This window comes from Aethalodelphis obliquidens, unplaced genomic scaffold, assembly GCF_003676395.1.
Source record: "Aethalodelphis obliquidens isolate GAN/ISIS:26980383/991018 unplaced genomic scaffold, ASM367639v1 scaffold64, whole genome shotgun sequence".
Taxonomy (NCBI): Eukaryota; Metazoa; Chordata; class Mammalia; order Artiodactyla; family Delphinidae; genus Aethalodelphis; species Aethalodelphis obliquidens.
Window position 1 is genome coordinate 7396 of NW_020838008.1, and position 72089 is coordinate 79484.

Here is a 72089-nt window from a genome sequence, read left to right on the forward strand (position 1 = left end):
CCCTTTGCCCCACAATGAAGGATTTAGCATTATTCCAATTTTGAAAAAAAAAACCAAAGGTAACATTGGTTATTCTTGTGCAGTAGGATTACGGGTAATTTTTATTTTGCTCTTCGTAACTTTCTTTTTTAAGCTTTCTTCCATGGGTTTGGATTCTTTTCATAATAATTATGATGAAAACCAGCAGCCTGGAAGCCACAGGAGGGCAAAACAGGGTTGGAGCTCCTTCCAAGCCTCATTATCAGAGAACTGTCATTATTTGACCCACCTAGTGCTTCCCTGGAAGACTCTACTTGCAGTACTGTCTTGATTTGACCTGACTTAGGGCTTGCCCTGACCGAGAAAAGCTTTTTCCCCAGGGACACTTGTACAACACATTTAGAGTCAACTGTTCAAAGCCTGCCTGAAGCAGTGAATAACAGTTGTGGCGAACAACAGGCTTATTAAAAATCTGAAAAGAAAAAAGAAAAGAAAATCTGGGGAATGAGATGCCCATTGGGGCTTTGAAAAGCTCTGATATATTGCTAGGAATCTAGAAAGCCATGAGCATACAGCATACATACAGCTGTGAACATGTCCTAGAGAGATGTGAGAAGGCTCTAAGTTCTCACCTGAGGCTCTTGGCAAGCAAGAAGTGAAACTTAAGGCAGAGTTGTCAATTGCCTGGCAGTTGTGTTAAAGACACACATTCACTCACACACACACACACACACACACACACACACACACACACACACACACACACATTGCCCATTAGCAAAAACTGGGAGACTTATTGGTTCCCAACATTTACAGAAATATCTGTCCAATCGTTAGCTGAGAACTAACCTGAGCAAGCAGAGACTTCAGTAGCTGACAAAGAATACAGACTTGACATAATTAGTTCAGAAGAGTCACTAAATAAACAACAAACAGCAATAACAACAGACAGTGAAGAGGGGGAAATTCTGAATTCTAAAACTTCTACAATACATTATTGAAAATGTACATTTTTCAACAAAAAATTATGAGACACACAAAGAGAGAAGAAAATATGGCCCATAAACAAGGGGATAAAAGGAACAAATAAAAACTAACCCTGAGGGAGGACAGATGTGGGACTTAATAGACAAAGGCTTTAAATCATCTATTTCAAATATGACTGAATGTCTAAAGAACTAAATAAAAGTATGAGATTAATGTCTTTCCAAATAAACATCAATAGAGATAGAAATTATGAAATGAACCAACATCAATAGAGATAGACATTATAAAATGAACCAAACAGAAATTTTGGATTTGAAAAATACAACTGAAATGAAAAAAATCAATAGACAGGCTCAACAGCAGATCTGAACTAGCAGAAAGAATGTGCAAACTTGAAAATAGGTTGATTGAGATTATCCAGTCTGGGGAAGAGAAATAAAAAGAATAAAGAAATTTGAACAAATCCTAAGAGGTCTGTAAGACACCATCAAGTGTACTAACATAATCATAATGGGATTCCCAGAAGGAAAGGAGAGAGAAAAAGAGGCAGAAAGAATATTTGAAGAAATGGCTGAAAACATCGCAAATTTGATGAAAAACAGTACACACCCAAATAGCTCCACCAACTCCAAGTAGGATAAACTCAAAGAGATCCACAATTAGACATATAATCAAACACCTAAAGACAAACACAAAGAGACAATCTTGAAAGCAGCATCAAGTAAGAGATCCTTAGAAAGGCTAACACTTGATTTCTCATTAGAAAACGTGGAGGCCAGAATGAACTGGGATGACATATTTCAAGTACTAAAAGAAAAAGACTATCAACCAAGAATTCTATACCCGGCAAAACTACCCTTCAAAAATGAAGAAGGGATTAAGATATTCCCAGATAAACAGAAAATCTGTCACCAAGAAACCTGCCCTACAAGAAATATTAAAAAGTCCTTCAAACTGAAATAAAAAAACACTAGATGGTAACTCCAACGCACATGAAGAAACTGATAGAGCTAAATCAATAGGTAAATATTAAACATAAATATGAATAGTTTTTGTAACTCTTTTTCTCCTCTATTATTTAAACAGGCAACTGCATAAAGTGATAATCGTAAATCTATGTTGATGGCTGTACAATGTACAAGGATGTAATGTGTATTACAATAACAACATGAAGGTTGGCACAGAGGCACAAAGCTGTATAGGAGCAAAGTATATCACTGAAATACAGCTGGTATTAATATGAACCAGATTGCTATAAACTAACATGTTAATTGTAATCCCCTGGGCAACCACTAAGAAAATGACTCAAGTCACATAGGAAAATAAGTGACAGGGAAATTAAAATGGTACACTAGAAAATAAATATTTAGTACAAAAGATGGCAGTAACGGAAGAAGAGAGAAATGAAAGACATAAGACGTATAGAATACAAATAGAAAAATGGCAGATGCAAGTATTATCAGTAATTATATTAAGTGTTAGTGGACTAAACACTCCAGTTAAAAGATATTGACAGAATCACCCAACTATATGCCGTTTATAGTATACCACAATTAGAGATCAATAACTGAAGGAAATATGAAAAATTCACAGATGTGCGGAAATTAAACACACTTTTAAACAAACAGTGGATCAAAGAAGAAGTCACAAGGGAAATTAGAAAATACATTGGGATGAATGAAAACAAAAACACAACATATCAAAACTTATGGGATGCAATAAAAGCAGTGATCAAAGAGAAATTTATAGTTGTAAATGCCTATGTTAAAAAGAAGAGGTCTCAAATAAACTAACCTTCCACCTTCATAACTAGAAAAAATAGAGCAAACTAAACCCAAAGCAGGCAGAATTGAGGAGAGAATAAATATTAGAGCAGAAATAAATTAGAGAATAGATAATTGATACAGAAAATAAATAAAACCAAAAGTTGGTTCTTTGAAAAGATAAACAAAACTGACAATTTTTTAGCTAAACTGACAAGAAAAAAAGAAGATACTCAAATTACTAAAATCAGAAATGAAAGATACTATTTCTGACCTTACAAACATAAAAAGGGTTATAAGGGAATAATATTAACTGTTGTATGCCAACAGATTAGATAATGTAGATGAAATGGATAAATTTCTAGAAAGACACAAACTACCAAAACTGAATCAAGAAGAAATAGGATATCTGAATAGGCTTATAACAAATAAAGAGATTGAACTGGTAATCAAAAACTTCCCACAAAGAAAAGCCCAGGCTCCAACGGCCTCACTGGTTCATTCTACCAAACATCTAAAGAAGAGTTAAGGAACTCCTGTAAAAAATATACAAGGAAGGGACACTTCGCAAATCATTACCATGATACCAAAACAAATAAAGAAATCACAAGAAAACTACAGACCAATATCACTTATGAATATAGATGCAAAGATCCTCAATAAAATGTAAGCAAACAGACTCCAGCAACATATAAAAAGGGTAATTAATACACTATGACCGAGTGGGATTTATTCCAGGAATGCAATGTTGATTCAATATATGAAAAGCAATCAGTGTAACATACCATATTAATAAAATAAAGAACAAAAAATTATAATCATTTCAATAGATATGGAGAAAGTACAGGCATGCCTCATTTTATTATGCTTCACTTTATCACACTTTACAGAGAGAGTTTTTTTTTTTTTTTTTTTACAAGCTTAGGGTTTGTGGCAACCCTGTGTTGAGCAAGTCTATCGGCACCACTTTTCCAACAGCATTTGCTCACTTCATGTCTCTGTGGCACATTTTGGCAATTCTTACAATATTTCAAACTTTTTCATCATTATGATATTGGTTATGGTGATCTGTGATCAGTGATCTTTGATGTTACTACCGTATTAATAATTGCTTTGGGGTGTCACAGACCACAACCATTTAAGACGGCGAACTTAGATAGATGTGTGCATTCTGACTGCTCCACTGACCAGCTGTTTCCCATCTCTCTCCCTCTCCTTGGGCCTCCCTATTTCTTGAGACACAACAATATTGAAATTAGGCCAATTAACAACCCTATAATTGGCCTCTAATTATTCAAGTGAAAGGAAGAGTCACATGTCTCTCACTTTAAATCAAAAGCTAGAAATGATTAAGCTTAAGGAGGAAGGCATGTCTAGAGCTGACAGAGGCCCCAAGCGAGGCCTCTATGCGTCAAATGGCCAAGTTGTGAATACAAAGGAAAAGTTCTTGAAGAAAATTAAAAGGGCTACTCCAGTGAACACACAAATGATAAGAAAGCTTAACAGCCTTATTGCTGATGTGGAGACAGTTTTGGCAGCCTGGATAGAAGATCTAACCAGCCACAAGATTCTCTTAAACCAAAACCTAATCCAGAGCAAGGCCCTAACTCACTTCAATTCTATGAAGGCTGAGAGAGGTGAAGAAGCTGCAGAAGAAAAGTTTGAACCTGCAGAGGTTGGTTGATGAGGTTTGAGGAAAAAAGCCGTCTCCATAACAGAATAGTGCAAGGTGAAGTAGAAAGTGCTGATGTAGAAGCTGCAGTAAGTTGTCCAGAAGATCCTAGCTGAGAAAATATATGAAAGTGGCTTAAATAATAGCATTCCAATGTAGACAAAACAGAAGAAGATGCCATCTAGGACATTCATAGCTAGAAAGAAGAAGTCAGTCTGACTTTAAACCTTCAAAGGACAGGCTGACTCTCCTGTTAGGGGCTAATGCAGCTGGTGACTTTAAGTTGAAGCCAGTACCCATTTACCATTCCAAAAATCTTAGGGCCCTTAATAATTATGCTTAATCTACTCTGCTTGTGCTCTATCAATGAAACAACAAAGCCTGGATGACAGCACACTTGCTTACAACATGGTTTACTGAATATCTTCAGCCCACTGTTGAGATCTATTGCTCAGAAAAAAAAGACTCCTTTCAAAATTTTACTGCTCATTGACAATGCACCTGGTCACCCAAGAATTCTGATGGAGATGTACAGTGAGATCAATGTTGTTTTCATGCCTGCTAACAAAACAACCATTCTGCAGCCAGTGGATCAAGAAGTAATTTTGATTTTCAAGTCTTATTTAAGAAATACATTTCATAAGGCTATACCTGCCATAGATAGTGTGATTCCTCTGATGGATCTGGGCAAAGTAAATTGAAAACCCCCTGAAAAAGATTCACCATTATAGATGCCATCAGGAACATTTGTGATTTGTAGAAAGAGGTCAAAATATCAACATTAACAGGAGTTTGGAAGAAGCTAATTCCAACCCTCATGGATGACTTTGAGGGGTTCAAGACTTAAGTGAAGGAAGTAACTGCAGATGTGGCGGAAATAGCAAGAGAGCTGGAAGTGGAGCCTGAAGACGTGCCTGAATTGCTTCAATCTCATGATAAAACTTTAATGGATGAGGAGGTGCTTCTAATGAACGAGCAAAGAAAGTGGTTTCTTGAGATGGAATTTACTCCTGGTGAAGAAGCTATGAGGACTGTTGAAATGACAACAAAGTAGTTAGAGTATTACATAAACTTAGTTGATAAAGTAACAGGAGAGTATACGATTCACTCCAGTTTTGAAAGAAGTGGGTAAAATGCTATCAAACAGCATTACATGCTACAGAGAGATTGTTTGTGAAGAGTCAATTGATGTGCAAACTTCGTTGTTGTCTTATTTTAAGAAATTGCCACAGACACCCCAACCTTCTGCAACCACCATCCTGATCAGTCAGCAGCCATCAACATCGGGGCAAGACCCTCCACCAGCAAAAAGATTACAACTAGCTGAAGGCTCAGATGATGGTTAGCATTTTTAGCAATAAAGTATTTTTTAATTAAGGTAGGTACATTTTTTAGACATAATGCTATCACATTTAATAGACTACACTATAGTGTAAACATAACTTTTATATGCTCTGGGAAACCCCAATATTCATGACTCACTTTATTGCAATATTCACTTTATTGTGGTTGTCTGGAACTGAACCTGCAATATCTCTGAGGTATGCCTGTATTTGACAAAATCCAACATCTTTTCATGATAGAAGCACCCAACAAACTAGGAAAATATAGAAACTTCTTCAGCTTTGTCAAGAGCATCTTGTCAAGAAAAACCTATGGTTATCATCATGCTTAATGGGCAAAAACTGAAAACTTTCCCCCAAAGATCAGGAAAATGTCTTCTCTTACCATTCCTTTTCAACATTGCATTGGAGGTTTTATCTTGGGCAATTAAACATGGAAATAAAATAATAAGCATACAAATTGGAAAGTAAGAATTAAAACTATCTCTATTCTCAGATGACATGATCTTGTCAAATCTACAGATTACACAAATGATTAGAGCTTACAAATGAGTTCAACAAGGTTGCAGGATACAAAATCAATATACAAAAATCAATTGTATTTCTATAATCTAGCAATGAACAATCAAAAATGAAATTAAGAAAACAATTCTATTTACAATAGCATCACAAACAATAAAATACTCAGTGATTAATTTAACAAAATAAGTGCAAGACTTGTACACCGTAACAACAAAATATCATTGAAAGAAATTAAAGAAGACCTAAATATATGGAAATACGTCCCATATTCATGGATTAGAAGATTCAGTAATATTAAGATGGCAATACTCACCCAACTGATTTCCAGATTGGAGGCAATGCTTATCGAAATCCCAGCTGTCTGTTTTGCAGAAATTGGCAAGTTGGTCCTAAAATTTCATACGAAAATGCAAGGCACCCAGAATAGCCAAAACAATCTCAAAAAAGAAGAACGAAGTTGGAGGACTCACACTTCTGGATTTCAAAAATTAATACATAGCTACACTACTCAAGGCAGTATGGAACTGGCATAAGGATAGATAGGTTGATTCGTGAAATATAATTGAGACTCCAGAGATAAACCCATATGTTTATGGACAATTGATTTTTGACAAGGGTACTAAGACAATTAAAAGGGGAAAGAACAGCCTTTACACCAAAAGGACAACTGGATAGCCACACAGAAAGTAATGAAGTTGTACCTATTCCTCACACCAAATTTAAAAATTAACTCAAAATGGATCAAAGGTCTAAATATAAGAGCTCTTAAAAGAAAACACAGGAATAAAATTCAGTAATCTTAAATTAGGCAATGGTTTTCAAATATGACAATGAAAGCACTATCAACAAAATAAAAAATGGAGTTCATCAAAATTAAACACTTTTGTGCTTCAAAGGACCCCATAAAGAAAGTGAAAAAGACAACCGAGAGAATGGGAGAAAATATGTTTAAATCATACATCTGTTAAGAGTCTAGTATCTAAAATAAATGTTACAATTCAGTAAAAACAAAAATAACCCAGTTTTAAAGTGAGTAACAGATATGAATAGATATTTCTCCAAAGAAGATATACAAATGTCCACTAAGCACATGAAAAGATGTTTCACATCATTAGTCTTTAGGGAAATGCAAATCAAAAGTTCAATGAAATACATGCTAGGATGCCTTAAAAAGAAAGATGGTGAGGATATGGAGAAATTGAAACTCTCATGCATTGCTGAAGTACAGCTGCTCTGAAAAATAGTTTGGCAGTTCCTTAAAAAGTTAAATACAGAATTACCATATAACCCAGCAATTCCACTCCTAGGTATATACCCAAGAAAACTGAAAACATATGTTCACATGAAAATAGTTGAACTTGAATATTTGTGACATTATCCACAATAGCACAAAGAGTGGAAACTACCCAAATGTTCATCAACTAATGAATGGATAAATAAAATGTGGTATAGCCATAGAATGTGATATCATTCAGCCATGGGAAAAATGAGGTACTGATGAGACAGGCTGGGACCTGGGACCCTTTGCTGCAAGCATTTGCACCTGGACAAATGTCTCCTTGAGCAACAGAAACTATACAAACTATACAAAGAAACTATAAGAGACTGAAAATAAATGCTGGCACGCACAGTTGGGGTGAATTATGAACAAGATACAAAAAGACCAAAAACCCAACTGCCACTTCTGAGGTGTCAGGAGCAGAAGCAGGGTACTGCGCATGCCCCCGGCACACATCACCACCAAAGGGGTGGGCAAACCACCCCTCTGGCCTGACGCCTGGACCCGCCCTTACCCTCACCCCATATAAGGGACCAACTCGCCTCCACTCAGGGAGTGAGCAAGGGAACCTGATAATTGGTTTTGTTCTCTTCTGCTGCAGCAGGAGTCCCAGTTAGGCCTTGCCTGAATTTAAAGAGGCCAAGAACCCAGGTCAGTTACACTGATGCATGCTACAACATGAATGAATCCTGAGAACATTATGCCAGGTGAAAGAAAAACCAGACACAAAGGGCCACAATGTTGTATGACTCCATTTTTATGAAATGCCCCAAGTTGGCAAATTCACAGAGACAGGAAGTAGGTTAGTCATTTCCAGGGACGTGGGGTGTGGGAGAATGGGTAGAGAGTGACTCCTAATTGGTACAGAGCTTGACTGGGGATAATGAGAATGCTCGGGAATAATATAATGCTAATGGCTGCACAACTCTGAATAGACTAAAACCACTGAATTTTATATTGTAAATGGGTGAATTTAGTGGTAAATGAATTATATCTCAATATTTTAAAAAGTAAGTCAGATCACACCATTCTTCTCAAAATGCTTCAACAAGTTCCCAGCTCAGAGAAAAAGTCAAAGGAATACAAGACTCTGTAGAGCCACTGCTCTGACCACTGCTTCTCTGAGCTCATCTCCCAACACTCTCCCACCTGGCAGTCCCCTCCAGTCACACTGCCTCCTTTCTGTTTTTTAAACACGTGGTCACGCTCCCACTTCAGGGCCTCTGCATTTGCTTTCCCCTCAGCCCTGGATTCAATCCTCCACATACCTGCACAATTAACTTCTGCACCTCTGGGGTCTTTGCTTGAATGTCCCCCTTTCGGTGAGGGCTACCCTAACTACATGCCCCAGTATTTCTTTGCCCCATCCCTACCTGGTTCTTCTCTTTTGCATTTATCCCCGTCTAAAATACAGCACGCTTCTCTTATTTATTTCTTACTTCGTATTTATTGTCTGTTTCCTCCCACTAGAATTTAAGGTCCGTGACAGCCAGAATTTTTGTCTGCTTGTTCACTACTATATGCTTCACACTCTACTGGGCAGACAGTAGGTGCTTACTAAATATCTGTTGGTGACTACAGAATAAACGTATGCCTACAGGGGTAAATGGATTTGGAGGACCTGTTCCGAGAATGAAAGCATTTCCAGGTTCAAACAACAGACATACAAACGACTTTGGGGATAAACTTTTTTGAAGGTTGGATACTGCCTTTTATCAAACACTTATCCAAGCCTAAGAGCTGTCAGATGTTTTCTGACACCTGCTAGTTAATCATCGTGACCACACATGAAAGTGGCAGGCCCCAGGCCCTTTTCTTTCAGCAGCCAAGCGTGTGAGCTTTGCTCAGCTTCTCATCTTTGATGCCCACATTTTGCTTGTACTTCTTCCTCGATTTCACACAGTGACATGAACTGCTGGGGAACTCTCTCTGTCTCTCTGTCTCAGGATATTTGTGCTTTGAGTCTGTCTAACTCTGCACAGCTCTGCACACTAAAGACACTCTGGATGTGCCTACTGATAGGAGAAGGAGTCCTCCAGCAGGAACTCCATGCCATCTGACCTCGCAGCCTCCTGAGCTCCAGCCTCCTGAGCTCCAGAAAGCATCTTTGTTGTGCTTCCACATGCGCCCTGCAGGAGCACACATGATTAAATGTACAAACGTTTAACAGCAGGCTCAATGCACAGACTTTTGTATTATTGTTTTTAACTTTTGATTCATTCACTCTAGGGATTCAGCCTTTCCTTGATGGAGACCTAAAACATGAGAGAGAGAAGTTTTGGGGGCTTCTAAAAAATCATAGTGCTTTCAGGAATTTGAGTCTTAGCACGAAAAAATCCCATCTGCTGCTGCCATCTCCACTTTCTATTTTGCGGATAAGATAGCTCTTGCTTTGTGTCTGTGTGTAGAGCGTGGCAAAAAGATAGGAAACTCAAAAAATGTCAAAGGACCATTTCTGTCATCTTCAAAATCTCTTTCTCCTCTGGTATCCTGAGATGTCTGTCCTCTTTAGTCGCAAAAATGTTTTCTCGGGCTTCCCTGGTGGCGCAGTGGTTGAGAGTCCGCCTGCCGATGCAGGGGACACGGGTTCGTGCCCCGGTCCGGGAAGATCCCACATGCCGCGGAGCGGCTGGGCCCCGTGAGCCATGGCCGCTGAGCCTGCGCGTCCGGAGCCTGTGCTCCGCAACGGGAGAGGCCACAACAGAGAGAGGCCCGCGTACCGCAAAAAAAAAAAAAAAAAGTTTTCTCTGCAGCAGCTGATCCTACCTGTGCTAATGATTTCAAGTAGCACCTGTAATCCAAATTAGTATAATCCAGAATCTAGCCCCAACACACCTGTTTTTGGTCTGCCTAAATATCCCACAAGTCCTTCAGCTTCTTTCTATCCAAGACCAACTTGTTATCTTTCCACCAAAACAAATTTTTTTAATTTAATTAAAATTAAATTTATTTATTAATTAAATTAAAATTTATAAAATTAATATGAAATAAGAACCCCTGGTTCTCCTGACTAATAACATTACTTTCTCCCCCTCGAGGAAACCAGGAAATTCAAAATCAAGCTTGGCTCTCTGCTCTGTCTCCATGCAAATTCTGTCAGTCACTAAATGACTGCTTTGACCTTATTTTAATGAACTTCCTAAATTTTCCTGACCAGATATCTTTTGAAGAAGGATTACCCTCCTGCTCACACTCAAAAGCCAACAGTGGGGGCTTTCTTCTGCTCACTGCTTGAAAGCTGACTGCCCTCTACTCCCATCTTGCAACACTGATTACTTGGGTGACCAAGAAAATGAAACCAGTTAACCAGTTGTTCTCCCCAGCCCCTGCTGGCTGGCCTGGTGCTGGGCCTGGGTTCTGCCTTGTGCTAAGGAAGATCTGGCTCTGTTACCGAACCAAACTTGGGTCCACTCGCCCAACACACAACTACACCCAAATCTACCGACACTGGGCTGTGGTGAAGGAAAGTACAGTGGTTACTGCAAAGGACCCAAGATGCGGCCAAGCAAGGAGAACAGGCAGCTCATGCTCAAAAGACCCAAACTCCCTGATGGCTTTCAAGGAAGGGTTTTTTAAAACTGTATGAGGGAGAGGGTCACAGTGTCTATCATCAGCTCCTGCACAGTTCTGTTTGGTTGATGGCGAGGTAACAGGGTGCTATTTCGGGAATCTCAACCATTAACCTTCTGGCTCCAATCAGTCTGGGGTCTAAGCCCTGTGAGGTCAGCACGCAGTTAACTTCTTCCACCTGGTGGGGGTTTTAAGTATCTGCAAAACAACTCAAGGATAGATCTCAGGACTTAACTATAGCCCTTGATGAGGAACTAAAGGTCCTTGACTTTGTTTTATGCCTAAACTATTATTATTTTGTCCTGCTGGACTGTTTCCTTTGTTTTTGCATTATCTCATTTCTCTGATTAAATTTGCCCTTGGAACTCAGGAAAGGCCTAACAGGCTAAAGCTTTTCTACAAACAAGATGCCAGGACACAGGGCGTCTGTGCCCAGGAAGGCCCCACAGGGTCCTGCTAGGTTTCAACCCTATCACTTCCAGCCTATGTGAGCTTGGATGTGATATTATATGCATGCATGCAATAACACAGAAATCAGACCTATAAACATAGGTTATTGTAAGAAAGCATGGTAAATGCATAAGGTTGTAGAGATCCATAGGTTATCCCATTCTACTGGGCTGAGCCTCCCTAGATTTCTAAGGAAGGCTGTGCAAATTTTGCAGCTTCCATTTTTACTTTCAGGGAGGACTATACTATGGGAATCCCCACTACTCAGAAGCTGAGTCCCTCTTCCGTTTCACCACCATGCTGCCTCCTGAAAGTGGGCAAATGAGGCCCATGGCTCCCAGGGGTCCAGGCCTAACTCTAAAGCCCGGCTGGGGCTGTCTAAATCAATCCTGAGGTCCCATCCAATTGTCCAGTAAAGGATAAGGCCCAGAGGGCTGAGAAATCTGTTGCCTAGTGCACATGCATTATTCTCAATGAGAACATTATTTCTTTACAAACACAGATTCATTGTTCTGAATCCTAAGTGTGAACCAGGAATTGGAGCTAAGAGAATCTTACATTTAGAGCCCTAGGCTCAGCTACTGTCCCACTCCTCCTAGGGAGACATCTCTCTCTGCACCCATGCCCCGCTTTCTACAAGAGCTTATATTAAGGACACTGAAGCCGGAATTAACTGGACTATATACCGTGGGCCACTGCTTTGCCAAATGAACAGGAGCGAAGGACGAGGCTGCCCCCAAGTGGGAAACCCGCAAAAAACAGCGACGCTTCCAATCAGCTTGCAGTTCAGTTCAAGAAACTGAACGGGCTCTGCATTTCCAGCTCGCAGGAATGCCCCTCCTAGAAAGCTGCTGGGGAGGAAATTAGGGTGCATATTCTTTAACTATTACGGGGGGGGGCTGAGAAAACAGAAGAGGCGGACCCGTTGTCTCCCAACCTCCCGACCCTATAAAGCACCTGGTTAAATGCAGACTCCGGATCCTCGCCGCGGAGATTTTGATTTGCTAAGGCAGCAGCACTGGGAACCTGGGGTCTAGGTTTCTAAGCAAGTGCTACTGATCATCCGGCAGATTTGGAAATTCTTGGATGGGAAGCAACTTTCTGTTTTCCTTCCTGGGTCTCGAGCAGGAGCCGAGCTCTTGTGGGCCATGGGAACCCAGAAGTTGCTGTCTTCTCCTGAGCTTTCTCGCAGCCCCCAGCCGCCACTCTGGCGTCTCCCCAGCAGCCACTGCGGAACCCCGCCCACCAGCCCCGCGTCCGCCCAACCACCGTGGTTTCCATGGCGACCCGGGCTGCGCCGCGTGCAGCTTCCCTAGCGCAGTGTAGGGTTGCATCTCTGCCCTAGCGTCCACCGCCCGACCGAGAAGGGGCTTGTAGTCCAGGACAGTCAAGCTAAGAAGTTACTTTTATTATTAATATTGATTTGAGTATTTCTTGTGCCCATTTCTTATTTAAAATAATCTGTAAGAGTTTTGTTTTTTCCGGGTGGTGGGGGAGTAGGGGGAGAGGAATTCGTGTGACGTGTCTTTCTAGTAGTGTTTTTTTTTTTTTTTTTTGCGGTACGCGGGCCTCTCACCGCCGCGGCCTCTCCCGCCGCGGAGCACAGGCTCCAGACGCGCAGGCCCAGCGGCCACGGCCCACGGGCCCAGCCGCTCCGCGGCACGCGGGATTCCCCCCGGACAGGGGCACGAATCCGCGCCCCTTGCATCGGCAGGCGGACCCCCAACCACTGCGCCACCAGGGAAGCCCTCTAGTACTTTTATGTAACATCTCACCTGCGTATTCCAATGCTTGGGATAGCATTTGGCTGAAAGAATTCATCATTTCTACTTGCCTTAGCGGTTTACCTTTCTTTGCAGAGTCCTTCCGCGGTGCACGCACGAGGACACTTAAGTCTTATGCATGTAGGTAGTAACCGTCCACACCGAGGTGATTCCCAGACCGTGGGCTTCCTGTTCCTTACTTTACTATCCCGTCCTGCCCTTCCTTCCAGGGGCTGCTGCCTCTGCCGAACCAGATGGAGGACGTCAGTTTCTCAGGGGGCCCAGGTGGGAACGCAAAGACTGTGCTCTCAGAAGGTCTGGGCGGAGCTTGGCGCTTAGAGTCCTTGTTATTCTAATCAAGGAGCCCCAGCTCATTCTAATCAACTTCCATTAGGAGAGGGCCACAGCTTCTGGAAGGGCTGGGTTTTCTGGTTGTCAACCCTTGGGCCTGGGCGTACTCTCAAAAGGTGCCATAAGTAGCATGGTCCTACCCCGGGGGGCCAGTCGGCTTTTCTTTTTTGTCATCCAGGAGGACCAATGAGTTAGGGTGCGTCTTTGGGGCAGTTTGGCTGTTCAGGATGGCCAGAGGCTAAGTGGAAACCTAGGCACCTCAGGAATCCTGTTGATGTGTGGAGTAAATGCTGGGGAGAAATGGGGTGCTCTAGGGAGGGGTGTTGCTTTTACTTTTCTCAGTAACCCAATGGGGAACTATTATTATTTCAACTTTACAGAAGAAGAAAGGGGAGAACAGAAAACTTCAGCAACTTGCCCAGTGGTGGAGTCCAGAATTAAACCACGCAGGGTCTGGCTTCCAAGCTCAGTACCTGAACTTAGTTTCATTTTCTTTTGACATAATGGAGCTTTTATTCAAGCCTCACCCCTCATTAATTTTTAAAAAATTTTTATTGGAGTATAGTTGATTTAAAACTCATTAATTCAAGCAAATTCATTCACTCATTTAACAGCTGTTTCATCTCCCCCTTTCCCGAACCCCTCCAACTGTAGTTCCATGGGGACAGAGACAACCACATCAATTTCATTGTGTTCAGGAATGTTTGCTCTTAGGAAAGTTTGATGAATGAATAAAGAGCAAACAGAATAAGTGCTTCAGAGTTTTTTTGCGTTTATCATATAAATTAAAAGAAGGAGACATAACAGATTTATAATTACCTTTTCTGGGCCAGGCACCTAAGATATTTTATCCCTATTTATTCCTGAAGCATGAGATAGGGATGGAGTGTAAGTTTCACTTGTTTCCTCTCTTTTTTTTTTTTGATGAGGAAACAGGTTAAGACACACTGATCGCTTGTGGTGGAGCTGGGATTTAGACTCAGCATTGTTTGCCTGAATCCCAACCCTACACTTTTCCCATATAACCACACTGACTGCTGGAGCATCGATCATGACATCATAGGGATCAAGGGGAAGGTAGAATGTTTTTTCTAAGTGACAAACTGGCAAGTGAAAGTTTGATTGTAGGTGTGTTATTCTTTGGCCAGACAACAAGCGCATGCACGAGAGGAGAGAGCCAGTATGTGAGTAATAGCAAAGTGCAGAGGCTGGGAGAAAGTTCCCCATGTCCAGGGGACTGTTCTTTGGCTTAGGTCCTGGCTTAGGAAATCCCGAAGGCTCCACATTAAAACACAGGCATTCCCACCTGTAAAACTAGATGATTACTTACCATCACAGGCTTGCCTGAGATGAAATTGCAGGGTTTTTTTTTTTTTATAACTAAGAAGGTGTTGTGTAAGCACCAGAAACAGAACAATGTTGGATTTGGGGGGGGAGAAAGTTTGCTGTAGAATATGTATTTCTTAAGGCCTGTGGTGTGTGTCCTGGTTTATCTTCCTAGAAGAGTCTCTTCTGGGCTCTAATCATTTATCAGAGGGCATGTGGTTTGGTTTTAGGTAAAAGCCAACCTCTGTTTCCAACATGTAACTGATACACTCTCCTAGTTTTCCCAGCCCTTAATTTGTTAACACTTATGTTTTCTTTTCTCTCGTTCGGTTGCCATTTTCCTTTATATCTCCCCTGTTGTCCCTCTCAGTGTCACGAGTTTTTGTATTAACCATGCCCCTTGCCTTTGCCTTGACTTCTGCTCCGCCTGCCAGGGTTTTTATGGATGATAGTTAAGCAATCCTGGTGGCTACCTTGGAGAAAACCAGGGTCTTGTTATGCCTGTAGGTGGCATGTGCAGACTGCAGTCTGGGGGGGGGGGGTCGAGGGGCAAGGCTTAATTTCTTGGAAGATTTCAGGGGATTGCAAGAAACAGTATTGAAACAATGAAGTACTGAGGTCTTAAAAACATCTTGGCATTCAACAAGGAGTGAGGTACAGACTTATTAAGCAAACATCTGTTTATCTGCATATACTGACACCACCAGTTCTCCACTACGCTCTCAAGTAATTGCAAACCATAATTTTAAAACAGTTTTTCTTTTTTCTTTAGCTTCTGATGTTTTCTTTTCCACAGGCAGGCCAGTCAGTTTGTGTTTGACTTAATCACCTGTCCATTGGAATCTAAAAGCACATCTTGACTGTGTGTCGGTTATGTCAATGCAGAGCCAACTGAGTAATTGAAAGTAGTATAAATTAAAAGTAGTAGTAATTAAAAGAGAAGTAGTAATTTAAAAACAAAAGTAATTAGAAGAGAAGCCACCGCAATGAGAAGCCAGCACACTGCAACAAAGAGTAGCCCCCGCTTGCTGCAACTAGAGAAAGCCCACATGCATCAACGAAGACCCAACACAGCCCAAAATAAATAAATTAATTAATTTAAAAAATAACAATAATAAAAATAAAAGTAGTAGTAATTGGGCTTCCCTGGTGGTGCAGTGGTTGAGAGTCCACCTGCCAATGCAGGGGACACGGGTTCATGCCACGGTCTGGGAACGTCCCGCATGCCACAGAGCGGCTAGGCCCGTCAGCCATGGCCGCTGAGCCTGCGCGTCCGGAGCCTGTGCTCCACAACGGGAGAGGCCTGCATAACGCAAATAAATAAATAAATAAAATTAAAAAGAAGATATAATAAATGTAAATATTTATGCACCCAACCTAGGAGCACCTCAATACATAAGGCAAATGCTAACAGCCATAAAAGGGGAAATCGACAGTAACACAATCATAGTAGTAGGGGACTTTAACACCCCACTTTCACCAATGGACAGATCATCCAAAGTGAAAATAAATAAGGAAACACAAGCTTTCAATGACACATTAAACAAGATGGACTTAATTGATATTTATAGGATGTTCCATCCACAAACAACAGAATACACTTTCTTCTCAAGTGCTCATGGAACATTCTCCAGGATAGATCATATCGTGGATCACAAATCAAGCCTTGGTAAATTTAAGAAAATTGAAATCTTATCAAGTATCTTTTCCGACCACAACACTATGAGACTAGATATCCATTACAAGAAAAAAAACTGTAAAAAATACAAACACATGGAAGCTAAACAATACACTACTAAATAACCAGAGATCACTGCATAAATCAAAAAATATCTAGGAACAAATTACAATGAAAACATGATGATCCAAAACCTATGGGATACAGCAAAAGCAGTTCTAAGAGGGAAGTTTATAGCAATACAATCCTACCTGAAGTAACAAGAAACATCTCAAATAAACAACTAACCTTACACCTAAAGCAATTAGAGAAAGAAGAATTTAAAAAATGCAAAGTTAGTAGAAGGAAAGAGATTATAAAGATCAGATCAGAAATAAATGAAAAAGAAAGGAAGGAAATGATAGCAAAGATCAATAAAACTAAAAGCTGGTTCTTTGAGAAGATAAACAAAATCGATAAACCATTAGCCAGACTCATCAAGAAAAAAGGGAGAAGACTCAAATCAATAGAATTAGAAATGGAAAAGGAGAAGTAACAAGTGACACTGCAGAAATACAAAGGATCATGAGAGATTACTACAAGCAACTATATGCCAATAAAATGGACAATGTAGAAGAAATGGACAAATTCTTAGAAAAGCACAACTTTCTGAGACTGACCAGGAAGAAATAGAAAATATAAACAGAACAATCACAAGCACTGAAATTGAAAATGTGATTAAAACTTTTCCAGCAGGGCTTCCCTGGTGGCGCAGTGGTTGGGAGTCCGCCTGCCGATACAGGGGACACGGGTTCGTGCCCCAGTCCGGGAAGATCCCACATGCCGCGGAGCGGCTAGGCCTGTGAGCCATGGCCGCTGAGCCTACGCGTCCGGAGCCTGTGCTCTGCAACGGGAGAGGCCACAACAGTGAGAGGCCCGCATACCGCAAAAAAAAAAAAAAAAATTTTCCAGCAAACAAAAGCCCAGGACCAGATGGCTTCACAGGCAAATTCTATCAAACATTTAGAGAAGGGCTAACAGCTATCCTTCTCAAACTTTACCAAAATATAGCAGAGGGAGGAACACTCCCAAACTCATTCTACAAGGCCACCATCACCATGATACCAAAACCAGACAAAGATGTCACACACACAAAAAATCTACAGGCTAATATCACTGATGAACATAGATGCAAAAATCCTCAATGAAATACTTGCAAACAGAATCCAACAGCACATTAAAAGGATCATACACCATGATCAAGTGGAGTTTATCCCAGGAATGCAAGGATTCTTCAATATATGCAAATCAATCAATGTGATAAACCATATTAACAAACTGAAGGAGAAAAACCATATGATCATCTCAATAGATGCAGAAAAAGCTTTTGACAAAGTTCAATACCAATTTATGATAAACACTGTCAAGAAATAGTCATAGAGGTAACTTATCTCAACATAATAAAGGCCATATATGACAAACCCACAGCCAACATCATCCTCAATGGTGAAAAACTGAAACCATTTTCACTAAGGTCAGGAACAAGACAAGATTGCCCACTCTCACCACTATTATTCAACATAGTTTTGCAAGTTTTAGCCACAGCAATTGAGAGAAAAAGAAATAAAAGGAATTCATATTGGAAAAGAAGAAGTAAAACTGTCACTGTTTGCAGATGACATGATACTATACATAGAGAATCCTAAAGATCCTACCAGAAAACTACTAGAACTAATCAATGAATTTGGTAAAGTAGCAGGATACAAAATTAATGCACAGAAATCTCTGGCTTTCCTATACACTAATGATGAAAAATCTGAAAGTGAATTAAGGAAACAATCCCATTCACCATTGCAACAAAAAGAATAAAATATCTAGGAATAAACCTACCTAAGGAGACAAAAGACCTATATGCAGAAAACTAGAAGACACTGATGAAAGAAATTAAAGATGATGCAAACAGATGGAGAGAGATACCATGTTTTTGGATTGGAAGAATCAACATTCTAGTGAAAATGACTATACTACCCTAGTGCAATCCCTATCAAACTATCAATGTCATTTTTCACACAACTAGAACAAAAAATTTCACAATTTGTATGGAAACACAAAAGACCCCGAATAGCCAAAACAATCTTGAGAAAGAAAAATGGAGCTGGAGAGATCAGGCTCCCTGACTTCAGACTATACTACAAAGCTACAGTAATCAAGACAGTATGGTACTGGCACAAAAACAGAAATATAGATCAATGGAATAGGATAGAAAGCCCAGAGATAAACCCACCTTATATGGTCACCTTATCTTTGATAAAGGAGACAAGAATATACAATGGAGAAAAGACAGCCTCTTCAGTAAGTGGTGCTGGGAAAACGGCACAGCTACATGTAAAAGAATGAAATTCGAACACTCCCTAACACCACACACAAAAATAAACTCACAATGGATTAACGACCTAAATGTAAGGCCAGACACTAGCAAACTCTTACAGGAAAACATAGGCCCAGCATTCTATGACATAAATCACAGCAAGATTCTTTTTGACCCACCTCCTAGAGAAATGGAAATAAAAACAAAAGTAAACAAATGGGACCTAATGAAACTTCAAAGCTTTTGCACAGCAAAGGAAACCATAAACAAGACAAAAAGACAACCCTCAGTTTGGGAGAAAATATTTGCAAATGAAGCAACTGACAAAGGATTAACCTCCAAAATTTACAAGCAGCTCATGCAGCTCAATATCAAAAAAAAAAAAACAAACAACCCAATCCAAAAATGGTAAGAAGACCTAAATAGACATTTCTCTAAAGAAGATACACAGATTGCCAACAAACAATGAAATGATGCTCAACATCACTAATCATTAGAGAAATGCAAATCAAAACTACAGTGAGGTGGGCTTCCCTGGTGGCGCAGTGGTTGAGAGTCTGCCTGCCAGTGCAGGGGACACGGGTTCATGCCCCGGTCCGGGAAGATCCCACATGCCGTGGAGCGGCTGGGCCCATGAGCCATGGCCTCGGAGCCTGCGTGTCCAGAGCCTGTGCTCCGCAACGGGAGAGGCCACAACAGTGAGAGGCCCGCGTACTGAGAAAAAAAAACTACAGTGAGGTATCACCTCACACCAGTCAGGGCGACCATCATCAGAAAATCTACAAACAGTAAATGCTGGAGAGGGTGTGGAGAAAAGGGAACCCTCTTGCAGTGTTGGTGGGAATGAAATTGATACAGCCACTGTGGAGAACAATATGGAGATTCCTTAAAAAACTAAAAATAGAAGTACCATATGACCCAGCAATCCCACTACTGGGCATATACCCTGAGAAAACTGTAATTCAAAAAGAGTCATGTACTACAATGTTCATTGCAGCTCTGTTTACAGTAGCCAGGACATGGAAACAACCTAAGTGTCCATTGACAGATGAATGGATAAAGAAGATGTGGCACATATATACAATGGAATATTACTCAGCCATTGAAAGAAACGAAGTTGAGTTATTTGTAGTGAGGTGGATGGACCTAGAGACTGTCAAACAGATTGAAGTGAGTCAGAAAGAGGAAAATGAATACTGTATGCTAACACATATATGGAATCTAAAAAAAAAATTGTTCTGAAGAACCTAGGAGCAGGACAGGAAAAAGGATGCAGACGTAGAGAATGGACTTGAGGACACGGGAAGGAGGAAGGATAAGCCTGGATGAAGTGAGAGAGTGGCATGGACAGATATACACTACCAAATGTAAAATAGATAGCTAGTGGGAAGCAGCCGCATAGCACACCCCAAGGATGTCAGAGCAGAATTCAAAGCTGACAGCTCCAGAGGTGAAGACCTCATCCAGAGACTGCCTGGGAGTCAAAGTATGCTCCCCTCTAGCAGCTCCAATGGAAGGAGAAAGGAATCAGACAATGTGGGGTTCAGTTTGGGGTCCCCCCAAACAGACATTAAGCATAAAAATGGATGGAAACATGCCATCACGGAGAGCACAGGGAAGACTATTACGGGGAGAATGCCAAGAGGCTGTCTGAACAGAAGTGTGCCGAGTCCTGCTAACCTAACACGTCCCAAAAGTTAAGTGGCCCCTCAGATGGCCAGCCTCTCGCTGAATGTGTCAGAGGGCCCCTGGGAGAACCATGAGTTTCATGTACATCCATGGACCCACTGCAGAGGCACACGGTGTGCTCAGCAGGGCTTGGTTTGACCAATTGTCACCACCTGGGGTAGACAGGAGATCAGTACAGACACCCCGAGTGGTCACCAGGCAAACAACTCATGAGAAATAGGAAAAGATACCACCTTCAAGTCACCCCATTTCCAAAGAGATCTCCAAAGCCGATTTGAAGGGATCCTTCCCCCTCCAGGATGTTGGTGACAGCCTCTCCTGGAGGGGTGAGCCACCATGTAAACCAGAGCAAGGGGCCAGTGTACTGGAGACATATTTCTAATAATTTTCTGCGTATGCCGAATAAGATCAGGGGTCTTTCTTCAGAAGAGAGCAACTCCTCTTGGCCTTTCCGGGGGCCTAGACTGTCCGAATCAGAATTGGTAATCACATCTCCAGAAGGGAGAGGCAAGTCTAAAGGTGCCAGCCTGGACAGGGAGGCCAGGGAGTGGAGAGATGGGAGTGAGAGCCATGCAGCTGTGGAAGGCAAAGGGGACACCCATCCCCCAGGACAAGGCTGTGCAACAGAGGCAGCTCTGGAAGAGACTAGCTTTTGGAAACCTCAAGGCGACTATGGTATGAAACCAAAGCTGGGGAAGACAGTCTCATGATTGGCACTTGTATAACATGCCATGTGGCCACTGGGTTTGAGACACAAACTCCTTCATATATTACCTCTTAGTTTCATTTTCCATAAATATGAAATGGGCATTGTCTTAGTCTCTTTGGGCTGCTGTAAGAAAAATACCATACACTGGGTGGCTTAAAGAACAAATATTTATTTCTCACAGTTCTGGAGGCTGGAAAGTCCAAGATCAAGGTGCCAGCAGACCCAGTGTCTAGTGAGAGCCTGCTCCCTGGTTCATAGGTGGCTGTCTTTTGCTGTGTTCTCACATGGCAGAAGCAGAGAGGGGAAGCAAGCTCTTCTGTGACTCTTTCGAGGGTACTAATCCCATTCATGAGGGCTCCACCCTCATGACCTCATCTAATTCTAATCCCCTCCCAAAGGCCCCACCTCCTAATACCATCTCATTAGGGGGTAGAGTTTCCACATATGAATTCTGTTGGGGGGAACAAACCTTCAATTTATAAGAGGGATAATTATCAGAGTAAAGTATAAACTGTGAGATACTATGCAAATACATTTATTGTGTGTGTGTGGCAGAACAAAAGCCATTAGCTAATTAAAAGTAATCTTAGAAAATAGTTATTTTGAAAGGTAAATGCTATAGCATTCTTCTGGTTGAATAGATATCTCTCTCCGATGCCTGCATTTTTCATGAGTGTGATGATTCTATTCATTTTGCTGTGTAGTAGTTTGTGTGGGAATAAGTATTATATGTGTTTCATCTAAAATACATTTTAACAACCAAGCATTAGAAAATAAAATCTGTCTCTCCAATTTAAGTGCTATGTAGGTAGAAAATGATTAATGCATTTTTATTTCATAGAATAAGCTCAGATTAGGAATTTAAAATACCTTGCTAGATCTTTATGCAAAAAATTTTCTTATTTGAATTCATTCTCTTTCCTTGTTTTTGGAAGTGAATTACATGATTTGTTACAAACAATATAAAATATAACATTCCAAAGCTATTTTGAGATACAGATAAAATGGTAGAATATTATTAAAGTATGCTTATAATATTTTTATAAGATTTGGGAAGCTGAGTAACATGGCTTGCATCAACAGAGATAACAAAATACATCTGGAAAATAAAATCTATAAAATCTAGATGAAGCACGAAGGATTTGTAACTTTGTATTTTATACTTCTAGGGAGGTTATGTTCTGCTACCCACAAAATGACCTCCAGAATGACCAGCTGTGGGGGACACTGGGAAATGTCCAGTACTGCATGTTCATCTCATAAACTTAGAGACGCGAAGCCAAGGTTTGACTTCTCTTTTGTTTTGTCACATAATAACATTTTAAATAACTAAGTATTAGCATTGGCAATCTTCTGAAAAATTAATTAACATTCTGGTTTATACACTGTGGTAAAATCAATTATGTACTGAAGGTCTACCATGTGCAAGATGCTGTACAGGATGCTATAACAGACACAGAAAGGAAGAAGAGACAGTTACTCCAGAGTATGGAGTTCTATAAGAGAAGCGCAACAGTGCTTGGGGAGCAAAAGAAGTTATGGTACTGGTGGAATCAGGAGAGGCCTTATTTGTCAGATAGTAAGAAAGGAGGCTTTGAAGGGTAGATAGTAGTTGAACAGATTAAAAAAAGGAATACCAGTTGGTGGAAATAGCATGAGTACAGTCATAGAGGTAAGATGCTTGGATTTTGTTGAAGGAGTAATGAGTTGCCTAATGTCCGGATTATTAGTCAGGATTGGTTTGGTTTCAAGTGATGGAAGCACTACTAAAACTAGTGGGGCATCAGAAAAAAATGAATTGGTTTGATTATTTGAAAATGTTTTGGGGTTTCATCTAGCAACTTAACACAATAACATGAGCTTTCAGTCTCTCTCCATCGCTTGGCTTCGCTTCCAAGATGGCAAGCACTCTCATCCATCTTTCATATTGTATTTGGCAACTTTCTATAGAGGTGTCTTCTAAAACAGACTTCTCCAAAGAGTTCCTCAACTTTGTTTTCTCTTTGTTCTGGGATCCTTAACCAGTGCCGGAATATAGAAGCTGAAATGAAAAGACTTGGGTATGAATCGTGGCCCTGCCACTTATTAACTGAGGGGCTTTGAATGAGTTACTTAAACTCTCCAAGATTCAGTTTCATCATCTTCAAAATGGGCACAGTATTTACTCTTCGACTTTGAAGGAGTTTTGTGAAGATTAAATGAATAAAGTCCATGGAAGTACTTTGAAAATTATTAAGTGCTGTATACATGTAGGATTTGATGAGTCAAAGTAAGATTAATAGTATGTCTATTTGGTACATCCAAACTTATCCTAGAACTCTCTTACCTTTTTGGTAGGTGTTTATACCCCTTTCAGAAAACAGTCCATGTCATTGTCATTATCATCGTCATCAAAACAGTGAATGTTTTTTAAGTACCTACTCTGTATGTGTCAAACATGTTGCATTCAGTGTCTCATATATTCCTCCCAGCAGTCCATTTTACAGAAGAGGTCACTGATCTTAGGTGAGGATCTTGTCCAAGGTCACCTAGTTAGTAAGTGGCAGAGCCGGTGTCCAAACCCATTTGACGTGAGAACCCTTGCTTTGATCCCCTCCGTTCTGTTTCCTCTCCAGCCTCCTATTCTTCAATCCTGTGGGTCATAACACCAGATTTCTTAACCAAGTCATGCCTATGCCACCACTGCTTTAAACTCTTTTAGATACTGCATAGATCCGTTCAGATTTCTGGTTATCCTGAATGCCATCCCTAGAATGTGACTGTGAACTTTTGGTTGAGTAGATTTCGCTGTGAAGACATCTGTATGTAGTATGCTGTTGATGTGTCCCTGTATTGAATTATAGCCACTGTGCACTGTTAGATTACATGTTTATGTGCCCTTTTTGAGCTTTATGACGTAGAATCCATTTTTCTTGTTTCAGCCAATGTCTTTGGAAAGTGTAAGTGGTTTAATTCTCTGGAACCAAACTTATCAAAAGCACTTTTCCCTTGGGAACTTTTGGTTCGTTCCCAGTAATGAGTTTAACATTAAGATCTGTTGTCCCCTAAGTTCATAGGATCCATACCCAGTGGACGTGCAGGGCTTGAAGCTTATATCTTGTACCCAGAACTGACCTCTGGACTCCAGACGCATACATACACCTTCTTGATTGATGTGGCCATTTGAATGTCTCACTGGAGCTCCACACTTGGCAGGTCCAAAACTATATTCATGGATCCCCGCTCTCCATCCCGTAATACCACTGTTCCTCTGTAGTGTCCTCCACTGTGCACCTAACTGCCCAGGCTAGATCCCTGAGGTCATCCCTGCCTCTCCTTTTCCCACCTCCATATTTGGTCCTTTCCAAATCCTGTCAATTTTTACCTCCTAAATATCTTTTTGAATCCAACGCCTCTTCTTCATGCTCGCCCCCTTACCATCCGCTCTCCCTGGATGACTGCAAGAGCCTCCTACCTTGTCCCCCTTAACCACTCTGACTCTCACTCTGATCACACCACCATCAAAGGGATTTTTTCAAATGTCATAGAAGGTCACTCTGCAATGGATTGCTGTGGCCCTTAGAATAAAGATGGACCACATTAACATGTCCTTCTGGGCTCAGGCTGTTTCCACCTCTGCCTCTTGCCCCCTTCACACCAACCGCAGGGCCCTCTTCAGTTCCCCTGTGGTGGTGCACGCTCTCTATCCCACCAGCAGCCTCTTACTTACTTAAGTGATAATCACTTCAGATCCAAGCCCAAAGCCCCATGAGAGCTTCCCACCCACCACCTTCAGACTAGGTCTGGTCTACTTGTTTACTTGCTCCCAGAGTGCCCTGTTTCCCTCTTTCAAGGAAATGAAATGTAAAATGTAATGAAGTAGAATGTAAGGAGGGTCTTCAAGGTCAAGAACAAGTCTGTGCAGCTCACTGGGAACTAGCACAGTGCTTAGATCTTAATAAGCGCTCAATACTTATCAAATAAATGAATAAATGCAGAAATAACTGTAACGTTTGTGGGAAGCCACTCATTTTTAGTGGATTGCCATGTGTCTATCAATCAGCTCTGATCTATGTATTATTATATATATATGGAATATATGTTTGTATATTGTATATTCCACATATATAATAATTTCCATTTTGTTAGCTTTAAGAGTTGAGTTGGGACCTTTTAAGGAATAATTCAGATAAGAACATCTTTCTTTTTTAAACACTCCTTTCTTTTAAAGCCATTTCTGGTTTAAATTTTTCTAGAATACATTAGAAATCTTTCTGCCATTTCAGTATACACCAGTCATAGTTAAATATTGTCTTGACAATTGATGTTTGTTATGAATATTCACTACCTGTATTCTTATTTTATTCTTTTATTATTATCATCTATCTCACCTCTGAGTCATTGCAGCTGCCTGACTATGACATCTTTTTCCTAGCCTTATTTTCCTTCCACTCTGCTTTAGATTTAGAAATTAATTAAGCATACTTGTTAAGCTTGTCTGTTAAATAATAGTTGATAAAGCTTTGAATGAAAACATAAGAAGCAAAGTGCATTCATTTTTCTTTGATACAGTGTTACTTTAGCTCGTTTCACCTATGTCCTGGACCGGCTTCTAGATGCTTGAAGTAGTGACACATTTGATAATCTGGGAAGAGCAATATTGCTGTAGATATTCATGCATTTAAGAATGACCGCATTTAAAATAGAATGCAAACCACCTGATAAATAAAACTGAAGAGAACACAAACCAAGCATGAAATTGCATCACGTGATTTCCCCTGTCTACATACTAAGTAGATACCTCTTCAGGAGGTAACTAATTTGTAGTTAGGAATGGAGAAGTAGAAAAAAAAAATCCCATTAATATCTACAGTTAGCCCAACTTCTGTATATTTGTCCACATGACAACAAATACTTTATTCCAAAAATGTTTCTCACAATTCTGTTTTTTTAAGTGGTGAAATAGGGATAGATTGCTTAAGGAGTTGCCCCAAGAATTCAATCAGTATTTGGAGATGTCTCCATTAGCAAGACTTCGGCAAAGAGAATCTCCAGGCTCTGCCATTCTCTACTTCAAAGGCACAATTCAGAATTATTTCAGCAAAATATGATGATAGGAAGACACTCCCCTCCCTGCTAAGAATTCTGGCTGGGCCATTCCTTGTATTCTGCTGCATCTTTGCGGGTGCTGAGTTTGGGGCTGAGTGAAATGGGCTGTGTAGAGAACTTCATTCCAGGCAGGGGTATGAGGGCGGCCTGGCTGACACAATTGTCCTCCCATCAGCAGCCGGCTGGTCTGCTGGTTTGACCTGCCGGGCAGGTGTCCTTCTTCCCCAGCTTTTCAAGAGTCTCTCAAACCTGTGCTGTTGGCTGAAGTGAGTGACTTTTCTAGGAGAAGAGGGCTATCTTTCCGTCAAAAGTCTATGAATAGCTGCATTCCCCTGTTAGAACTTTGCAGCAGAGTCATTCCAGATAGCGAAAGCTTTTAAGTATAAAGTCCCAACAGAAGGGAGATGCCCTGGATTCCTGGGACCCACTTCTGGAGGGAAGTCAACTGGGGGCAGAGCAGCGGCTTCATCTCAGTCTCATTGCCTTGGTAACCTTAAGTAACTTCTAGCTCTTTTTACCCTTCAGAACAACAACAGAGGACTTGTCTTAACTAATTTATGTAACAAACTTTTGGAGACCCTATTATGAACAGATGCTGCCTTAGGCACTGGGGACACAGTAGGGAACAAAACAGACAAAATGTCCCTCCCTTCCTAGCACTTACGTTCCAGTGGAGTGAGACAGAAGATAAAACACACACGTAAATAAGTAACCCACAGGGACTTCCCTGGTGGTCCAGTGGTTAAGAGCCCTGCACTCCCAATGCAGGGAGCATGGGTTCAATCCCTGGTCGGGGAAATAAGATCCCACAGCATGGCCTAAAAATAAGAAAAAAAGACTGACCCATGAAATGTGGCAGATGGCAATAGGTGTTTTGGAGGAAAATAAAGCAGCAAATCGGGGTAGAGAGTGCTGGAGCGATTGCGATTTTACATGTGGTGGCCAGGGGTGTCTTACTGAGATGATAACTGTAAGGAACTGAGGAGAGGCTTCAGAGAAGGATCTGACCCTGACTGGGGGCCACAGCAAGTGCAGGAGCCCTAATTGCAAGCCTTGTTGTTGTCGTTATTGTTGGTGTGTTCCTTTGGGAAGAATTTTATACGTGTGTGGGGATGTGTCTCTGCTGGTGCACGTCCTTAACAAATGCACACAAATGCCATCACTCAAGAGCATACCGTCTGCTAGTTTCTCACATCAGCATGTCATAGAGGCCTTTCCACAACAGACAACCAGGTCTACTTCGTTCTTCGGTGACTGCATCGTATTCCATGTCGCGTATGTGCTGTGTGTAGTTAACTAGCTCCCCACGAACGGACTGGGCTCCACTGGGTTCACAGCCCAGCTCCAGGTCTGAGAACTGAAGGGCATTTTCCCCACCCGTTTCTGTGTTCTCCTTTGCTGTCACCTATATCAGCCACACAGGTGTATCTCGGCCCCTCTCGTGCCAACATCTGTGCCTTCCTTGCTCTTTCCCGTCCTTCTCATCCTCAGTTCAGGAAAGACCTGACCACACTCGTTCCAGAGTCGTCAATACAAGTGTCACTCTTGCTGACAGATGTCCTGTCAGTGCCTCCTTTGGTCACTGATTCAGATGTGGAAGGAAACTCCGCGTAAGAGGATTCAGAAATGCATTGTGCTGGCATGTCACCGACGGGCATGGTGTCACTCCCTGACGTCATCGTGTTTCATTTCTTCCTAAGTCTGTGTTCATCTGGAATCTGAATGGGCCTCAGCAGCACTGAACAGGCGGCTTCATTCTGGCCTCTAGTGGATGATGCTATTTCAACACGCAGGCTGGCCCCATTAGTTAGCATTCCCTGCTGCACACAGACGGGCAGTGTGAGCAGCTCTACAGCTGCAGGCACATGTCCTTTTGTTACAAATATGTAACTCCCTGCAGCAGATCCCTAGCAGGAAAGTAAAACTGACTTCTGACTTTGTCTGAATATCTTTTCAGAAGTCAAGCGTGGCATAAACTCTACCTGTATAGTGAAAAGCAAGTGGAAGAAAATAAAATTCTCATTTTCAACCCAGGGAAAAAAAAAAAAAAAAAGCACTTTTTTTTTTTCTTGGTCCCTCCAATTGACTCCAAAATCTATTGGGGAAAAATGGTAACTTCTCAGCCTGTAAACTCCAGATGGGTGACCCAGTTTGTTTCCTGACCTAACATTCTGCCTGACTTCAGAAGAGCATTGTATCTTTTTTCTCTTGTGGAAGGTCTTGGAAATATTTGGGTAATTAATAACCAAAGTAATTTGAGATGAAAGCATTCTAGTGCTTAGAACAGCATTTGTAACCTTTGGTATAGTTCTTTGTATGCAGAGGTGGTGGCTTTTGTGGCAATCCTCTTTGCTTCTTTCTTTGTCTAAATACTGAAGGTTTTCATTTCTCTTTGTAGTAAAATATTTTTTCTAGTTTGTCCATTTCCCCATCTATTTATAACTTTTTAAGTTGTATGGGAACAGAAAGCTACTACTTCTGCCTTTTCTCATCCTTTTGGGCTTTGTTTTCTTTGCTTTCTCCATCCCTGCTGGCTCCAAAGGCTACAGTGCCCTGTGCATGTGTTACTGAAACATGCTCTGTGAGTGGCACGTGGAGAGGGAAACTTGCTTCATTTTCCAAGCCCATTTAACGGGCTCATTCTGCCTGAGACATTGGGCTGAGGTGAATGGTGGGCAGTAAGTGCAGGGAGGAACCTGAGATCCAGTCATTGGCTTCCTTACCTCCGTGTGATGCCGCATTAGTCAGCCCAGTGGGTTAACACAATGGGGCTGCTCTCTGGGGTCTGCCACTGGGGCAGCTGGCCTGGGGGTCCATCCACGTGTAAGAACATGCAGAGAGTGGAAGTGAAAGGCAGTGAATTATGCATAAGGAAAGAGGTTTCCTTATACACAGTAAAAGGGCAAAACCGTTGATGTTGCATTTTTTTAGATGATAGAAGAGGTGAAGCCTGTTGAGTTGTTTTTACCTAAATTGTGTGTTAGGTTGTCTGTGTCCTTCGAACATAGATGTCAGGTGGCTTCTTATTTCCAAATTATGTGTCTCTGGGTAATTTAGCAGAGAACACATAACTTGGGGAGTCCTTAAGTTGCATATTAAAGGAATGCTGAACTGTAGTCACTTAAGTCTAATAAATAAAATGGTCCAAGAAGTCATTTTGTTCTGGGGGCACCTCTTAGGCCAGAGAGAGATTTTATGAGTTGGGTGTGATTGCGATGATGTTGAGATGTACACATGAACTTCCAAAAGACTTCTCTGTTATGCAAGAACCAAGTGGTCCTGTCATCAAGCAAGTAAATTGTTTCCCTGTGCTTTTATTGCTGTAGATCTCAAAGCATTTCAAGACCATTTCAAGCATTTCCTCCGCTGAAGCAGAGGAGAGAAGCTCCACCAGGATTTATCCCGGTGCTTATGCTGTTGGTAGGTGGCCAAGTCGTTAATATGCAAAGTGGTCAGATCTGTCAGATGGATGCAGGTGAAGAGAGAACACTCACATGTGCCAGACCCAATTAAATGTGAAAGCCAGGAGGAACTGATAAGCAGGGGTGAAGGAAGGGAACCTAGAGCCACGCCTCTCAAACTGCTAGAGTGTTGGCATCGCTTTCAGAGAAGCATTCATAAGATCTGTGGTCTCAAGAATAATTTTTACAACTTTCCTCCAAAAGTTCCTTATTAGAGAATCATCACTGAATGCCACCAGCATCACTTCTTTTTTATTTATTTATTTATTTATTCATTTTTGGCTGCGTTGGGTCTGTGTTGCTGCGTGCAGGCTTTCCCTAGTTGCGGTGAGTGGGGGTTACTCTTTGTTGCGGTGCACGGGCTTCTCATTGCGGTGGCTTCTCGTGTTGCGGAGCACAGGCTCTAGGTGCGTGAGCTCAGTAGTTGTGGCCTGTGGGCTCTAGAGCACAGGCTCAGTAGTTGTGTTGCAAGGGCTTAGTTGCTCTGTGACATGTGGGATCTTTCTGGACCAGGGCTTGAACCAGTGTCCCCTGTATTGGCAGGTGGATTCTTTTTTTTTTTTTCTTTAACATCTTTATTGGAGTATAATTGCTTTATAATGGTGTGTGTGTTTCTGCTGTATAATGAAGTGAATCAGCTATGTGTATACATATATCCCCATATCTCTTCCCTCTTGCGTCTCCCTCCCACCCTACGTATCGCACCCCTCTAGGTGGACACAAAGCACCGAGCTGATCTCCCTGTGCTATGCGGGGCAGGTGGATTCTTAACCACTGCGCCACCAGGGAAGTCCCCAGCATCACTTCTTAACTGTGCTCTCACTTCTCTTCCTCTTGACACTGCTCAAGGAGGAAGTATCAGGCTCAATCCCAGCAGCTCTGTGTGAAAATACCAATATGCCCATCAGAACCTCAGCAAGGACCACTCTCCACGTTGGTTTTTCTGTGGTTCCCGTGGGCTGCATTTATGTGGTCACGTAGGACATGCTTCTTGAAGACGGAGAGCTACTCCTGTGACCAGTCACGGCTCTGCCCCTCAGGAGTGCACCGCCCTTCAGAGATAGAGTGGGTCCGTTTTGTTGAGAGTTTTCAGTGCCACACATCACAGAAGACCAGCTTGCCCTTCCTGTGTAGGGAACTGTCCATTCTTCATTAAAGGAACAGCACTAGAGAATTTTCATCAATCCACGAGCCATGTAAAGACTTACGTGATCAAACAGGGTTGGATTTTCGTGTCTACCGTCAGCTTCTCACCCTCTGAATTACCATAAAGACTGATTTGCACACATCACCACCTGAAGGAAACTCCTACCAGGATGTCAGAGATTCAGGGAGGCAATAATGAACACTTCTTCCCTTCCCAATTATGGGGAGACAGGGGTCAGACAGAGAGATTAAAATATCAGCTTTATTATGCTGCAGCATGGCTGTAGTCATGGGTTCAAGTTGGCCTCAGATGCACAAGACATGATAGGTTTTAATCTCATATTACATTTCGGGGCTTTATAGAAAGATACAAGGCATGACGTGCAGTAGGCACAGTATCTTCATGCTATCCAGAGGCATGCGGGCTCACGTGGACGCACAGAAGCCATAGCTCTTCTTCCTTGTTAATGTCATACATCATTCTAGACACGCAGGCCCGAGGCCTACATGCCAACTCACCACTCCCCCAACCCCGGTGCAGAGTCACTCAGTCGAGTGGAAAAGACACTCCCCGTTTATCTTTGCTCTTTCTAAGGTAGTTCTGAGGGGGGCTTACCATCGCTAATTTAACATGTCTCCAGTCAACACCTAATCCTCTCCACCCCACCTGCCCCTCCTACAGCCTTCCCATCTCAGTCAAGTCTGACACCACCTGGCAGTTGTGCAGACGGAGCACCTTGGAGGAATCCCTGGCTCATTTGCTCTTCCCTGTGCCACACCTACTGCCACCACCTGGCCCAGGCCGTTGTCATCCCCGGCCTGGCTGATCCTCCTGCTTTGGCCCTTTGCCTTCCCACACCCATGACTCCCATCAACAGATGATTTTAAACAGGGCAGTCAGAGTGAGCCCTCGAGAAAGGAGAAAACTTTCTTCCTCTGTTCAAAGCCATCCGCTGACCTCCCCCCTCACACGGTCTCTGTCCTCCGCTCCTGTACTTATTCCCTTCCCTCTTCGCTAACTCTCTAGCCACCGGCCCTGCCTCTTTAGAGCACTGACAGCCCCCTGGCCTTTACACATTGATTTTTTTTTTTTAAGATGTTGGGGGTAGGAGTTTATTAATTCATTTATTTATTTTGGCTGTGTTGGGTCTTCGTTTCTGTGCAAGGGCTTTCTCTAGTTGTGGCAAGCGGGGGCCACTCTTCATCACAGTTCCATCGCTCACTATTGCAGCCTCTGTTGTTGCAGAGCACAGGCTCCAGATGCGGAGGCTCAGCGGCCATGGCTCATGGGCCTAGTTGCTCCGTGGCATGTGGGATCTTCCCAGACCAGGGCTCGAACCCGGGTCCCCTGCATTAGCAGGCAGATTCTCAACCACTGTACCACTAGGGAAGCCCTACACATTGATTTTTGCTTGTTGTCTTTATTCCCCTGCAAGTATGTTTTCTCCATGCAGGCAGGAATTCTGTTTTGGGTTTTTTTTTTGCGGTATGCGGACCTCTCTCTGTTGTGGCCTCTCCCGCTGCGGAGCACAGGCTCCGGACGCGCAGGCTCAGTGGCCATGGCTCACGGACCCAGCCGCTCAGGGGCACGAACCCATGTCACCTGCATTGGCAGGCAGACTCTCAACCACTGTGCCACCAGGGAAGCCCAGGAATTCTGTTTTTGCTTTGTTTTCCCACTGCTGTATCACCAGTGCCTAGAACAGAGCCTGGCATGTGTAGGAGGTAAATAAGTGTTTGTTAACTAAGGAACCAAAAACTGCATGAATGGTTGACTGACTGACATGGCTTAGCAGTGTGGCCGCAGTGGGCCTCCTCATCCTGTGCCCCTAAGTGAGTCCGACTTTCTACCCAGTCGTCAGCTTACTAGACCACCCCAGGGCCTCCTGACAGGGTCAGACGGCTGACCGCTGCCCCTGCTCTTCTGTCGGGCACGTTGGAGAGAGAGAGCCCTGAGGGGGTTAAGCTGACTTAGTTCTCTCTTTCAAAACCGCCGAGCAGACAATTCACTGTACCTTCCCTGGGGTGAGTGATGGGTGAGAGAGAGGGCAGGAAAATTACTCAAACTGAAGCCCCACCACAGAAAAGCATGAAGCCCCTGACACACAACAACCATAATTCAGGAAGAAGATGCTGGTGGACTGAACATGTGCCCTAGAGCAGACCGCCAGAGGAGGGCCGAGCCTGTCAGTTGCAGCATGATCTCAAAGTGCAAAAGCCTATGGCAAAACCCCCAGTGCACAGATCTTGCTTTCTAGTACCATTCGCTCATAAAAGGAAGCTGTTCTCCTTGGAGAAATGGCTGCTTCTAGGGCTGGTACAGGGAGTGTACAAGATGAACCGAGACTACCTTGTAGTATCAGAAATGAAGGCATTGCTCGAAAAGCAAAAGGAATGGGGCAGGTCAAAGGGATGCAGGAGCCATCCTGGAAGAGCTGACCAAAGTTGGAATAATTTAAGCAATAAAATAAATAACCTGGTATTGGATTATAACTGAAAGTATAAAATATCCATGAGTCCATGCTGATACATAACTGAATGAATTAATAAGAAAGTAAGTGAGGGAGAAGGGATGAATCTTTCTTACTCAAGGATTCCAAGTAATTAATTTATTATTAATTTATGTAATAAGGCGGTGGAGCTTAAGCCTCCCCTGACTATTACAGTATGGGCTATACTTAGTGACTTACTAGAGTATGGAAGCAGGGGAAAAAAGTAACCTTACAGTGGAGAAACCTGGCCAGCACTACCTTGGCCAGGTGGTCAAGGTCAACATCATGAGTGGTAAGTCATGTTGCTAGAATGTGGCCCATGATGTAGAAGAAGAGCGCTACGCCTCTGTCGTCTTCTTCCCCCAAACCCATAAACCTAGTCTCACCAGGAGAAAAACGTCAGACGATCCCAAATCACGGAACATTCTACAAAATACCTGACCAGTACTCCTCAAAACCATCAAGGTCTTAAGAAAGAAGGAAAGTCTGAGAAACTATCACAGGTAAGAAGAGCCTAAGGAGACATGGTGACTAAATGTAATGAGTTACCCCAGATGGGATCCTGGAAGAGAAGAAGGATGTTAGTGGAAAAACTATTATTAAAATATGAATAAACTGTGGAGTTTGTTTAACAGTAATTTGCCCATGTTGGCTTCTTAGTAGTAACAAATATACCATGGTAATGTAAGATGTTAACAGGCAAAATGGAGTGAAGGGTATACAGGAACTCTGTATTACCTCTGCAGCTTTTCTGTGTGTCTAAAACTATTCTAAAATAAAAGTTTTTTTTTTAAAAAAAGTGATGCAGAATTAGTAAGTACTTCCACTTAGAGCCCACCTGAGCCCATGCAGCCAGGAGCTTCAGCGGCTGACCCTCCTTGATTCTTGGAGGAGCTTTGCTGGATGTGGACTCAACAGGCCTTAAATATAAAATGTCTTTTATGGCATCAGGCTTCAGTATACTTGTTTCATCTGTTTATGCAAATGCTGTCTCCCTTCACCACTGCTGGTGGGTCTTCAGCCATTTACTGCCTAATTCACACTGTCTATCTTTATTTTTTTTAGACATATATGATTCTCCTTGTCTCAGATGTCACATTCACTACTGTAAAAAAAATTTATTTAAAATTTTAGTATATAACTCCATAGGTATGAGGCCATATGGAGGGAGGAAGCTACCGTTTATTGGGTACCTCCTACATTGCAAGCTCTGTGTTCGGTGTGGTTTCATTCAATCCAAATAATGCAGGAGGGTTTGAATTTCGCCTAGCCCAGGAATGGATTCTCTCTCTAGAGCTCATTGAAATGCTTAGAATTACCAGCATACTAATCTTGTGTATAAAATTCCATTCATCCTAGTGAGGGTGGAGAAAAGATATTCTATAGGTTGAGTGTCCTCAGTTCTTAAATTTTCTTTTCTCTGATCTTGCATAAATTGTAGGTAGTTATATCTTAGACAGGAGAGTAAACCCCCTCTTTGTTCTCTCTCATCTTTCACAACAGGGATGGTTTCTGTATTGCCCTCCTGCAGGTCTGTCTGTTGAGTGTGACGCTGGTTGAGGTATATTGGGGCAGGCAGGGCAGGTGTCTGGGACCAGAGCTGTCCACCAGGAGTGTGGGAGCACAGTGTGATGGACAAGCACATGGTTTTTGTAGTTCTTTTCTATCCCACTTTCTGGCATTGTCTATTACTCCTGCCGCACTTGGATCACAGAAGCAGAGAACACCAGCAGCTCTGCACGACAAACACATTCCTTATTCTGTACCTGAAACCTCAAAAAGACCTAGCATAGGGGTGGATGTATTCATTTAATTTCTGGAGCTTATAACCTGCTCCTCACTAGAATTCTAGGCACATTGTCCAGTGCACCTTCTTGTGGTTTTTTTCCACAGTACAGGCATCTTTATAAGAAAGAGGAATAAAACAGTTTGCATTTCAGCATGATGCTTCCATTTTCTCTTTGTGATTAAACTGCACTCTTCATTCCTTCAGTTAACCTGGAGCTATTTGTTTTACTTGCTCCTGATGCAGTCTTTATCCCTGTTGTCATTATCTAACGATTTTTTTTAACTTTTTATTTTGGAATAATTTTAGATTTACCAAAAAGTTGCGGAGATAGCACAGAGAGTTCACACAGCAGTCATCTAACTTTCCCGAACGTTAAAATCTCTAAATAATGTTTTAATCCAAGTCATTGCAAAACAAAACATTTTTTGTCAGGGGTAAGGGTGAGGGAGGTGGGAGGAGGGGGGCAGGAGTTTGATCCTTTAAAGTCAGCAAATCGTCAGAGGAAAACAATGATCAAGCTTAGGGCTTTTTAAATTTTTATTTATTTATTTACTTGGCTGCGTCGGGTCTTAGTTGCGGTATGCGGGATCTTTGTTTGCAACACGCAAACCCTTAGTTGTGGCATGTGGGATCTAGTTCCCTAACCAGGGATCAAACCCAGGCCCCCTGCATTGACGGCACGGAGTCTTAGCCACTGGACCACCAGGGAAGTCCCCAAGCTCAAGGCTTTTAAGCATCATGGGCTTGTGTTTTCTCCAAGGGACCATGTGTACTGGCCTGATATAATCACAGACCACATGTGGTTTTTTTCCCATAGATTCCAAGTGTTTAAAGAACGATGGCTAAAAACTGTGACCAAGCTGTGCCTTAAAATTGTTCAGATGAAATGAGTGAATCCACCTGGTGGCTTACCTGTTTGCATCACCTGATATCCTTTCATTTTCAGTCTGTCAAGTAATAAAGGGATAGCTGTGAGGTAGAAGGTGCTATTTCTGCAGGGAATTATAATTGGTGCCTGCCAGTTCTTCACTCTGTAATAGAACAATATAATAAAACTAAGGTGCCCTCTGTGTGCAGAAGGGCGATCATCTTTTCTGGAGCCTTTGTTAGTGAGTTGGGTTTCCTGGTGATTGAAAGTTCAAAACCCACAGACTTGTCACAGCTTCCAGGCTAGGCTTTCCTTTCTCTGAATTAAGTGTGGTTACTTGCAGCCTCCTTGAGGCTGCGGGGGTATTTGTTCATTACACTAGAGGGATGTGTTGCTGTTTGGTTTCCTCTGATGTGTCTCATGAGCCATATTTCTTTTCTTCTTCTACAATCTGTTGAAAAATTCCTTGGCAAGAAGGTGCCTCAATATGTGGAGAAAGAAAATGAAGTACCCAGGCCATGTACTGTGTGAATAATCAACCTGCTAGTCTCAGTGTTTTTTTCATTTTGAAGAATCCCAGTGTTTCCAAGTGGGAAAAACCTTGCTTGAGTAAGATAGTCATTTGATGATCAGATGAGCATGGAATTTGGTGGATGGGAGAAGCTGATGAGTCCCTGAATTATGGTTTTTCCTAAAGCCAGGTGAGGATTTCAGAGGTTTTCCCAACAATCACTACTTTAGCAGACTTGTGGCATTTGGAGTGAAAATGCCTTTAAAGTGGATCATGGGTAATTATGTGTATTAACAAATGATTTAATGCAGATGGGAACCTTGGCAAACAGCCATGCCTTCTCCAGGTGTTCCTGTTCTCTCTTTTTTTTTTACACCTTTATTGGAGTATAATTGCTTTACAATGGTGTGTTAGTTTCTGCTTTATAACAAAGTGAATCAATTATACATATACATATGTTCCCATATCTCTTCCCTCTTGTGTCTCCCTCCCTCCCACCCTCCCCATCCCACCCCTCTAGGTGGTCACAGAGCACCGAGCTGATCACCCTGTGCTATGCGGCTGCTTCCCACTAGCTATCTATTTTACGTTTGGTAGTGAATACATGTCCATGCCACTCTCTCACCCCGTCACAGCTCACCCCTCCCCCTCCCCATATCCCCAAGTCCATTCTCTAGTAGGTCTGTGTCTTTACTCCCGTCTAGCCCCTAGGTTCTTCATGACGTTTTTTTTTCTTAGATTCCATATATATGTGTTAGCATACGGTATTTGTCTTTCTCTTTCTGACTTACTTCACTCTGTATGACAGACTCTAGGTCCATCCACCTCACTACAAATAACTCAATTTCATTTCTTTTTATGGCTGAGTAATATTCCATTGTATATATGTGCCACATCTTCTTTATCCATTCATCCGATGATGGACACTTAGGTTGTCTCCATGTCTGGGCTATTGTAAATAGAGCTGCAATGAACATTTTGGTACATGACTCTTTGAATTATGGTTTTCTCAGGGTATATGCCCAGTAGTGGGATTGCTGGGTCATATGGTAGTTCTACTTGCAGTTTTTTAAGGAACATCCATACTGTTCTCCATAGTGGCTGTACCAATTCACATTCCCACGAGCAGTACAAGAGTGTTCCTTTTCTCCACACCCTCTCCAGAATTTATTGTTTCTAGATTTTTTGATGATGGCCATTCTGACTGGTGTGAGATGATATCTCATTGTAGTTTTGCTTTGCATTTCTCTAATGATTAATGATGTTGAGCATTCTTTCATGTGTTTGTTGGCAATCTGTATATCTTCTTTGGAGAAATGTCTATTTAGGTCTTCTGCCCATTTTTAGATTGGGTTGTTTGTTTTTTTGTTATTGAGCTGCATGAGCTGCTTGTAAATTTTGGAAATTAATCCTTTATCAGTTGCTTCATTTGCAAATATTTTCTCGCATTCTGAGGGTTGTCTTTTGATCTTGTTTATGGTTTCCTTTGCTGTGCAAAAGCTTTGAAGTTTCATTAGGTCCATTCGTTTATTTTTGTTTTTATTTCCATATCTCTAGGAGGGGGGTCAAAAAGGTTCTTGCTGTGATTTATGTCATAGAGTGTCCTGCCTATGTTTTCCTCTAAGAGTTTGATAGTTTCTGGCCTTACATTTAGGTCTTTAATCCAGTTTGAGCTTATTTTTGTGTATGGTGTTAGGGAGTGATCTAATCTCATACTTTTACATGTACCTGTCCAGTTTTCCCAGCACCACTTATTGAAGAGGCTGTCCTTTCTGCACTGTACATTCCTGCCTCCTTTATCAAAGATAAGGTGACCATATGTGCGTGGGTGTATCTCTGGGCTTTCTATCCTGTTCCATTGATCTATATTTCTGTTTTTGTGCCAGTACTATACTGTCTTGATTACTGTAGCTTTGTAGTATAGTCTGAACTCAGGGAGCCTGATTCCTCCAGCTCCGTTTTTCGTTCTCAAGATTGCTTTGGCTATTCGGGGTCTTTTGTGTTTCCATACAAATTGTTAAATTGTTTGTTCTAGTTCTGTGAAAAATGCCAGTGGTAGTTTGATAGGGATTGCATTGAATCTGCAGATTGCTTTGCATAGTAGAGTCATTTTCACAATGTTGATTCTTCCAATCCAAGAACATGGTATATCTCTCCATCTATGTGTATCATCTTTAATTTCTTTCATCAGTGTCTTATAATTTTCTGCATACAGGTCTTTTGTCTCCTTAGGTAGGTTTATTCCTAGATATTTTATTCTTTTTGTTGCAGTGGTAAATGGGAGTGTGTTTTTTAATTTCACTTTCATATTTTTCATCCTTAGTATATAGGAATGCAAGAGATTTCTGTGCATTAATTTTGTATCCTGCTACTTTACCAAATTCATTGATTAGCTCTAGTAGTTTTCTGGTAGCATCTTTGGGATTCTCTATGGATAGTATCATGTCATCTGCAAACCGTGACAGCTTTACTTCTTCTTTTCCGATTTGGATTCCTTTTATTTCCTTTTCTTCTCTGATTGCTGTGGCTAAAACTTGCAAAAGTATGTTGAATAAGAGTGGTGAGAGTGGGCAACCTCGTCTTGTTCCTGATCTTAGTGGAAATGCTTTCAGTTTTTCACCATTGAGGACGATGTTGCCTGTGGGTTTGTCATGTATGGCCTTTATTATGTTGAGGAAAGTTCCCTCTGTGCCTACTTTGTGCAGGGTTTTTATCATAAATGGGTGTTGAATTTTGTCGAAAGCTTTCTCTGCATCTATTGAGATGATCATATGGTTTTCCTCCTTCAATTTGTTAATATGGTGTACACGTTGATTGCTTTGCGTATATTGAAGAATCCTTGCATTCTGGAATAAAGCCCACTTGATCATGGTGTATGACCCTTTTAATGTGCTGTTGGATTCTGTTTGCTAGTATTTTGTTGAGGATTTTTGCATCTATGTTCATCAGTGATATTGGCCTGTAGTTTTCTTTCTTTGTGACATCCTTGTCTGGTTTTGGTATCAGGATGATGGTGGCCTCGTAGAATGAGTTTGGGAGTGTTCCTCCCTCTGCTCTATTTTGGAAGAGTTTGAGAAGGATAGGTGTTAGCTCTTCTGTAAATGTTTGATCGAATTCGCCTGTGAAGCCATCTGGTCCTGGGCTTTTGATTGATGGAGAGACTTTCTTCTTTTTGTTGGGCGCTGCTATTCCGGCAAGGTGTGAGAGCTCCCCCTTCTGGTCTCTTGACTCTATTTAATTGAGGTTTCTGTTAATTTTTCACATTATTTTGTTGACCAAGCATGTTCCTGGCTCTGGTAAGTTTTCCTATCCTTGTCTTCTCTTTACATCATTTTTTTGTTCCTATATAAAATATTTTTATAATTTAAAATTATACGCTGTACTGTCTACAAGCCCTTATAAGCTGCCTGAATTTGTTTGGGGTTTCAGGCTTGTAAAAAGCAGTGGTATTTAAACTTGATCATGGGTCCGCCTCACCTGGAAGCCTTGTCAAAACACAGATGACTGCCCTCCCCCAGTCTGTGATTTGTGTAGGTCTGGGTGGGGGCTGAGACTGGGCTGTTCTAGCAACATTTCCAGGAGATGTTCATGCTGCTGCTCCAGGAACTACACTTTGAGTACCGCTGTCATAAAGAAAACAATAGAACAACTGTTTTTGATAATTATATTAGCAATTTGCCAATCAAGTAGTGAGGTTTTTTAAAAAAAAATCTTATTATGTATCTGGTGTTGAACTGGGCGTTGTGTGGTGATGGTTCTTGTCTTGAGGAAATTTTCTTTTTTTCTTTTTTTTAAATATTTATTTATTTATTTGGCTGCGTTGGGTCTTAGTTGCGGCATGTGGAATCTTCGTTGGGGGATGTGGGATCTTTCGTTGTGGTGCCCAGGCTTCTCTAATTACGATGCGCAGGCTTCTCTCTAGTTGTGGCGCACGGAGTCTAGAGTGCGGGCTCAGTAGTTGCTCAGTAGTTGTGGCACACGGGCTTAGTTGTCCTGCGGCATGTGGGATCTTAGTTCCCTGACCAGGGATCAAACCCGCATCCCCTGCATTGGAAGCCAGATTCTTAACCACTGGACCACCAGGGAAGTCCCTCGAGGAAATTTTCTGATTGGCTGAACAGATGAGAAATACATATAAGTCAAGGAAAAGGACAGTGTCTAGCCAAGTGTTGATCAGAGCTGGGGCGATTCAATGTGAATTTGGGTGTTTAAGAAGGAACACAGGATGACGTAGGGCTTGAGCTGGTCTTTGAAATAAGAATGGGGTTTGAATGGTGGAATAAAGGACGGTGAGGAGGGAACTTGTGGTTAGAGGATTTGCCTGGGCAGAGGGCTAGCGCTGGGGGGAAAAAGAACCCATTAAAGCCATGCCCTGCTGTACCACGCAGAACACAGAACTTCTAATTCTGGAGAACAGTGTGCCCTCCTTGGCCACGGAGGAGAGCGTCCCCCTAAGTTGGCACCACCCTCCAATCTCATCTCCCCTCTGCTTTCCATTTGATCAGATTCCTCATTGTTGCCTGACAACTTTCTCTATTCTCCAAGGCCTTTTCTGAGCCTTTGCCCCTGATATCTCCTTCACCTGACCTGCACTTTTCTCCTTTCTCTACTGTCCCATACATGGTGCAGCTCAAATGCTACCAAGGACTTCATGAAAACACTCTGGTTCCTCCCTAAAACCTCCTTGAGTGATTAGTGAGCAGCTTACATTGACGAGGATATCATTCCTTCCCCATTTACTTGTGTCCAAGTTATACTCATCATCAATAAATTGTAGAATCCCTCTTCTTCCTCTGTGACAACCCCTGTTCTCAAAGTGTGGTCCAGAAACCAGCAATATCAATCAGCCTTACCTGGGGACTTGCTGAAAATGCTAATACTCCTCAGACCGCACCCCAGAACTGAATGGGAAACTCTGGGGTGGGGCCCAGCAGTATAAGGCTTCACAAACCCTCCAGGTGATTCTGAAAAATGGAGGAAAGCTAATTATTGACAAGTGGCCCCTGAATTCCTCCCAGAGGGCCGCCTCCCCCAAGATGAAATCCCTGCTCTCTAATTACTAACAGTTCTTTTTTAAAAAAATATTTATTTATTTATTTATTTATTTTAGGCTGCGTTGGGTCTTCATTGCTGCGCGCGGGCTTTCTGTAGTTGTGGAGAGTGGGGGCTACTCTTGTGGTGCGCAGGCTTCTCATTGCTGTGGCTTCTCTTGTTGCGGAGCACGGGCTCTAGGCTTGCAGGCTTCAGTGGTTGTGGCACATGAGCTCAGTAGTTGTGGCTCACGGGCTAAGTAGCTGTGGCTGGCAGGCTCTAGAGCGCAGGCTCAGTAGTTGCGGCGCACGGACTTAGTTGCTCTGTGGCATGTGAGATCACCCCGGACCAGGGCTCGAACCTGTGTCCCCTGCATTGGCAGGTGGATTCTTAACCACTGCACCACCAGGGAAGTTCCTAACAGTCCATTTTGAGAGTGGAGAGTTTGCGTTTCTTAGAAGATGAACAGTTTTAATTTCTTCAACAGTTTGCTTTAAAAACAAAGTGAGGCTGTTTTCCGTAAGTTTAACATTTCATATGTGGTACAAATGCCCTGACCGCTTTTTTAAATGATTATAATTCAACCACAGATAATGAATGCTTTGGAGTGCTGTAACAAATTGGATAATAACAACGATTTAATCAAAGTCAAGCTAGCTAACAGTAGGAAGAAAAACCCTGCTGATTAAATTCATTTAAAAAAAATGTCCATTTAAAGTAAACTATTTCCATATCGAAAATCTTCTAATGCCTTAATTTTTATCTAGTATATGTATACTTTCTCATAGGAAGTATTGAAAAAATAATGAGAAATTCAGTGCAAAACTGCAGCATTCAAGGATTTGCAATGTACTACTTATTGTCCAGGGAGCTGTTAACTGCTTGACCATGTAGGCGGAGTACGTGAGAACGCTTTTTCTACACAAACACAAAATTGTGTATATATACATAATTTGATGAGTTTTAATGGTTACACTCATGAAACCACCATCACAATCAAGATATAGAACACTTCTGTTTCCTTCCAAAATTTCTTTGTGTACCCTTGCATTCTACCCAACCCTGCACCCCTGGTCTCAGGCAACATTTTGTTACTATGGATAAATTAACATTCTATGAAAATAGACCCATACAGTATGTGCTCTTTTGTGTCCAGCTTCTTGAACCCTGCATGATGATTTTGCGATTCATCCATGTTGCAAATAGTAGTTATTCATTCCTTTTCATTGCTGAGTCATATTCCATGATATGGAGGTACCACAGATTGTTGACCCACTCACTTGTTGACGGACATTTTGAATTTTTGGCAATGGCAAATAATGCTGCAATGAACATTCATGCACAAGCCTTTATGTGGACATGTTTTCATTTATCTTGGGTAAATGCCTAGCGAATGCTGGGTCATATGCTACACATAAAAACGTTAACATTTTTTTAAAAAACAGCCAGTTTTCAAACGAGTTGTATGATTTTACATTTCCACCATCACGTATAAGACTTCTGGTTGTTCTACACTTGGTGTCATCAATCTTTTTATTTTTGATCATTCTGATGTGTGTGTAGTGGTATCTCATTGTGTACTTAATATGCATTTCCCTGATGACTAGTGATATTGAGCAGCGTTTTACATGCTTATTGGCCTTTTGTATATCTTCTTTTGTAAATTGTTCAAATAGTTTACCCCCATTTTTTTCTTTGAGTTGTTTTTCTTATTAAACTGTAAGAGTTCTTTATATATTCTGGATATAAGTCCTTTATCAGATACATGTATTACAAGTACTTTCTCCCACTTTGTGGCTTGTCTTTTTGTTTTCTTAATCATGTCTTTCAGGCAGCAAAGCTTTTTTCATTTTGATAAAGTCCATCTTAATTTTTTTTCTGTAGCATGTGCTTTTTATTTCCTATCTAAAAAAAAATCATGGCCTACCACTAGGTCACAAAAATTATCTCCTATGTTTTTTTATAGAATTTTTATCGGTTTAACTTTTTTTTTTAATTTTATTTATTTATTTTTGGCTGCCGTGGGTCTTCGTTGCTGCACATGGGCTTTCTCTGGTTGCAGTGAGCGGGGGCTACTCTTCGTTGTGGTGCGCAGGCTTCCCGTTGTGGTGGCTTCTCTTGTTGCGGAGCACGGGCTCTACGCACATGGGCTTCAGTAGTTGTGGCTCGCAGGCTCTAGAGTGCAGGCTCAGTAGTTGTGGCGCATGGGCTTAGTTGCTCTGCGGCATGTGGGATCTTCCCGGACCAGGGCTCAAACCCATGTCCCCTGCATTGGCAGGTGGATTCTTAAGCACTGCGCCACCAGGAGAGTCCCTATCGGTTTAGCTTTTACATTTAGGTTGTTTATTCATTTTGAGTTAATTTTTGAGTGATGTTCATTTTATTTCCATAATGATATCCAGTTCTTCCAGCACCATTTGTAGAAAAGACTGCCCTTTCCCCTGTATACAGCCTCATTATCTTTATCAAAAATCAACTGACCATGTTAAGTGTGGATCTATTTCTGTACTCTCTATTCTGTTTCATTAATCTCTATGTTTATCCTAATGCTAATACTGTACTATCTTCCAACTCATGAACATGGTCTATTTCTCCATTTATTTCACTTTTTAAAGTAATAATTCTCAGCTATGTTTTAGACATTTTATTGTAGAGGTTTGCATATCTTTTGTTAAATTTATTCCTAAATATTTTATGAGTTTCGATGCTACCGTAAATGAAATTGTTTTTGTAAATTTTATTTTTCTAACATTTGCTGTTAGTAAAAAATATATGCAATTTTTTTATAGCGACATTGTATCCTGCTACCTTTCTAAGTTCACTTTTATATATATATAATATTTGTTTGTAGATTTCTGAGGTTATAAATAATGATGTTACCTGAACGTAGAGACAGTTTTACATCTTCCTTTTCAATATTTTTGCCTTTTATCTTTGATGCAATGGGTAGGACCTTCAGGACAGCATTGAATAGAAATGGTGAGAGTGTTCATTCTTGCCTTTTTCCCAATCTTAGGGGGAAATAGCTTAATATTTTACCATTAAGTATGATGTTGGTTATTGGTTTTTAATAAATGACATTTATCAGATTGAGGAGGTCTTCCGCTCCTAGTTTATTGAGAGTTTTTATCATAAATTGATATTGCATTTTATCAGATGTTTTTTATGATTCTAGTGAAATGACACAATTTTCCCCTTTATTTTGTTGATATGATGAATTACATTGATTTTAGAATATTAAACCAATTCTTCATTTGAATATTAAACTTAAGAACATCATGGTACATGATCCGATTCATCGAGTTCTTTTTTTTTTAATTTAGATATAATTGACCTACAATACTATGTTAGTTTCAGATGTACTACATAGTGATGTGCATAGATTATGAACCAATCCCCACAATAACTCTAGTAACCATCTGTCCCCATATAAAGTTATTACAAAATTATTGACCATATTCCTTGTGCTGTATATTTATTTTATAAATAAGCCTGTGGCTTATTTATTTTATAACTGGAGGTTCATACTTCTCAATCCCCTCCATTTCACTCACCCCCTCACCCTGTCCATTGAGTTCTTAATATTTTTTCTTCTTATCTTTCAGTTCTAGAATTTGTTTCTTTATCAAATCTGCTATATCACTTTTATAGTTTCTGGATTCATTTCAAGATTTTATTTTCTAGAATACAGTGACCGTACTTCTTTCATAGCCTGCGTCTGATAATACATAGCTCTTAGAGTCTCTTTCTGTTGTCTCTTATTTGTACAGGGTTTTGTTCATGTTATCTTATTTCCTTATAAGGTTTGTTTTCTTTGAGTATATGTGGAATATTGTTTTTGCAAAGTTATCTGTGGGAAAATTTGAGGCCAGTTACTTTATTTGATTCTGCTTGGCCTCTGGGCTCACTACTAACACAGTATCAACTTTATCCAATTTTAGTGCTTAAGATTTTCTTGGCCACCTGGAAAAGTCCAAGTCCCAAGACTGGTTTACTTACAGTCACCCTTACTCTTAGAATTCAGATTAAACCCATGAGTGGTTGCCTTGGGAATTTGTCCTGTCCTGGTCCTTGCAGGGCTGGGTTCTTTCTTATAATTCCCTCTGTCTCCAAGAGCCTGAGAAAATCACTGCTTGGCCTCTCAGCTGCCTTTGCTGGTTAGGCATATGCCTTAGGGAAGACAGAGTTTCAAACGCTAGTCTCACCACACTGGGTTATAGATTTTCCAGGATTTTAGCAGGTAGTTTCTCACCGTTTGTTTAGCTTTTTAGCACTTTCAGTGACTTTTAAAAAATGCTTTTTACTTAGATTTTTCAGTTGTCTTCAGTGGGAGATTTGGTTTGAATTATCCAAAGCTGATGTCCTGATGTTGCCTCCTTGATCCCTTTAAAAATAACCGCTAGATGATAATCACACTGTGGATTCTGTATCTGTTCCCCAGATCATATATTGTGTTGGCCAAAAAGTTAACTCGGGTTTTCCCGTAAGATGTTATGGAAAAACCCAAACCTGCTCTTTTTGTTATGGAAAAACCCGACCTGCTCTTTGGAAGAGAGGAGTTATTTCCCATATTCCTCTGGTTTGCTTGCACATTTGCTTCAGCCTGTCTCTCCCTTTTGGGCTTCCTTTTATTTAGGGTTGAGTTGAGTCAATACCAGTCCATCCTGTCCTACACACTCCAGGAAGTGCATACCAAGCTCCAAGCACATACCAAGCTCCTTGAGAAGTCTTCTTAAAGTATCTCTCTCTAGGCTTGAGAGGACTAAGTACATGGTTGTTACCCACAGTACATCAGCAACTCTTTCTAAATAAATTCTTTCAACTCCAACTTCTAGCCTCTTCAACTCCAACCCTTTGATTCTCTCAAAGTAAATGAGTGGCTAAGTGTTGCAAAACTGGTTTTCAGAAACTCCCTTAATAAAACATTTAGAACATGGGTAATTGGCACATGTTGCCTTGGTTGCTGAAGTTGAAATATTACAACATCCTATTATGTATTTCACAAATGTTTTCCCAGTTTGTTATGTGCCTTTTGATTTTCTATGGTGTTGTTTAGATGTAGCAATGTTAAATTTTAATGAAATGAAATCTTTTTATGGTTTCTGACTCTGTTTTTTTTTTAAAAAAAAACACATTTTATAATTTTGGGGTTTTTTTAATATTTACCTATATTTTCTTCTGCTACTTTTATGAATTCCTTTTCTACATATTTAATCCACCTGGCATTTGGCAAGTTAGGGAATCTAACTTTTTTTCCCAAATGGTAGGTCACCCAAATACTTATATGTATTTTTTTCTGAGTTCTTATATTCTTTTTCCATCGGTCTCTCTGACCATTCTGCTAATGATAATGTAATTGATTAATTCAAACCAAAATATGGATGCATTTGTCTAAGTGTTTACACTAATCCAATGATGTAATTCTTTGTTAAACAATTGCTTTTTAATTAAATAGCCTTATTGAAAATGTTTCCACGAAATTATACTTAAAAATTAAATCACAGATTTCTTTTGATTCACAGTATATTTTGGGTCATCCAGTGACCGTCAGTGATGATATACGTGTAGGAAACTGCTAGTTTTCGTGATCCAGTCAAAGAAAGTTTTAAGGCTGTAAACAGAACACGTTTGAGGTGGTGCCAATGTCCGGTGACTAGTTTGAATTTCACCTGCTAATAGTCAAAGATTCTGGCTTCTGTGACATTCTCACGGTGAAATTCAAAGCTAATAATTAACTGGCTGTGTTAACAAGACTGAATGGCTGGAAGCAGCAAATTCTTGTATCTCAGACACAATGCATTAGTGTTTTAGACATCAGGCACTTTGTTGTTTATAGTGAGCTGAGCTCCCGGGCTAGCATCCTGAAAATGAGGCTAAATGCTTTGAGCAGTTGCATGCTCAGGACACCCAAGGGGACTGTGTGGTCATCTTCGAGCCACACCAGAATCTCCTTCATCTGAAATGGAATTCAACTTGATGTGAATAAGAGTAGATACTCACTTTGGGGTATGATCTGAGCTGGTTATGTTTCCGTGTTTCCAGGAGTGGATAAACATACAGAAAGGAGTTTGTACAATATTACCATGAATCTTCATTTTTGTTTATTACTAAATTATGTAAGAAGGTAGTTTTGTAAATACTTAAGAATATTTTTATTACGTTATTATTTATTTATTCCCTACTTTTTTCCTAAAATGATTTGAGATATTTATAAAAATGTAAGAAATATAAGTTTCATTTTGTAAGATAATGATATCAGGGCAAAAGAAAAATATGGGTCAGATAGAAAAAGGCAAAGGGGAATAAATACATAGACATTTATGTTCTTTTTATCCTTTCATAATCGTAAAGTCACTGCACCACGGACTGAATTTTATCAGGCCTAGAGAAAGAGGTAAACATGCTGTATCACAAACTTCTCATTGTTCAGAAAAGAAAAACAGGCCAGTTACTCAGAGAAATGGCTTTTCATAGGAGAATATTCTTTGTTTGGGAGGCACTTCTGCAGTGTTTTGTTTGTTTGTTTGATTGATTGATTTTAGGGCAGTGATATTACTGTCTATGTTACCTTTTTTGATGCTGTTTAGGTTTTGTGTTTTATAAACAAATTTTATCTTATATGTGATGAATACATCCATCAGTCAATTTCATAGACACTGTCTCTAGCCCATATATGTTAATCAGTTATTTAATAAGTGCCTCTATGTGCACAGTATTGCTTGGTGCTAAGAGATTTAAAAATAAAGAACACCAGTTATCACATTGCCTTTTGAAATAAACCTAGGTCGGCAAATAATGATACTGATGATGACGATGGTGGTTATTATGGCAAAGTCATGAATGTAGTGCTCAAATGACTGAAGTTGGAGAACATGGGTGTAGATGATAGTGGTGCTAATGAAAAGGTTTTGGTAAGGGATTAAATAATCAGATTTGTGGTTTAGAAAGATCACTTTGGTTGCCATGTGGAGAATAGATTGGCAGTGGGGAAAGATGGAAGATTAGCAAACAGTAAAGATTGAATTAAGGCAAAGACATTATGGGAAAAGGCCAGCTCTCAGGACAATTTAATGTGAATTGAGAAGGGAGGAGGACCTGAGGAAAGCTCCCAGATTCCTGGCTTAGGTGACTAGATACTTGGATATAACTAACCAGAATATGGAGTATAAGAAGAAAGACCAACAAGCTTTGGAGAAAAAGGGAAGTTCAATCTTAGATGTGTTTATTATTATCTTTGAGGTGTCATAACAAAAATGTCCAGTAGGCAGTTGGATTCATGGTGCTGGAGTTCAATGGGAGTAATTGAGGCATGGGATATACAGAAAACAAAATATTTATATGAGATATGGACACAAGATATATAGAAAACAAAATGTGAATGGATTAAACAATCCAATAAAAAGTCAGAGAGATGTGTCAGACTGGATAAAAAAAATAGATCCAACTCTATGTTACTATAAGACACACTATACCTCAAAGATAAGACATAAAGGAATGAAAAAGATATACAAACCACAGCCAGAAGAAAGCAGGAGTGGCTTTACTAATATCAGACAAAAAAGAAGAAAAGGGATATTTTATAACGATAAGTGTCAACCCATCAGGAAGATATGACAATTATAAACATATACACACAACAGAGCCCCAGATACATAAAGCAAAACCCGAAAGAATCAAAGTGAGAAATAGACAATTTAACACTAAGCATTGGAGACTTAAAAACTCCATTTTCAATAATAGGTAGAATTACTAGGAAGAATATCAACAGGGGAATAGAAGAATTGAACAACACTTACACAAACTAGATTTCTATAAAGCAGTCTACTCAACAAAGGCTGAATACTCATTCTTCTCAAGTGCACGTATAAAATTATCCAAGATACACCAGATACTAGGCCAATAACCAAGCCTGAGTACATTTAAAAGAATTCACATGGTACAAAATATGTTCTTTAACCCCAATTAAATTAAATAAATACAGACACAAAACCTGCAACAAAATACTAGAAAACCAAATTCAGTAACATATAACAAGGATTTTACACCATGGCCAAGTAGGATTTACCAGGAATGCTAAGTTGGTTAACATTAGAAAAAAATCAGTTATATCCTATATCAATAGGATAAAGACAATAGCCACACGGTCATCACAATAGATGCAGAAAAGCAACTGACAAAATCTAACGCCCCTCATGATAAAAACACTAAACAAACTAGGAATAGAAGAGAACATCCTCAATTTGAAAAAAAAAAAAAGGTGTCTATGAAAAACCCACAGTTAACATAAAACTTAGTGGTGGAAAACTGAATAGTTTTCTCTAAGATAAGGAACAAGCCAAGGGTGTCTGTTCTCACCACTTCTATTCTAACAGCCAGAGCAATTAGGAAATAAAAAGAAAAAATAGGCATCCAGATTGGAAGGGAAAAACAAAAACTTTATTCACAGGTGACGTGCTTTTGCACTTAGAAAATCCTAAGGAATTCACGTAAAAACTAATTAGTTCTATTAGTAGAACTTCTAAGGAATTCACGTAAAAACTAATTAGTTCTATTAGTAGAACTAATAAATGAGTTTACTAATGTGATAGGATACAAGATCAATCTGCAAAATTCTGTTGTATTTCTATAAACCTGCACTGAATAATCTGAAAATGAAATTAAGAAAACAATTCCATTTACAAAAGCATCAAAATAATAAAACATTTAGGAATAAATTCAACAAAAAAGTGCAAAACTTAGAATATTACAACTGCATAACATTGTTGAAAGAAATTGAAGAAGATCTAAGTCAGTGGAAAGACATCCCATGTTCATGTATCAGAAGACTTAACATTGTTAAGATAGCAGTACTCTCCAAATTGAGCTACAGATTCAGTGTAATCCTGATCAAAATCCCGGCTAGTTTCTTTGCAGAAATTAAGAAACTGATCCTAAAATTCACATGGAAAATCAAGGAATACAGAATAGCCAAAACACTCTTGAAAAGCAACAAAGTTGGAGGACTCACACTTCCTGATTTAAAAGCAGGTGTCTGATTAAAAACCAAGATGGTGTGATACTGACATGAAGGCAGACTTACAGATCAATGAAATAGATTTGAGGATCCAGAAATAAACTGTCACATTTATATCAATTTATGTTTGACAAGAGTGTCAAAACAATTCAATGGAGAAAGAATAGCCTTTTCAGTAAATGGTACTGTGACAACTGGATATCCATCTGCAAAAGAATGAAGTTGGATTCCTTCACACCATATACAAAAATTAACTCAAAATGGATCAAAGATGTAATGTAAGAACTATAACTCAGAAGAAAACATAGGGGCAAATCTTCATGACCTTGGACTAGGTAATGGTTTCTTAGATATGTCACCAAAAGCACAAACAACAAAGAAAAAATAGATTAATTTGACTTCATAAAAATTAAAAATTGTTTTGCTTCAAAGAATACCATCAAGAAAGTGCAAAGACAACCTATCAAATATTTTCAAGTCATGTATCTAATACAGGATTTGTGTCTAGAATATCTAAAGAACTCCAATCACTCAAAGATATAAAGACAAATTACCCAATTAAAAATGGGCAAGGGATCTGAATGGAGATTTCTCCAAAGAGGATATGCAAATGACCAATAAGCACATGAAAAGATGCTCATCATTGGCCATCAGGGTACTACAAATCAAAACCACAGTGAAATACCATTTCACACCCACTAGAATGGCTATAATAAAAAAGACATAAGTGTTGACAGATGTGGAGAAATTGAAACCCTCAATCACTGCTGGTGGGAAAGTTGGTACAAGGCTCTTTGGAAAACATTTTGACAGTTCCTCAAAAAGTTAAACATAGAATTAACCATATGACCCATTAAGTCCACTTCTACATATATGCCCAAGAGAACTGAAAACACATGCCCACACAAAAACTTGTACATGAATGTTCATAGCAGCATTATTCATGATAGCCAAAAGTAGAAACAACCCAAGTGCTCATCAACTGATGAGTGGATAATAAAATGTGGTGTATCTATATAACAAAACATTATGCAGTAATATAAAGGACTCCAGTATAAGTATTGATCCAACATGGATGAACCTTGCAAACATTATCCTCCATCAAAGAACCCCATCACAGGGAACTCTCTAGCAGCCCAGTGGTTAGGATTCCACACTTTCACTGCCAAGGGTGTGGGTTCAGTCCCTGGTCAGGGAACTAAGATCCCACAAGCCATGTGGTGTGGCCAAAAAAAATAACCCCATCACCAAAGACCATACACTGTATGATTCCATTTCCATGAAATGTCCGGAATAGGTAAATTTAGAGGCAGAAAGTAGAGTAATGGCTGCCTAGCTCTGAGGGGAATGTGAGGAATGGGGAGTGACTGCTACAGAATATAGGTTTTCTATTTGGGGATGTTAAAAACATTCTAAAATTGACTTTGGTGATGACTGTGCCAACTCTGCGAAGTTAATAAAAACCTCTGAATTGTACACATTAAATGGATGAGTTGTAAATGAATTATATGGCAATAATGCTGTTAAAAGAGGAAAGAAATATAGGTGGTATATCCCCAACATTAATAGAACACTTGTTTACAAAGTGTTGCTGTCTCCAGCATCTCACGGGCTCTCATCGCCATCCTAGAAAGAGATCGCTTATTGCCAAACTAAGTTGCAAAAAATAAGGCATAAAGACTTTCAGTGTTTACCTAAGATATTGGCTGGTTTGTGGTGGCGCCAGGAGATGCCAGCCCTCACTCCTAAGGCCAAGTCCAGTATAAATTTCACTATGCTGTTTTTACCCCAGGATTATCTGCTCACTCATTTACTTTGCCTCAATTAACTTATTTAGGGAATCATAAATAAGTCTTCTTTGTGCCAAGTACTTTCTGAGTCCTTCAAGTATATTAACTACAGTTGTCCCTAGGTATCCATGGGGGATTCGTTCCAGGACCCCCGAATATACCAAAATCCATGGAAGTTCATGCCCCTTGTATAAAATGGTGTAATATTTGCACTACACACATCCTCCTGTATCTCTAGATTACTTATAATACCTAATACAATGTAAATGCTATGTAAATAGTTGTAAATACAATGTAAATGCTATGTACATAGCTGGCAGTGCATGGCAAATTCAAGTTCTGCTTTTTGGAAATTTCTAGAATTCTTTTTCTGAATATTATTTGTCCATGGTTGGTTGAATCCATGGATGCAAAACCTGTGGATACAGAGAGTCAATTGTAATTAAATTCATATAACAACCCTCTGAATAAGGTGCTACTTTGACCCCATTTGCAGTTAGGAAATGGAAGCATGGAGATGAACTTTTCTAGCTCACACAGCTAGTCAGTGGCAAAGTCAGGATTCGAACACAGGAGTCGAGTTTGGCTCCAGCCTGGATTGCTCTTAAACCTCGATACTCTGCAGATACCTGCTCTTCCTTGACTACTTGTATCTTGGATCTCAACCTTAATTGTAAAAAGAGGTGAAGAGAGCCACTCTCTCTGTGCAGCTGTACTGAGCTCTGACACCAGAGCCCTACCTGAGTGTGCTGGGGTGGCACTGTGTTCCCCAATACTAGAGTCAAAGGTGAGCGATACCACGGAATTAATGACTTCCAGGCCCAGAACTCAGCCCAGAGCAGTGTTTGCTTTGCAGTAACTAAGCAAATCCTTCATCTATCAGGTGATCCGACTGGGGTGGGGGTGAGGTAGGCAGGGGAGAGGAGGAGCCTGCAGAGTTTATAAGTGTGTACTCAGTCTTAGGAAAACCACACCTGGAAACACACCACCACTGAAGAAGGAGCCTGGACAACAGCTATGAGACTCAAGAAGTCTCCCTCACTGTGTGCACTTGCGCACACACACTCACACACATGCTCACACACACACTTCTTCTGATGGCAATAACACGGTCCTTACAGTGTCTAAGTGCTGACGCAGCCACAGGCTTGCATGTTATTTTACACTCTGGCTCCCGGGATCCTGCGTCAATGGGCAGCCCACAGCTAGTTCCTGGACTTGGCTTTCTGGTTGGTTGTTTAGAAAAGGCTTACAGGTATAATAATACTTTTCCTGTGAACTTCAGTCTCGATTAGCAACTCTGTGTGTCAAGTGTAATTAAGAATTCTTACCAGGTCACACAGGCTGCACCCGGCTATCTCAGGAGAGGCCCAGCCACGCTTGTGTTTGCTTTGCGGACAAGGGCCAATTTGTTTCTTTCACAACATGTTGGGACACTCAAACAGTTAAACGTGCAGATCCAGGCTTGGCGTGGAGGAATGTGCCGTTTCCTGACGCTGACTTGGGAGAGCAGAGCTGCATTCACCTGCCCTGGGAGCTGTCACACTTGCTGCTCAGGTGGTGATTAAATCCAGGACTGTGCTCTTTTTTATTCAGGGAACAGTGTGCAGCCTCGGTGAGGATTAGTAATGGCTGGGCCTTTAAGAGTATCCTTTTAGAGACAAGCCTTTGTTTATAATCTGGAGTTTCTGCAACTTATCTTCCCCTTAATATACCTGATTGTATCATCTCCTTGATGTCCTGTTTACTCTTTATGTTGAATACAACTTAAATCTGAACTGTGATTTTATTTTAGCAGAAAACTTTTATATACGCTTCTGTACTGAAAGTTGAAGAGTAGCTTAGAAATGTTGGTAGGATAAAAGGACGATTCTGTTTTACTTCTAGTGTATTTTGGTTCCTGCTGTTTAGTGATTGCAGCTTCCACCATCCCCTGAACCTTTCTCTGTCTTTCATTTAGCTCTTGGCTAAGAGGAAGAGTAATAAGAGATAAAGTGAAGGGTAACAGAGCCAGTTTGTAAAGGTTTTATGATGCCATTGTGAGAGGTGTAGCTTTTAATTCGGAAGGAGATGAGAAGACATTGGAGATTATTGAGCAGACATTTGAAAAAACCTAATTGCAATGCCATTATCATACCCCACAAAATTAATAGTAAGCCATTAATATCATCACGCATCCAACCAATATTCATACTTCTAATTATTCCGTAAATGTCATACTTTGAGTTGTTTTTAAAAATCCAAATAAGGGACACACATTGCAATTAGTGGATGTGTCTGTTAGTCCTTTTTCGTCTGTGGGTTCCCTCTCTCTCTCTCTCTCTTATTTTAGTTTTAGTTTATTTGTGGAAAAAAACCCAGATTGCTGTTGCTGGAGCTGTAGAGATTCCACATCCTGGACTTGTGATAGTATCTTCTGGTGTACTGTAACATGTCTGTCTGTCCCCTGTATTTCTATCAATTGTTAATTAGACTTAGAGGTGTATCAGATTCAGGTTTGATTTTTTTTTCAGATAGCTTTTTAGATGGTTGTGTTCTTCCACCAAGAAGTACAGTAAGTCCCCTACATACGAATGAGTTCTGTTCCGAGAGCGCGTTTGTAAGTCCAATTTGTTTGTAGGTCCAGCAAAGTTAGCCTGGGTACCCAACTAACACAATCGGCTATGTACCGCTGATTTACGCTTGCTTCCAGACATCCTTGAAATAAAGGGCTTGAAATAAAGATACTGTACTACTGTACTCTATACAGTACTGTACAGAACGAAGTACCCAAAAGCACAACCACTTGTAGAGGATGCACGTGCATGACAATGTACACCAGATACGTGAACTGATTTACCTAATTGGACATGCAAATGCATGTTCGCATCTTTGAAAGTTCGCAACTTGAAGGTTCGTATGTAGGGGACTTACTGTAATTCTTTTTTACTTTGTTGGATTAAATTCATTAATATGTCATTGAGGATTCTTAAATCTGTGTTTATGAGAGATATTGGTGTGTGGTTTTCTTGTCTTGTAATGTCTTTGATTTTGGTATTAAGCTAATGCTGTCCTCATAGAATGAGATAAGTATTCCCTCTGCTTTGTTCTTCTGAAAGAGATTATAGAAGAATGCGACAATTTCTTTCTTAAGTGTTTGGAAGAATTCACCAGTGAACCCATCTGTGCCTCATGCTCTCTGTTTTAGAGGGCAATTGATTATATTTTTATTGACATTTAGTTGATTTACACTGTTATGTTAGTTTCTGCTGTACAGCAAAGTGTTATACATATGTATACAATCTTTTTTTATATTCTTTTCCATTATGGTTTATCACAGGATATCGAATATACTTCCCTGTGCTGTGCAGTAGGACCTTGCTGTTTATCCATCCTATACATAATAGTTTGCATCTGCTAATCCCAGACTCCCACTCCACTCGTCCCCCACCACCACCCCCAACTCCCAGCAACCACAGTCTGTTCTCCATGTCTGCGAATCTGTTTTGTTGTAGATAGGTTCATTTGTGTCATATTTTAGATCCCACATATAAGTGATGTCCTATGGTATTTGTCTTTCTCTTTCTGCCTTACTTCACTTACCTTGATAATCTCTAAGCCCATCCATGTTGCTGCAAATGGCATTATTTTTTTCTTTTTTATTGCATAGTATTCCATTGTATATACGTATCACATCTTCTTTATCCATTCATCTGTCGGTGGACATTTAGGTTGTTTCCATGTCTTGGCTATTGTGAATAATGCTGCTATGAACATTGAGGTGCATGTATCTTTTTGAATTATAGTTTTGTCTGGATATATGCCTAGGAGTGGGATTGCTGGATCATATGGTAGCTCTATTTTTAGTTTTTTGAGGAACCGCCATACCGTTTTCCATAGTGGCTGCACCAACTTACAGTCCCACCAACAGTGTAGGAGGTTTCCCTTTCTCCACATCCTCTTCCTCTCCAGCATTTGTTATTTGTAGATTTTTTAATGATGGCCATACTGACTGATGTGAGGTAGTACCTCATTGTAATTTTGATTTGCATTTCTCTAACAGTTAGCGGCATTGAGCATATTTTCATGTGCCTGTTGACCATCTGTATCTTAGAAAACGATTAATTATTGATTCAATTTCTTTAATAAATATAGGCCTATTCATTCATATGGTTTATTTCCTCTTCTGTGAGATTTGGCAGATTGTGTCTTTCAAGAAATTGGTCCATTTTGGGCTTCCCTGGTGGTGCAGTGGTTAAGAATTTGCCTGCCAATGCAGGGGACATGGGTTTGAGCCCTGGTCCAGGAAGATCTCACATTCTGTGGAGCAACTAAGCCCATGTGCCACAACTACTGAGGCTGTGCTCTAGAGCCTGTGAGCCACAACTACTGAGCCTGTGTGTCACAATTATCGAGCCTGTGTGCCACAGCTACTGAAGCCGGTGTGCCTAGAGCCCGTGCTCCGCAACAAGAGAAGCCACCACAATGAGAAGCTCATGCACTGCAGCGAAGAGTAGCCCCTGCTCACCGCAACTAGAGAAAGCCAGCACACAGCAAGAAAGACTCAACACAGCCAAAAATAATAAATAAAAATAAATTAATTAATTAAAAAAAAGAAATTGGTCCATTTTATCTAAATTATAAAATGTGTGGGCATAGAGCTGTTCATAGTATTACTTTATTATCCTTTTAATGTCCATGGTATCTGTAATAATGTCTTCTCTTCTTATTCTGATATTAGTAATTCATGTACTTGTTCTTTTTTCTTAGTTAGCCTGGCTAGAGGCGCGCGCACACACACACACACACACACACACACACACACACACACAATCAAGTACACTGTTGCTCTTATTTTGAACAAACTGTAATGCATTAGGTCAGTTAAGAATAAGAAAAACAAAAGTTTTTATTTTACTTTTCCTCTGATCCTCTTCCTTTCTTTATATAGATCTAAGTTTCTGACCTGTATCATTTTTCTTCTGGCTAAAAAACTTCTTTTAACATTTCTTACAAGGCAAGTCTAAGTCTGTTGACAACAAATTTTCTGTTTTTGTTTGTCTGAGAAAGTGGTTGTATTTTATGGTTACAAATTTGAAACTGACGCTTTCAAATGATTTTTCCTCTGTAGACCATCATATTTTTAATCGATACACTATGCTTTTTATAGGTGCCTGTATACCGAGTAAGCTCACAGTAAATCCTGCTAAGTGAATGATAGTCTCATTTCCAATTTTTCTGTATTGAAATTTGTAAATATAGCAGCCATAATGTTTTCATGAATTTTGTGTCTTTTAACAGATTTTTTTTAAGATGAAACTCATTAAGTAAGTGGGCTCTGACTATTGTGAACATTTTTCCAAAGAAAAACGACATAAATTTGTATGTTTTCTCAATTTGATTCCATTTCAATTTAAAACATATAATTATCCAATTAAAAATAGGAGCTCTGGACTTCCCTGGTGGCGCAGTTGTTAAGAATCCACCTGCCGATGCAAGGGACATGTGTTCGAGCCCTGGTCTGGGAAGATCCCACATGCTGTGGAGCAACTAAGCCCATGCACCACACCTACTGAGCCTGTGCTCTAGAACCCACGAGCCACAACTGCTGAAGCCCAAACGCCTAGAGCCCGTGCTCCACAACAAGAGAAGCCACCGCAATGAGAAGCTTGTGCACCGCAAGGAGGAGTAGCCCCGCTCACCGCAACTAGAGAAAGCCTGCGCACAGCAACGAAGACACAACGCAGACAAAAATAAATAAATAAATTTATAAAAAGAAAAAAAAAGGAAAAAAAGAAAGCCCATGGGCAGCAGCGAAGACCCAACACAGCCAAAAATAAATTAGTTAATTTAAAAAAATAGGGGCTCCATCAAAAGAGTATTTTTGTAAATCAAGATATCTAAAAACACAATTAGAAAACTTCAGAGCTAAATAGTTTCCTGTGTGACTCAGATTAATTTTTCAGTTCCTCTCTTGCTTTTATTGGAATACATTTCAGTAAATTTCTGCTTTTAAGCTTTGTTTTTATAATTGGGACTTTTTAAAGGAAATAACAAAAGCTAAAACTTTTGGTATTCCATTCATTGAATATTTGACTAAAAATTTCCAAATGATGCTGAACAAAAGGTAAATTTAGAAATTTTATTTATTCTTTTTTAAGTTTATTTATTTTTGGCTGCGTTGGGTCTTCGTTGCTGCACATGGGCTTTCTCTAGTTAGGCGAGCGGGGTCTACTCTTCGTTATGGTGCACAGGCTTCTCATTGTGGTGGCTTCTCTTGTTGCGGAGCACGGGCTCTAGGCACGTGGCCTTCAGTTGTTGTGACTCACTGGCTTAGTTGCTACATGGCGTGTAGGATCTTCCAGGACCAGGGCTCAAACCTGTGTACCCTGCATTGGCAGGCAAATTCTTAACCACTGCGCCACCAGGGAAGTCCCAGAGAATTTATTTATAAAATGTTCAATACAATGTAGAACATTAGGTTAACTTACAAAGTATTTTTAAAGGCTCAAGCTTTCCTAAAATTTGATTGATGGTGCAAAAATAATTTTATCTTCAATATTAACTTTTTAAATTAATTCACAGTGACATTTGCAAAATGTCAAATGTTTCACTTTAGGCAGAATACTCCCAGAAGCTTTATTTATTTATTTTAACATCTTTATTGGAGTATAATACAATGGTGTGTTAGTTTCTGCTTTATAACAAAGTGAATCAGTTATACATATACATATGTCCCCATATCTCTTCCCTCTTGCGTCTCCCTCCCCCCTACCCTCCCTATCCCACCCCTCTAGGTGGTCACAAAGCACCAAGCTGATCTCCCTGTGCTGTGCAGCTGCTTCCCACTAGCTATCTATTTTATGTTTGGTAGTGTATATATGTCCATGCCACTCTCTCACTTTGTCCCAGCTTACCCTTCCCCCTCCCCATATCCTCAAGTCCGTTCTCTAGTAGGTCTGTGTCTTTATTCCCATCTTGCCCCTAGATTCTTCATGACATTTTTTTTTTAGATTCCATATATATGTGTTAGCATACAGTATTTGTTTTTCTCTTTTTGACTTACTTCACTCTGTATGACAGACTCTAGGTCCATCCACTTCACTACAAATAACTCAATTTCATTTCTTTTTATGGCTGAGTAATATTCCATTGTATATATGTGCCACATCTTCTTTATCCATTCATCTGATGATGGACACTTAGGTTGTTTCCATGTCTTGGCTATTGTAAATAGAGCTGCAATGAGCATTTTGGTACATGACTCTTTTTGAATTATGGTTTTCTCAGGGTATATGCCCAGTAGTGGGATTGCTGGGTCATATGGTAGTTCTATTTTTAGTTTTTTTAAGGAACCTCCATACTGTTCTCCATAGTGGCTGTATCAATTTACATTCTCACCAACAGTGCAAGAGGGTTCCCTTTCCTCCACACCCTCTCCGGCATTTATTGTTTGTAGATTTTTTGATGATGGCCATTCTGACTGGTGTGAGATGATATCTCATTGTAGTTTTGATTTGCATTTCTCTAATGATTAATGATGTTGAGCATTCTTTCATGTGCCTTTTGGCAACCAGAAGCTTTATTTTGATCCCATTAGTTAGATTAAAAAATCTAAGCCTTATTGAAATTACTTTAAATGATTGTCTACTTTTGGCATATGATCATATTGAGATAAAACTGGTATCATTAACTTATCACTTCAGTTTTCTTACATGAACAAGAAAACTTGGAATCAAAAATGAACTAAATTAATTTTGAAGAGCAGTTATTTAATCGATATGAAATTACATTTAAATGTACCTGTTGTAGTTGCACTTGCTGAATCATCTCTGGGCATCACTTTCTTGCAATCACTATCAAGGCGACTTTGAATTAAGTGCTGAAGCTTCTTTAGTATATTTGTGTCTGGTTTTCATATGGTCACTGATATTGCTACAGCCCCATGGTGGATGCTAAGTGTCAACATTTTGTGTAAGTTACACTTTATATTTTTTTTAGGCAGGGAAATTCAGTGCTTAATTTTTCATTAAACATGCACTTTTATTACTTTTCTAGCTCACTGCTGCTGAAAAGATTTATTGAAAAAATAAAAACTATATTATCAAACAAAATAAATAAGTAGTTGTAGTTGTTTATACCCTGCAGTAAATGACAAGACCACTGTAACAAGATCTACTAATCTAAGACTAATTTACTCATAAACCTGTGCTCAGTCATAAACCTGTGCTCATGCATATTTTTCATGTTCACCTGACTTATGTTTCCCGTGTTTCCTACTGACCTAACTCACTGACTAGCTGCTTGTATCTTCATGCAACTTGCAAGCCATGGTGGTGTTCATGGCAAAACTGGCTGGTACACCAAGTGGCCAGCTGCAGCAATAGCTTCCAGTACTTTTCCTACCACTACCCTATACCAGGAGTTAGCCATCTCCTCTATACAACACATTTTTTTTTAACAAGCAAGTATCCTGCATGTTGAAAGGGAAACACTAGTTATATTTCATCTGGAAAGGGTTTGGAAGAAAGAGGTGAATTACACGTTTTAAAGTGAAAACTCTGCTTACTGCCTATGCATCTTCCACATTACTAGACAATGCCATGGCAGGAGGAGCTGGAAGTACAAAGTGGAGATCTTGCAAACCCATCCTGGCTTATTGTAATTAAAATGATATTGACAGTACTTCATTAAAAATGAAAAATCCAGGGCACATGCTAGATCAAATGTGATGCTGCTGGGACCATAACCACAATCCAAGATTGTCCTATGGAAACCAAGAAGGTTCTGGAGAAACGGATGCATGATTACCCCAGTATTAGATAGTCAAGCAGAGATAGTCACGTAGGCAGTTAGATAAAAGAGCCTGGAGTTCCTGGGAGGCAACTCTTCTGGAACACATTTGGGAGTCTATGCGTTTGGGAATCATCAATATGTACATCATATTTAGAGCCATATATCGGATGGGGTCACCTATGGGAATAAGTGTAATCAGGGAAGAGGAGAGGCCCAAGGACTGTGAGCTGGGCATACTCCATCATGGGGAAGGGGGCGAAGATGAGGAACCAACAACAGAGACTGAAAATTGAAACAATTGCAGAATGTCACTTATCAGATTGCAAAGAGTACTTGAATTTCAGAGAGCCAGAATATTCCCTGAGTGCTTGCTATCTGCTTGGAGGCTTCATACCCTTGCAGGGTTGCTGAAGAAGAAGTTGAACTCAAATATACCTATAGGCCTGGGCAAAGAACACAAACCCCTGATGCAGGTCAGTATAAAAGCAGAGGGAGGAATGAAGGGTGTGCCAAACAGGAGAAGGCAGGCTTCTTCCAAAGGAATGTATAAAGCACTTTTCACAGTTCTGTGAACCAAAGAAATTATGTCTGTGGGCCAGATATGGCCCATGGACCCTAAGTTTGCTATACCTGCTGCCTGTTAAAACTTTTCAAAAGATATTCACATGTTTCCATGGAGGGTCAGTGCATCCCAGGGCCACATAAATATTAAGCGGCAGATCCTGGGATGGAAACAAGTCAGTGGACTGCAAAGCTGGCGTTCTTTTCACCGCACCAGACTGCTACCCTGGAATTTCGGAAACCAAACCTCGCTGGAAATTGACTGATAAATCTAAGCATCGAGCTGGCTATGTCTGTGTGTCTGTTGAAGTGAAGGTAAAAAGTGGAGAAAATTATATTTTATTTGTTCCAGAATATTCTCAGTGGTAGTTTTAAATATTTCCCTTCCTACTGCATCCAAGTACTAGAAAATGGTGACACTTTTTTGTATTTTTTACTAGAAGAAGTCCCATGTCTTTGAAGTCTGAAGGAAAGGTATGGAACCCAGGGCCACAGATGTAAGAAGAGGATCACAGAAGCATCCAGGAATTTTAAGGGCCTTACACAGTATTAATGGCTCTCAACATGACTCTGAAAGGTTGAATGACCCCAAAATGCTGCTCATTGTTCTTGGAGCCAGTGACGTTTTTCTTTATTTCCTTGCTGGTTTACCTCTGGATTCAGGCTGTCTGTTTATAATAGATGGCATAAGTGTTCCCTCTTGGCTGTGCCTCTTGTTTTTCCTGTGGAACCCACAAGGGGTAGTGGTTAGCACGTTGACTTTGAGTCAGCAGGCTGGTGTATGGGGCCAGGCTTGGCCACGTACTAGCAATGTGGCCTTCGGGCAAGTCACCCAGTCTTTCTGGGCCTTGTTTCTTTCTTTTTTAAATTCTAAAATAGGGATAAAAACACCTTTCCCCATTATTTCCATAGGTGGTTGAGAACCTACAATAGAATGTGTGTGATTTCGTCTATTTGAGAACACGTTATTAACTCTCTGAGTGTAAGGATTCTTATTTTAAAAGCAAGTAGGGTGAAAGAAGTATGCTGGTGTGGAGAGAGGAGATTTGCAAGCAAGGGAAGAAAGAGAGATGGCCAACTTATATAAAAAAACCCATAGGGAGTTAACTCCAAACTTTCTGTGCTTTAAAAGTTCATGAATTTTTTAGTGTTTCGAAGGTAATCATGTGTACCCAGGGAATGAGAACAAAATGTCAGGGCAGGGAAAGGGAGGAGATCAGCTTTCTGTCCAGCTGTGAGTTTTCTCACTGTGACTCTAAAGCAGAGGGAGATCCAGTGTTCTGGAGTTCCTGGTCCTTCTGAAATTACATGACTGAAAATATGACTGCGGATGGTACTTTCAGTCCTGGGGAAAAAGGGTTCTAGATAGGTTTGAACTTTTAAATGAGATCATTTTTTCTCTTTTTTAAAATTGAAGTGTAGTTGATTTACAATGTTATGTTAATTTCTGCCATACAGCAGACTGATTCAGTTATATATATATATATAGATAGATAGATATATACCTATATATATATATATATTCTTTTCCATTATGGTTTATCACAGGTTATTGAATATAGTTCTCTGTGCTATACAGTAGGACCTTGTTGTTTATCCATTCTATATATTGTTATAATAGCTTGCATCTGCTAATCCCAAACTCCCAGTCCATCCCTCCCCCATTCCCTCCCCCTTGGCAACCACAAGTCTGTTCTTTATGTCTGTGAGTCTGTTTCTGTTTCATAGGTAAGTTCATTTGTGTCATATTTTAGATTCCACATAAGAGAATCTTATAGGCAAATGGATAAGGCAAGGAGGCTGTCACTCAAATCAGTTTGCACAGTATTGTCGTTCACGGGACTTTCCACATCCCATCTCTTCTTCCCTCATAACAGCAACACTATGCAAACAGGGCAGATATTATTGTCCTTGTTTTATAGCTAGGCCAGCTCAGGCCATATTGACTGAGAGCTGGTAAATGGCAGAATGTAGACAAGAATGTGGGTCTGCTGTCTTACTCTGCTCTTTACCTACCAAGCTATCCAGGGTCCATATTTGTTGATGCCTAGAGAGGTTAAGTGACTTCTGAAAGGTCACACAGCAATAAGTAGCAGAGCCAGGACTTTATTCCAGGCATTCAGACTCTGTATCCCATGCACTTTCCACTATTCCACTCAGCTTCCTTAAGGGGCAGTAGAAAGGTTATCTGACAACAGCTGGGCACTCAGCAGGTGCCAGGGCAACACCCCAGCCTCACTGAGATGGCATTCAACGGCACTGGGTGATACACCTGGGCCTACCGCAGCTGCCTAGAAACGTGCCACACAGCCTTCACTACATGGTTAGGTGCTGCTTTTGAAGTTTTATATTTTTATGTCCCTTCTTAAGGACCCTCCTACTGAGGACTAGAAGAGAATATCAAAAGAAGAAAAATCAAACAGTCTCATACAGTGGGTCTGGTATGAGAACACAGTGGCATGGGGTAGAATTCAAGAGTTTTTGACAAACAGCTGAATTACTAGGTTGGAGGAGAAAGGCCTCTGTCACGCCAGGGGAGCTATAGAAGGCAGCTCAGGGTCCCCATGACAGAGAAACAAAGCAGAGGGGGCCCTGGTAACTTGCGATGGGTATAGACCCTCTCTGAGGTTTTGACAGCATAGAGATGGGGACAATTTTGTGGTGCCTTGGAAATTTTAAAGTAATTAGTGGGTTCCCTCAAATGACCAGGGAACAATAAATTTCTTACACACAATAACATATTCAAATAAACAGGGAATGTCTTTAATGAGGTAGAGATCATTTAATAAATGCTTTGCCATGGGGAGAGCAGTAGGTCTGACGTAGAGAAAGAGAGCGGTGGGGGATAGTAAGGGAATGTCTAGGGTATGTCAGGGGAAGTGCTGATGTTATCGATAATATCTCACTGTAGGAGAGAGAACTGATTGAATTCATAGCAGGTGAGTTAGAATTGATCAAACTTGCTTTTACTTTCCACTGTATTTTATATTGCAAAACAAGTTTTCTGGAGCTGTTTTTTGTGGGAAGGTTAAGCAGCACAGAGTATTCTATTAGGCCAGAGGAGAAAACATTGGTCTGTCCAATTCTCCAATGGTCTGTTGTACTTTGTTCTGAATGCAGCGTCACTAACTGCCATGGGAGGGGTGCATGTGTCTAGCAAGGTTTAGTCTTGTCGACAGTGCTGCAGTTTTCTTATTCATCTCTTCGTTACAGCTAACACTATCAATACTGCCCAAGGGATTGGAAAGACTGATGGGAAATAAATAAGCAGGGTTTCTGAGTTAGGCTTTAGTTACAGTTTCTTTTGTGTGTGTGTACATACATATTCAGAGAATCAAGTGGCCTTCACTGATAATTTTTAGTTTGCTAGAACATGAAAGTGGAATTCCCAGGAATGAACCATAATGACACTTTTAAAGAGAGAATATTTGGGGGAAAAACCCCTATAAAACATTTTCAATTTAGTTCTACACATGAAGAAAGACAATGAACCTATAGCATGAACAGTGGCCTGGGAGGGAGAAGATGTGGGTTCGAATCCTGACTCACCTTTACTGAAGTATAGGCTTGTTTTCAACCTGGACTTCCTTAGAACAAGAGGTGTAAAGAAGAGAGATGGTGTGTAAGGCCCCTTCCAGCTCTGATTTTTGAACCTGTGATTCATTCTGATGAATGGAGAGCAAAATGTTAATTATTCCGGAACTGTTCATCCTTTCTGTAGAATTTTAGAGCTGAAAGAAACCTTTTGGGCCAATCTCAGATGAGTTACATTATTTGATTGAGGCTGTGCATTTAGTTTTTCCTAGTGCTGGGTCTAGAGCCAGGAAATTGATTCCTAGCCTAGTGTACCTTCTAGTCCATCTGATTTCCCATCGTTTTGCAAGTATTGAGCACCTACCACATGTGAGACCCTGTGTCTAGGCACTGGGGATATTAGAAAATCCAGTCCTGTTCTTAAGGAGGTCATGGTCTAACTGGGGAGAAAATACACCTGCCTGGGGAGGGAGCCATCAACACAGCACCAGTGGCCTCTCTCTTGTCTTGATTTTAGTGATACTCTGCTGGCTTTCTTCTACATCTCTGGCAGCCTTCCTGAAACCATGTTTAAAAATTTTTTAAATCTGTCTCTAGAGAAAAGAAAGTCTGCATTGCTCCCTTCACACCACCTACGCTTTAGGTCTAAATTCCAGCTGTCCCAGAGACTGACGACATCTGTAGGCAGTTCTTCTGTGTCATGGCAGAGTGACAAGCCCTGTGTTTCTTTTCAGCATCTCCAAAAGATGTTCCTAAAATGCTGTTTGGCTGAGTTACTGCACATGATGAGCCAAAAATTAACCCTGGCTCTTTTCCTAACTTGCTTTTGGAAAAGTGATGGAACCAGTCAGTGCCTTGGTTTTCCAGTTGCAAACTGGAAATAATACTTGCCAACGGATCCTCTTCTAAATGTGAGAGTTCATCAAGGTTGAGAACTATTATACAAAGCCCTCTCCGCAGGCAATTACATCCATTCTTGTGGCATCAGTCCCCCTCTACATAGCAATGAGTCCACCATCCCACTGGGTGCCCCATCCGGAATACTGGGAGCTAGCACACTCTTCTTCCTACCCCCACCTGCATATCCACCTAGTCACCAAGTCCTAACACCTAACACCTACATTTCTCTCAAATCCATTTTCCCTAGTTATGCCTCTGTTTTCTCTCCATGGGCTTCCCTCCCAGCACCCTCCTCCAAATCCCTGGCTTTCCTTCAGCACATTCTCCACACCAGCAGTGTCCCAAGGGCCGGGTGGAAGGAAAGATCTACCCACGTGCAGTCAGTAAGGGGATGCACTGACTGTGAAGAATCAGTCTGTTTGTTTATTATCACCATGCACTGGAAATGCTAAATAATTTTGGCAATAAAGTACTAATCCTTGAAAAAAATCTTTTGATGGTTTTAATTCTATACAATTGCTGTAGCTGCTGCTGAATTTTAATAATGAATATACAAGCTTTAAATTAGTCATTTTAATACTAAAATTAAAATGGAAATTGGGGGGGTTGGGATGAATTGGGAGATTGGGATTGACATATATACACTAATATGTATAAAATAGATAACTAATAAGGACCTGCTGTATAGCACAGGGAACTCTACTTCATTTCACTGTACAGTAGAAACTAACACAACATTGTAAAACAACTATACCCCAATAAAAACAAAACCACATAAATACCAAGAAGTACAAAGCCATAAAGTTACATTTCTTCTTTTTTTTTCAGCTTCACTGAGGCATAATTGACTAATAAAATTATAATATATTTTTAAAAAAAGAAAATTTTAAATTACAAATGTGGCTTATATTACATGCTTATTTTATTATTTTATTGTGTTAAACTATTTTATCATATGCAATTTATTATATAGTATAGTGTGTTGGTCTAGAGACTTCAATTTTGAGCAGATAGATGGGGGTGGGGAGAGATAGATATAGGTATATTGGTTCTAAAAGATGAAAACTTCAAAACCCAAAATTTTGAAGTCTTATATATATGCAAAAATTAATATTGTCTGTGTAAAACTGGAAAAAAAAAAAAGGAAATTAACTCAGAGAGCTCCCAGTTATACAATGAGCTCCTCAACATAGCAGGTACTTCAAACCAATCTGCATTGGTTTGAAAGTTAAGTTCATGATGGTTCAGGATCAGAGGTTGTGGATTAGTTCTAGTTCATGTCTCCAATCCTTATGTAACTACACATTCAAGCACTTAACCAGTAGATCTAAAGTAAACAATAGCACAGCAATTATAAAGATAAGGAAACAGAACTTGAGTTACTTCAATTTTATTATTCTATGCGACCTCATGGAGACTTCATATGTTTAACATTTAAAACAGCAAAACTTTGGTACATGTACTTTTTTGTTCATACATGAAGTTATTTACTACATTTAAATAATGTCTTTAAAATGGAAAGAACTTTTTCAAAGCGATTGCCCTAAAGCTAAACAAGTCCAGAAAATAATAATTGTTATAGAAAATAATTTTGCCCTACAGAGGAGGGGCATTGTTAAAAATGATTTACCTCACCTCCACGACGTAGCCACAGTGATCTTTTTTTAAAATTCAAGTCTGATCCTTGCTTAATACCACTGGGTTCCACCCTCATTGTGCCCTGCAAGGCCACACACAGTGTGACCCCTGCCTGTCTTGCTGCCTCATCTGGGTCTCTCCTCCTCACTATCTAAATGCTGGTCACACCAGCCTTTATTCATTTCCTCTGTGCCAAGCTCCTCTGGCCTCAGAGCCTCTCTCACCTGCCACCCTCTCCCTTTACCATGTGAATTCCCACCCTCCTTCACATCTGAGTGTAAATGTCTCTTCCTGGGGAACCCTTCTGTAACTCTCCAGTGTCACCCTGTGATATTGTGATTTATGAGAAATATATATTTGGTCATTCAGATGGAAAAAATATATTTTTTATATATTTTTGGTTTTCATCCATGGTTCCTGGCTCCCAAAACCCTTGGAATTTCCTTAGCGATAAGAGCAATGGGAGCATCTTCTGTTATAGTATTTGGTCTCTTATCTTCAGTTCTTGAAAATGCTTCAGAGCCATAAAGGTGGAACAGGTGTCTTGTTATTCATAACTTTTACATCACAACTGGTTTATGTTAATGAGTGACTTGTGGAGAGCATCTATGGATAGGGGCTGGTTGCCAGGGGAACCAACCATGGAACTTGGGACTTCCAACTGCCCTCCAGAAAGGAAAGAAGGGCTGGAGTCTGAATCAATCACCAATAGCCAATGATTAAGTCAATCATGCCCATGTACACTTTGCTGTACACCTGAAACTAACACAACATTGTAAACCAACTATACTCCGATAAAACTAAAAAAAAAAAAAAAAAATCATCCCATGTAATGAAGCCTTCATAAAAATCTAAAAGGTTTTCTCAGAGAGCTTGCAGGTTGGGGAACCAGAATTCTCCCAAGTGCCACCTGCTGGGCCTCAAACCGCCTGAGGACAGAGCTCCTTTGTTCAGGACTTTACCCTATGTATCACTTCATCTGGCTGTTGATTCGTATCCGTTGATATTCTTTGTAATAAACTGGTAATCTAGTGAGTAAACTGGTTTTCTGAGTTTTGTGAGCCACTCTAGAAAATTAATTGAACCCAAGGAAGGGGTCATGGGAACCTCTGATTTATAGCCAGCCCATCAGAGGCACAGGTAACCCCCTGGGCTTGCAGTTATCATTTGAAGTGGGGGGCGCAGTCTTGTGGGGCTGAGCCCTTAACCTGTGGGATCTGACGCTGTCTCCAGAGTTGAATTGTAGGACACCCAGCTTGTGTTGGAGAATTGCTTGGTGGTTTGGGAACCCCTCCCAAACTTACATTGCAATTGGGTACAGAACCCTGACGCCTAATATAGTGGCCCAGCGTCTTGTACTTTAGCGTTTATCAGGGTTGCTAATTCAGTTTCACAAGTGACTACCTGATGGAGGTCGGCCTCCCCAGCTAGCCTCTGAGTGGCCCCAGGGCTGGCACCATATCTGTGTGGTTCCACCTTCGCCGTTGCCTGAGTTCCTGGCACATGTTGGTGTTCGGGAACCTTTGTGGCACACCAGAGAACACCCTGGAACAGCCCTTTCCTGAAGGTGTTGTTGAAGAGGAAGGCTTTAAGTTCCCCGGTTTTATTTATTTATTTATTTTAACTCCCCCAGAGAAGCAGGTCCAGATCACAGACTGCTGTGTCCTAGAGGATGACTGGCTGGGGGCTCTGGCTTACCGCCAGCCCCGCTCTCTCACTCTGCAGAGCTGCCTTCACGCCAGCCGGGGCTGTGATGGACCAGGGCCTGAAACGATTTTTCCAGCACTGCGGGGCTGTTCTTCAGGTATCAGCACTGGCCCCCTTGTAGAATAATTTTTGCACTGCAGGGAATTGTATGGATTGGATTCTAATGGCTTTCTATCCACTTTCCCCCCTCACTTCCCATAAAACAGTACCTCTTTTGCATGGAGTTATATAAAAAATTTAATATAGTGAATGAGCCACTACATTCACTTGCCTTAAAAAATGAACATGGTATAAAAAGATATCCTTTGAGAAGTTTCACTCTCACCCACGTTGTATTAGTTTGCTTAGGGCTGTCTTAACAAAGGACTGTAATCCGAGTGGCTTAATCCACAGAAATTTATTGTATCACAGTTCTGGAGGCTAAAAGTCTGAGATCAAGGTGTCAGCGGGTTGGTTCCTTATGAGGCTGTGAGGGAGAATCTGTTCCAGGTCTCTATTCTAAGTTCTGGTCGTTTGCTAACCATCTTTGGTGTTCCTTAGCTTGTAAAGCATCACCCCAATCTCTTCCTTCATCTTCACATGGCATTCTCCCTGTGTGCATATCTATGTCCAGATTTCCCCCTTTTTATAAGGAAATCAATGATACTGGGTTAGTGGGATATTAGGCCCACCCTACTCCATTTTGACCTCATCCAAACCTAACTAATTACATCTGTAATGAACCTATCCCCAAATAAGGTCACATTCTGAGGCACTGGGGATAGCACTTCAAAATATGAAATTCCAGGAATCATACTTCAACTCATAACATATATTCTACATGATATTTTAATTTCTCATTGGACATCTGTGCAGGTGAAAAAACACTTTATAATTTTCTGAGCATAGAATGTAACACTGTTTTATGTATACACTCAAAGTAATTTTTGCACAGTTTTAATATGCACTAAATTTCTCAGAAATGCAACTACAGATTTATTGAAGAATGAGTGTGCTTGTTTTATTTGGAAATTTACCAAGAGTTGTTCATGTCTTCAGAAAATCATGTCCTTAAAAGCAACACTGTGCATAGTGTTTGGGTCACCAAGACAGCACACCTAAAGCACTTTTCATTTAGAGAAAAATATCAGGCTCCTGCATCTGTGAAAACAATGTGGAATGTGCTTTTTTGTTACATAGTTTTTCTTCTGTCTGAGGTCGAAAGAATGGATTGCAAAATGTTCTAAGCCAGATTTATAGATATTTCCTCCCAGAATATTATGGGAAACACACACACGCGTGCCTACACACACACACACACACACACACACACACACACACGTATATTGTTGGGGAGGAAGAAATTTTCCTCTACCTTTCTAGATTCTTCTGGCTGCTCTAAGAATTAAATTGACATGAGGCAGATTGACAGGAGAAAATCACACAAAATTATAATAACATGTATACATGAGAGAGACCCAGAAAAACTGAGTAACTCACCAAAATGACTGAAACCCTCAACTTAAATACCATCTTCAGCTAAAGATAAAATAGGCCATTGCGGGTAGTGGTTTGGGACTTCAAAGGAGAGGAAGACAAGTTCCATGAAGATGGAAAAGCAAATGTTTATAAACAAATGTTTGCTGGGCCATGCAGAGACAATGAGACACAGAGTGAATTCTGATCTCCAAGGGTTTCTCCCACCACACCTAGCCCATATTCATTGCAGATATCTCTCGTGATGGCTCTATACCTGTCATAGACCAGGCCCTCTTTCTAAATTCTTCAGGCAGTTAGGGGGGAAGGTCAAAGTTTCTTCCTGAGTTTTTTGGGCCTTGATTGTTTTCAACTTGAAATAATCCGCAAGCCAAAGAGAAGTATTGGGGTGGTAAATTTTGCTTCCCTACAATATAAACACCCATACATACATATACATATATATGGTACATATGAGATATATGTATAAAGTTACATATTTGCGTCATCTGGGAAGTACTGAGCATAATGACGTTGTAAAATACCTTGAAGATTCTACTATTACCTTTTAAAATTCCTCTTAAGATCATTAAATTTTTGTTAGTCTCCCTTCGTTTATTTTCATCCAGTTGCTGGGGTCTCTGTATTTTCTGCACAATTTTGTCCCCAAGTTTTCCAAAGCCCAACACATTTTAGTGGTGTCTTCAGTTAAGGGTTTTTAATAGTGGAGAATATACCTGGGAGTTTGAACCTGATGACACTTTAAAACAGTGGGGTCTTAAGTGCCTTGCTTATTAGCATGTGCACATATTAGTTTGAAAATTTGTCTGACAGAAGCTGTCAACAGAGAGTTTTGAATATTCAGTGAGAGTTTCCAACCTTCATCTGAGTTCAGAGATGAA

The 72089-nt window shown here is 40.5% G+C and overlaps 1 protein-coding gene across 3 annotated transcripts; it reads left to right on the top strand.

Annotated features, from left to right (window-relative positions):
- Positions 1-13223: 13223 nt before the first annotated feature.
- LOC113610627 (uncharacterized) lies at positions 13224-30269 on the top strand. 3 transcript variants are annotated; one of them, XR_003429153.1, is made up of 3 exons: positions 13224-15659; positions 22598-22712; positions 29843-30269. XR_003429153.1 is itself a non-coding variant. In XM_027088944.1 (3 exons), the coding sequence occupies exons 1-3, from the start codon at positions 21019-21021 to the stop codon at positions 30027-30029; spliced, it is 678 nt and encodes a 225-aa protein (XP_026944745.1). In that variant the 5' UTR covers positions 20347-21018; the 3' UTR covers positions 30030-30269. The 3 variants fall into 3 exon arrangements, 1 of the variants encoding a protein (XP_026944745.1); XR_003429154.1 differs by having other exon boundaries at positions 13224-13613; XM_027088944.1 differs by lacking the exon at positions 13224-15659 and adding an exon at positions 20347-21394.
- The last annotated feature ends 41820 nt before the right edge of the window (positions 30270-72089 follow it).

Coding starts and splice junctions, on each gene's coding strand:
- LOC113610627 (XM_027088944.1), top strand. CDS start 21,019: ATGTTGGTGACAGCCTCTCCTGGAGGGGTGAGCCACCATGTAAACCAG. Junction 21,395..22,597: donor GAAACCTCAAGGCGACTATG/GTATGAAACCAA, acceptor TTATACTTCTAG/GGAGGTTATGTTCTGCTACC. Junction 22,713..29,842: donor CTTAGAGACGCGAAGCCAAG/GTTTGACTTCTC, acceptor TTATTGCTGTAG/ATCTCAAAGCATTTCAAGAC.